This window comes from Carassius carassius, chromosome 43 (genome assembly GCF_963082965.1).
Source record: "Carassius carassius chromosome 43, fCarCar2.1, whole genome shotgun sequence".
In the NCBI taxonomy this organism is placed as follows: domain Eukaryota; kingdom Metazoa; phylum Chordata; class Actinopteri; order Cypriniformes; family Cyprinidae; genus Carassius; species Carassius carassius.
The window spans coordinates 9,823,040-9,895,128 of record NC_081797.1 but is presented as its reverse complement, the minus strand read 5'-3'; the positions used below and the strand labels follow the sequence as shown (position 1 = coordinate 9,895,128).

Genomic DNA, 72,089 nt, shown 5'->3' with positions numbered 1-72,089 from the left:
TAACTGAATTTAGGACTGTTGGCGGTTCTTTGTTGATCATTCAGTGTTTCTGTAAAAAAAGGGGAAAAAAGTAACAATAATACTGATAAGATGATAACAATAATAATAATACTATGAATTCTACTAATAAGAACAGTAATGGATTCATGAATATTAATCAGGTTGTCTGCGTTCGGTCAAACTGATTTGCTCAGTAGGTGAGCACCAGCCAATGAGATGCCGTTTGCGCATTAGTTCCACCCACCACTAAGGAACTCCGTTATTTTTACTAGTGATGGGAAGTTCGATTATTTTCCGCGAACCGGTTCTTTCGGACGGTTCGATTCAATAAACCGGTTCTTTTACGCTCGATGTAATGACGTCATCGGCGATGACGTAATGGCGTCACGTCTATCAAACATTCAAATATATAAAGTCAGTAATCATAACTTTAGTCAGTTAAAAACCTCATAATCATGAAAAGTTTACAATTAAGTTTTGCAACAACGCACCCAAATACAGTAACAGCAATAATGTGCATATGAGGATTTAAGTCTTGAAGATATAAAGTAAATAAATTAGGTGTCATCAGCACAGAAACCACTATACATAAACCATTGCGATGTATTTGTTATTAAATGAACTTACGTTTCGCCAGATTGCCCCTTCATTCAAGCCCTCGGTTTACTCTGAATCACACATGCGCAGTATCACCAGCTCCTCTATTCTCAAAACGGAAACGTCCGAAAGAAAATGTTTTGGTTCAGTGTACTGATGATCCGAAAACCGATGCAACCGGTTCTTGACTCGAGAACGAGAATCACTCTAACCAGCACGTGCTGCAGTTCAGTATAATCAGCGGCTCTACTCGTGTTCGTGTTCTGTTTACTACAAACTCAATTTGTGAATGTGTCATCATTAACTATAAATACAGTACACATATTTCATAAATCATCCCTTATTCCTATTAAACATAGACTCTTTAGAGTTCTTAATTATTGTCCAACTTCCCTGAAACCCCCTCTGGCCTATTCATAATCTACAATATACAGATTAGAAACATTCATCTTAAAAAAAAAAAAATAATAATAATAATAAAAATGTATATAGATCTTTTATCACACTTTCCGAAATACTTTACACGCATGCGCAGTAGCATCAGTTCATCGGTTCTCAAATCGGACGCGTCCGAAAGAAACGGTTTTCGTTCAGTGTACTGGTGATCCGAAAACCGATGCAACCGGTTCTTGACTCGAGAACCAGAATCAGCTCATCGGTTCTCAAATCGGACGCGTCCGACAGAAACGATTCTCAGTTCAGTGTACTGGTGATCCGAAAACCGATGCAACCGGCTCTTGACTCGAGAACGAGAACTGCTCCAGCAGTGGGCGGGTTCGTTCGTTATCTGGCTCGGCTCGGTGTTCATCCTCAGTTCGGTCTACACAGCAGTTCAGTCAGTGTACTGTTTGAGTAAATTAATTACTCCGGGATATTGGTTTATTCTGACTCAGAGGGAGTGTCAGTCACGTTAAAAAAGTTAACATCTTAAGTAATTTGTGGATTAATGCTTATTGGAGACGTGAACCGTTTCAAACGATTCAGTTCGATTTGGTGAACTGGTTCAACCGGTTCACTAAGAAGAGCCGGTTAAATTGAACGATTCGTTCACGAATCGGCCATCACTTATTTTTACAGGAAAATACAACAAAGAATTTTGTTTAGCGCATACATGTAGCGCATCGATTCTGCATGTATGTAAGACTTGCTTGGTCACACTCTCTCTCTCACTTTGCGCATGTGAGAGAAAGCGACAGTGAGTCATGTGCCTTCACACCAGAAACACAGGTGCGTCAAACACAGGTGCACTGCGCGTCTATTGAGATGAACTGAGAAATATCATAAATCATTTGATGAGAAAGAACTCTGAAGCGCTCAGTCAGGGTGTTCGCCGAGTGAAAATATATGTACGCTAAACTTATACTAAGCCTTCAACTCACCATTGGCTAATATTAGACATAATTTAGTCGCCAGCGTGAAGATTTAGTCGCATATCCGAGTGATTTACTCGCAAAGTAGAGGGTTGTCTATTGAAACCCTTTTTAAAAAATTAAGTAAATTATAAAACTTTGTCAAAAATGTGTCTGCATTTTTCATGTCACTACCAAAACAGTGTATGTTTTTGTCTAATGTCCAATAGAGACTAATTTGAACTAAACCCATACATCTATGATCAAAAAATATTCCTGTCCCCTTCTCTCATAGCTACAAGGTTATAGTATATAGAGTATATAGGTTGCATCATTTTGAGGTAAATGTGTTTAAAAGTCTGAAAACTCTGTGTAAATTTAAGGAACATCACTACCAAATACCTTTTTCCTGCTGTTATTCCATAACATTTAGTTTTTATATGTATATCACTGATCAGAACTGTCACTACCGAAACAGTCACTACCAAAACACTCGGTGGAGTTTCGGTAGTGACATGTTTTTTGGTATTATCCCATAGAATTGTCACAACCAAAACAGTCATGACCGAAACCTGTCATCATAGTGACAAAAAGGAACACGTAATTCTCATATTTGGAAGAAATACATTTTTTTTAGTATGGCTATGCTATTTTTTTTTTTTTAGAGTGTTTTAGTAGTCTTTTAGTATTCAAGTTAAAATTCTGCAATGTGATGTGGTTGATACCAAAGCATTACTGTCACTACCAAAAATGTGCTGTCACTCCCGAAACATGGGTTGTTTTGTTAAAAATAATGTATACTGAATTATCACCTAAGATATTATGATAGTTTTTAGTTCAATGTGTATTCAAATAACTGAATCCCTAACTTTTCAATCCCTAACATCAACTTTTTGCCTTTTACAAAGAAAAATTCAAAATTCTAATTACAACAAATCTCATAAATTACACTTGAAATATTGTTAAAAAAGTAATTGTTAATGATAACACATGAATCTGAAATTTTTTTAATAAAAGAGCAAAAATATATAGTTACAATCTAGATGTAAGCTAAACCTTAATACAACCCGAATTCCGGAAAAGTTGGGACGTTTTTTAAATTTTAATAAAATGAAAACTAAAGGAATTTCAAATCACATGAGCCAATATTTTATTCACAATAGAACATAGATAACGTAGCAAATGTTTAAACTGAGAAATTTTACACATTAATTCACTTAATTAGCTCATTTAAAATTTAATGCCTGCTACAGGTCTCAAAAAAGTTGGCACGGGGGCAACAAATGGCTAAAAAAGCAAGCAGTTTTGAAAAGATTCAGCTGGGAGAACATCTAGTGATTAATTAAGTTAATTGATATCAGGTCTGTAACATGATTAGCTATAAAAGCTTTGTCTTAGAGAAGCAGAGTCTCTCAGAAGTAAAGATGGGCAGAGACTCTCCAATCTGTGAAAGACTGCGTAAAAAAATTGTGGAAAACTTTAAAAACAATGTTCCTCAACGTCAAATTGCAAAGGCTTTGCAAATCTCATCATCTACACTGCATAACATCATCAAAAGATTCAGAGAAACTGGAGAAATCTCGTGTGTAAGGGACAAGGCCGGAGACCTTTATTGGATGCCCGTGGTCTTCGGGCTCTCAGACGACACTGCATCACTCATCGGCATGATTGTGTGAATGACATTACTAAATGGGCCCAGGAATACTTTCAGAAACCACTGTCGGTAAACACAATCCGCCGTGCCATCAGCAGATGCCAACTAAAGCTCTATCATGCAAAAAGGAAGCCATATGTGAACATGGTCCAGAAGCGCTGTCGTGTCCTGTGGGCCAAGGCTCATTTAAAATGGACTATTTCAAAGTGGAATAGTGTTTTATGGTCAGACGAGTCCAAATTTGACATTCTTGTTGGAAATCACGGACGCCGTGTCCTCAGGGCTAAAGAGGAGGGAGACCTTCCAGCATGTTATCAGCGTTCAGTTCAAAAGCCAGCATCTCTGATGGTATGGGGGTGCATAAGTGCATACGGTATGGGCAGCTTGCATGTTTTGGAAGGCTCTGTGAATGCTGAAAGGTATATAAAGGTTTTAGAGCAACATATGCTTCCCTCCAAACAACGTCTATTTCAGGGAAGGCCTTGTTTATTTCAGCAGGACAATGCAAAACCACATACTGCAGCTATAACAACAGCATGGCTTCGTCGTAGAAGAGTCCGGGTGCTAACCTGGCCTGCCTGCAGTCCAGATCTTTCACCTATAGAGAACATTTGGCGCATCATTAAACGAAAAATACGTCAAAGACGACCACGAACTCTTCAGCAGCTGGAAATCTATGTAAGGCAAGAATGGGAACAAATTCCAACAGCACAACTCCAGCAACTCATAGCCTCAATGCCCAGACGTCTTCAAACTGTTTTGAAAAGAAAAGGAGATGCTACACCATGGTAAACATGCCCCGTCCCAACTATTTTGAGACCTGTAGCAGAAATCAAAATTGAAATGAGCTCATTTTGTGCATAAAATTGTAAACTTTCTCAGTTTAAACATTTGCTATGTTATCTATGTTCTATTGTGAATAAAATATTGGCTCATGTGATTTGAAAGTCTTTTAGTTTGAATTTTATTAAAATTTAAAAAACGTCCCAACTTTTCCGGAATTCGGGTTGTAGGTCTATATAATCCTAATTAAATTATTATTATTATTGTGTTTCGGTAGAGACAAATTGTTAGAGAGGACAAATATTCCAAAACTTTCTGAAAATACAATATGAAAATTATCTGCACAAGACACATTGTTTTCAAAACATTTCCAACCCTGACATTGGACCAATTCTGTAGAATGACCCATATAATAGATTTTTACTTATCTTTGTTTCAAAATATGACCTGGATTTGTTTTCGAGAGATTCACCTAGTGAGACTTATCAGTCAAGTGTTGTTTGCTTTACTTTGACATGTGACAGGTTTTGATAATACTCGAGTATTTGCTCTAGATAACACTTACAAGCAGACCCTTCAAGAATCTATAGGCCTTTTGGATCCAAAATCCTTTGATGTATTGTGAAACCAAACAAGCCAACTAATTCTCTTATTGTGTTTTAACAAGCTACTGCTATTCATCATGGGATTCAAAAACTGTCAGCGACTGTGAGCCCTGCGTTTAGTGCCAAAAAGCAAACTGTAGTGTTAGAATAACCGTTCTACTAAATTTACTCCAGGATGTTTAGATTAGCAAACAGAAGCTACTGTGGAAAGTCCCTGTATGCAGACACTGCAGTTAATGATAAACAGGCTCATCCAGGGTTATCCCTTACTAAAATGCGGGAAAATTGTGACCATGAACATGTTTGGGGCAGGACTAATGAAATGAGTAATCAATAGTAAACCTGACAAGTGAAACAGACATCAAACATATATCACTTCTTTAACTACATTTGCTGTATTATGCATAGCAGCTTCTAAATACCATTTTATATAAATATTTAAAAATAAAAATTAAAAAATAAGCGGCACCACTGTTTTCAACATTGATAATAATAAGAAATGTCATCAAATCAGCATACTTAACATTGGAGTAATGACTGCTGATAATAATTAGGAATTTACTGTATTTTTGATCAAATAAATGCAGCGTTGTTGAGCATAAGAGACTTCTTTCAAAAACATTAAAAAGTCCTACAGTCCCCAAACTTTTGAACAGTTGTGTATAAACAAACAAACATATAAATAAATAGTATATTTAATATTATTTTAATAAATCAACTATGCTGACTATTGTCTTGTTTGAAACCTGAAAACATGCTTCAATTGTTATTAAATTTGTCTGGAAGCCATTCCATAGAAGTATATCCCATCCATGTTGTTTAAAAATTCCCACTATTTACAGTAAAAGCAAAAGCAACTGTAAGTGGCCTTGGGCAGAAATACTGCCGTGGGAGGAAGTGGCATCAGCATTAGGTGTCAGACCAATAAACCCAGCACGTCAACACAGCTTAATATGAGAACATCAAAGGCAGCAGTCCTCAAACAGCTTAACCGTCCCCACTCAGCATTAAACCATCCCAACGTGCTGACATATCGCGTGGGCACTGCACATCTCTTAGTTAAACATGCTATACTGGCAGAAAGGTGACCTGTAGCGCAGTTCAAATGCAGCAGCTGACACAAGGCCTCATTGTTGTGGGATCTGTGTGATGGCACAATGAGACAACTATTTATGCAACTATTTATTTTGAGACATTTATTTTAATCTTGAGACAACTATTTATGCCATGGTGCAAGCAGGTTTAGGCTCCAGCGCAAGCTCTACCTTCTCGATACAGGTTACTTTTCATACATGTTAAGTCATCCACAACAAACCCAGTTCAAATAACAAGGAGATAGAGTTGCAGCACCGTATGACTACACAAAAAAAATTGGTGTAGATTTCTCTTGAAACTATTTTCACTCATGAATTGTACAATTTTTTTTATTTTTTTTTTATTTTACAAATAATCACATATGGAAGACCAGACCCGCAAAAATGATGAGTACATAAATATATGTAATATCAAGAATACTTTACTTGCTAAAACAAATACAATTCATTTTTAATTCAGTTTAGTCCTGAATTCATTTTTGTATTTTTTATTATCTTTATTATTATTATTATTATTGTTTATTATCTTCTTTATTTATTTTATATTTATTTATGTGTTAATTTATTTTTTGTATTTATTTATTCTGACATGTTTCCAAAGATAAGTTTTATATTTATTTACTGTATTTAGTCTTACATTTCCATCTCTTGTATGATAATAGGTAGGTCGGTCATTATTTGCCATTGGTTTAACAGACAGAAGTGTGAGCTAAGCAACAAAATCGGACATAAACTGTCCCATAAATGTTGTGTCTTATGCTCAAACAGTGTTTAAAATGTTAATTTATATATAGGGCTGCAAAACGATTAGTCGCAATTAATTGATTCAAAACAAAAATTTATGTTTACATACTATATGTGTGTATACAGTGTATATTTATTATGTATATATTTAAAAATAACATTTGTATGTATTGTATGTAAACACTTGTATATAATTTATATTACTTTTATATAGTATTTATATATACATTATAAATATACACAGTACACACACATTATAGTATGTAAACATAAACTTTTTTATTGAATCGTGACTAATCGTTTTGCAGCCCTATACACACACACACACACACACACACACACACATATATATATATATATATATATATATATATATATATATATATATATATATATATATATATCACAAATGTTTTAAGTAAAGAAAGAATCAAATACTATTTTCTTGTATAAAGTACTGCAATAATTATGTAAGCAATAATTAATTAAAGAAAGATTTTTTTTCAGTGTACAGCACAGACGGAGTAGTGTGATCAACAAGTAGAAAACCGAGAGGAAGCTTCGTCGCATTAAAAAAGAAGTTTCCACATAACACTTCTACACATATTAACATCCGAATGTCCGAGAGATCAAAACAGTTCTGATTTTGCACGCATGGACCGCTGTACTCAGAATGAGTCATGGCTTGGTGAAGGCGGATGTAAGTTCGATTCGGGCTCAACCCCTGGCCGATCGTGAGCTCTACTCACCGGAGCGGATGCGTTGTGGCAGCTGGCTTGAATGCTGCACTCCTCCGCAGTAATAAGAGAAATGTCAGTCCTGAGCAGGTGCATTCGACTGTGGTACCAAGGCCTGTGAAAATGTCAGCGCACCGCTCATCACAGGAAAGCCCTGCTCATGGGGCAAAACGTCACAGCTCTGTCCTACAGGTCCCTGACATCAATACCTCCCAATGCATATTGCATGGGATCTCCATTGCTCTCTATCTTAGTCTGCAGAATGGGGTTCACACAAAGTCAGATGCCAACTTCAGGCATTCAAGAACCAGAATGGAATGGGATTTGGTTCCAGAGCTTTGTATGAAATGTAAATTGTAAGTGGATCTCAATTCCTAAACCTAGAAGATGGACACATCAAAGTGATAAAAGAATGCATGTAAATAACTCAAAGAGTGACAGCTGAAGTGAAGTTTAGATGCTCATTAAACTGTAAGAAAGTACACTGAAGATTGCAAAGAATCAAATGGCATATCATGAAATACAAACTCGGGCTATATTTACTCATTCTCATCTCATTCCAAACCTGTATGGCTTTCTTTATTATGTAGAACACGCACACAAAAATATAATCTGAGTGTATTTTTATCCATGAAGGTCACTGGGGTTCAGATTTGTTTTGGTACCCATTGACTTTCATTGTATGGACAAAAATATTCATCAAAATATGTTCTTTTGCAAAAGATGTAAGGTCATACAGGAAAAAAACAATGATTTTATTTTTGGGTGAACTATCTCTTTTAATATTAAAACAGCTAACAAAAATATATTCTAAGAACGTTTTTTTAGTGTTTTGAGAACATTACTGTTTGAATAATATTTGAATAAACATTCTATTAACACTACTGGAAGAACGTTTGTTTTTAACTTTTCTAGAACATAAGCCAAAGTTCTGAGAACGTTCCCTGTTAGCTTTGTTGATCTAAGTGAGAAAATAGCCACAATTTTCAAATTGTCATTCTAGAAATGAAACGGCTGTGGTAAAACAGGTCAGTCAGGACATGTATGTGCACCTCTATAGAAATAAGTTCACGGTAATCACACGGTAGAAGAGCCTCAGGGTGTTCACAACAACCATGCTCTCCTTCATCTGTTCTCATAAACTACTACTCATGTTCAATCTTGCCACCACTAATAATAATAATAATAATAAAAAACATCCTGAAATTAACATCTTGTTTTTAATTCACTCTGACAGGAAAAAACTCAACTGTTAAGATCTGTTATGTTAAGAAATGTTAAGAACTGTTAATCTGTAAGCAATATCCCCTGCTGTTCCTCTTTCTGAATACAAAAAAAGTGAAGATCAGAGGGATGGAGAATAAAGTCAAAGGTCATGAAGAATGTAAAGGGTTGTACATTATTTAACCTTAAATAGCTACACATTACAACATGATCCTTTAAACAAACACGATAGCATCTAAAACTTCATCAATAGGATATTAAACCCTATTTCTAAATGCTTTAATTTGGCAACCATTCTACGGTGGTGTCATCAAAGAGCAATACAATTGGTTACTGTTTTCACAAACCAGGGGAAGTGGACAAATAAAAAAGCCTTTATCCTTTTTTCTAAGCACATGATCTTCACAGACAGCTTTGTTGAACCCCATAGTCATTACCAAGTGAAATCTCCATTGCAGCACATACAGTAGTGTGGCTGCTCACTGAGCCTATGGGGTCAGGACTGAAGGAAGAGGCTTTATACACTATAATAAAAACTGGCAGTAAAACAAACATGGGCAATGAATAGTAACAGGCAGAGACAAGAACTGTAATAAGCTTCATTACAAAACAAATAGCAGAATACTCTGAGTATATGCAGTCAGATAATGGCTCATCTGAGACAGTTCATCCTACACTGTATGACCCAGTTATGTACTGTACCTAGATCCTTCAGGATTTGACAGAGTTTAAGTTTCTGGTCAGTGATTATTGCTCTTTGGTCATCATTTTATAGCATAGCGGTGTACAATTAATGCAAATAATGAATACAAGAAAATCTGGAATAGAAATGAATATATATGCACTATATTATATATTTTTGCATTAGATATTAAATTTCAGCTTGTCATCATAATATAGCTTATTGCTTATTAATATATAATGGTCTAATATATATAATATAATATATATATATATATATATATATATATATATATATATATATATATATATATATATAGTATAAAAGTATCTAAGTGCATCTGGCTTTTGCATCTAGCACTTCTTTATATATATATTCATTATTTTCATTATGTATGATGTATATATGCTAGATTAACATTTAACTTCTTTTACACATACACTAGATATAATGCAATTTCATGCCATGTTATGCATATTATGCAAAATCTCAAGACAATTCTATATAATACACAGGAACATACAAACGTGTCATTGATAGCCTAATAATAATAAAAATAACAATAATAAATATCTGAAATTGTAAATTACTTTTATTTTAATTACATCTTTTACTTGGAACTACTGTTACAACACCTTAACTTTCTTGATGTTTTGTATGGCACTACATATGGGAAACACTATTTAGTAGCCTACTGCTTAAAATAGTGAAAAAGTTATTGTGCACCAAGAAAGAAATGCTAACAGGATGTCATTTTTTTTTTAATTTAACTTACCTGTAATGTAAGTAATTCCCGATCCCGACTGATTTGAAACCCTCCTGTTGTCAGCTGTAGTCCCGCTCATCTGTTATCATTGAACTGCGCTGCTCTATATAATAAAGCAATGTGAGGTACGTTTCTCTGACCAATCACCTGTCGTGCAGTAAGAGGCGGGGCTTATCGCGAAACTAGTATTTCCATATTATGTGCAAATAAACTAAAGTAACACTCATTATAATGCGGAAAAAGTACAGTTGAACTCTTTTAAGTTAGAACAGGTAGCGAGGGAGTAATATTTCTATAAGCACATGAGCAGTAAAACAGGCTTTCTTCTTTAGTTTCACGTGTTACCGATAAACTATATAATACGCTTATAAAGTAAACATTTCAAATGTGTTGTTTTGTAGCGTCGCATTTGTCTCCAAATATGCTCGTGTTACAACTAATGACCGCATGTTCAGGTGGTGCTGGAAATCTGTATTGAGAATAGCAGCGCCATCTTCTGTGCACGCCGTTCACAAACACAAACACAGAAAGGATGCACGAGTGCGCATGCGCAAAACGACATGCACACGCTTGGAAGATCACAACAAAAATTTGAGACTGAAGTATATGATTCGTGAAAACAGTGAATTATCATTGATTATTTATTTACAAAATATGTCAGAAAAATAATTTTTACACAAACTGAGTTTTGTGTGGTACACATTATAGTTTTATTTCAAGCCGTAATCCCCCTCCTCCTCAGAAATACTGTACATTTGAAAGTCACACGTTTTGTAAAAGATATTTTCTTTTAAAAGACATGCATTATTCCTGTTATATAATGCTATTTATTTATAGAATAGGATACTGCTGTTGGATACACATCTTTCACTGTCTCGAATCATAGAAAGAGTGCAGATATTATACTTGGGGTTCTCTGACTGAACCGAGGAGGTCAAAGAGTTCTTTGTTTTTCAGGAAATAGCAGTCTGGCACAACTACAAAGTGCCTTCCATTAAATTACAAGAAGATTATAAGTGATTGGGAAGAAGAATAAAGCACAATTGGATAAAAGGACCTCTTTGTAACTACTACGTAGAACTGACCTATCCCTATATCTTCTTGGTTTCTAACTTATAGATGGTCTGGTAACCATCATCCCAAGCATACAGTTGCTTATCCTTTGGGTGGAAACGCAAAGCGGAGTGGCTAGTGTAACGCTTTGGGAAGAACAGCACAGAAATGCTCTCAGTGTAGATGGTGTCATGGATATCAAACAAGCATTGGATGCTAGACCTTCCACCATAGTGGGAGTTGTAGACCACATATAAGATTCCACAGATTATGAAAGCTGCTTCTGCATCACGACTATTGCAGTTGGTATCCCATGTGTGCTCCACTGCCAGACTACTGTAGTCCAGCTTGGTGATCACCAGGTTGCCGCCGAAGTCTGGGTCGGCATGGATCGACCAGAGCCCCATTTCATCTACGGCGAGATCCAGCAGAGTGTGAGGATTGAGGGCATATGCTGGCATCCGACCGGCTCCAGGCAGCAGCAACCGATCAGCCACCGTACGGTTGCTGAGGTGGACCTTTAGGATCTCATTGTTGGTGTCTGCGCTGTGGTAGTACACAAAGCCGTTGTAGACCACATGGCCGGTTCCATGCCAGGGAAAAGGAAGATGGATAACTTCTGTTTTTTTGGTGGAGTTTGGTTCAGTGAAGGTCTTCAGAGAGGTATATGCTAATACTGTACTGTTTCGAGTGCCACTAAAAAAGTAAATCTTAGCAGAACCCTTTGTTGGATCCTTCATCCAGGAACCATTGGTGTCACCTGCTTTCTTGACTATTTTGAGAGACTTGATACCCACAACTTCTGAACTGCAGTCTGGAAGAATCAAGGTAAAAAAATATATAATAATAATAAAAAAATATTCAAATTTATGCAGCTGTAACATATAGTAATTCTTATAATTATTTATAATGACTATACTTATATTATTAATAATTATATTAAATAATAATGTAGATTACATGCTTTATGTCTTACTTCACAATAGATTGTTACCATATCAATTATGAGGTAATATTAAAGATTATTTGAATTGATCAGTGTTGGTATTGAATTGATAATAATTATTTAAATTTTGCATCCAATGTTTTTACATTTAGATGATCTTAAGCCGTCATGTAATGCTCATTTAAAGTGATTTCTTTCAATAACACTAATTTAATAATTAATTAATTTAATTTATTCCTGTGATGGCAAAGATTTTTGTGATGGTAAACATAATTTACAATTTATTATATAATAATTTATGAATATATAATAATTTATTATAATTTTAATATACTTTATATACACCTTAATTATTAATTATTATTTAATATAGTATTTAACAATGTTAATATTTAGCTAATCTCTGAATGAAAATGCATTTTTCATACTGTGCATTATAATGTCGTGATGTCTAAATTTATTTAACTTGTAGCATTTAAAATATCCAATTTGGGGTTTTAAGTGTAATAATTTATTTAGACAAAATAGTACAAGATTTAAATATTGTTGCATACTTTCTTGTAGACGTTTAAAAAATTAAACATCTCAAATGCAATCTAATTATTTATACAGTTTTCCTCAGGAAATGAAATCTTTTATGTAATGCACATATCCAAGCGCTCACACCCACACCCACACAAAAGACCTGAAAATGAGAGTTGTAGGGCTTAATTCAAAATAATGGATCCCTAAAAATCTTATTTACCTTTGCCCTTAGGGATTACAGATGTCTTTTTTAGTTTGGCTTCTTTCACCTGGTGCTCGATCAGCGCGTCCTCAATGTCAACCTGGACGGTGTCGGGGATCTTATTATGCAGGTATTCCACATCTCTCTCCACTCGGTCCAAACGCATAGCAAATGTGTCAATGTGACATTTGACCTCTGATTTTAGTGCATTCATCTTGCTTGTTTCGCCATGTATCTCCTTGGACATGTCATACATCCTTTGACTGAAGTGTTGGAAGTCTTGCTCACATTTGATCAGTCGTCCCTTTTCAGATAAATGCACAAAAATACCATTTGACTGATTACGCATTAAAACAAAAATGAACAGAAAGGTCACTTGTAAAACATCTGCTATATTTTAAATGTTGCAATGTATATTTTGCTTGAAGACGAGAGAAACATGCTTTTTGCTAACCAGCTAAACCTTGACCTCCTAAGTTGGCCAAGTAGGACACAGATCAACATCATTGTTAGTCATGGAGGATCATTAGTGTTATCAAAATGTTACACTGTTCTGATATTATGGTTTGATTGGGGTTATGTTGTTTAAAAAAAAAACACATTGCACTTACCCAAAAGAGTAGTTTATAATTAGTTATATCTTAAAGATTAGAGTTAGCTACTTAAAATATTACATTGGTTTCTGTTAAGGCATGTAAAAGAACAAAGTATTTGGCCACAAAATCAGCTACCTTAAAAAAAAAAAGATTCTCTTACCTCAAGCTGCTGAAGTTGTCTCTGATAATATTCCATCATAAAATCAGGAGTTGTCCTTTGAGCTTGTCCCATTCCAAGCCAAAGAAATACAGTTACCAAAGACAAAAGCATAATGTATATTTCCACTTTGATTTCTTTCTATCTTGTTTAGTTAGTGTTATATAATAAAACCGAGCGAACCCCCTTCTTATCTAATGTCAGTCTGGTAAAATGGAGCCAGCTGGAGTCCAGAAGCAACTGGTTGTCTGTTATTCAAATTCAGAGGTGGAAAGAGTACAAAAATATTCTACTCAAGTAAAAGTACCATTACATTAATGAAATTTTACTTAAGTACAAGTAAAAGTACCAGTCTAAAAAATCCACTCAAGTAAAAGTAAAAAGTAGCTCATTTAAAATTTACTCAGAGTAAAAATTACTTAGTTACATTTTAACCAGTGGGAGGGAGTCAAAAATGGGACAGACCAAGGGTGTCAAACTCAGTTCCTGGAGGGCCACAGTCCTGCACAGTTTAGATATAACCATAATTAAACACACCTGATCCAGCTAATCTAATCATTTAGGTTTATTTGAAAACTACATGATATGTGTGCTGGAGCAGGGTTAGAACTAAACTATGCAGGGCTACGGCCCTCCAGGAACTGAGTTTGACCCCTGGGATAGGTCTATTAATCTCAAACTAGTTGTTTTTAATTAAAGGAATCAGTTATTTAGAATAATAAAACATTTGGGCTGTTATCTGGCAAATCAGTATCAACAAACTCATCTTTTCAATACAGAGGAAATGCAAAAGCTTCATCGGACGTGGCATTTAGATGTATTACACTGTTTAGTGCAGGACAAGAATGCATTTAACCTGCAGTTACAAATGCATGAATAATGTTTTGATATGCCAGACATAAAATGTTGAATACTCATTTGAAATTATAAAAACTTAATTATAAAAAAAAAAAAAATCAAAAGATACTTTAAATGTGAAATTAAAATGGCCAGTATGTGTCAGCAAGTCACTGTTAATAAGTGAGTCATTGCGATTGAACCAAATCATTTAAACAGTTGATTCATTCAGAAACGAAACACTGTCATGTTGCTCAGAGATGCAAAATTTTGCTTTGGTGGCTGTGTTTGGAATAAATTTTTGTTGTAGAAATAGAGCAAAAACAATGGCAATATGGTGTCTAAAACGCAAGTCTCTTAGTTTACTGTCCTGTTGTAAAAAAAATATATATATATATATATATATATATATCAGTGGCGGCTGCTGGTCTTTCAAAGAGGGGAAGCTCATTTTCGGCCTACATTATAACCCTCTGATGGTCTTCATTTGTAATGACACTCGGGGTCTTTTTGACCCCAGACAATAACATTTTATTTTGTAATAGTAAAATATTTAAATTTTTTACAAATATAATTTTACTCTGTTCATTTATGTTTTTACTAAACTTTGTACAGTTTTTGGAGAATTTAAATCTTTTACATTTCTATAAATAAATAAATATTTATTTAAATAGGCTTTTTTTTTTTTACAAAAAAAGAAAAAAGCATTTCAGGTAAAATTCACTTCATAAAAGACCCAGATTTCTAACTTTCATACATGGGGATACCATGGATAATTTTATAAGGTTTAATGTAAGATTTTTGCCAATTTTTGGGGAAATTCAGTTTAAAAATTTTAATAAATCACTTTAACCACTAGATGGCTATAGTGTGTGTGTGTGTGTGTGTGCGCGCGCGCACATTTTCAATCTGTCTTAGTTACCAATTTAATTTTGTGGTGGTTCTGCATTTTACAAATATCAAGAAATATTGCCGCAGTTTGTCTTTCGAATACACTTGAGAAATCCGCGATCATGGGACTGAGCGTGAAACAGCTTCGCCGACTTCTTATGGTGCAGACCGCTGTCAGTCAAAAGGAGATCGACAGATCCTCCAATCATCACGCGGAAGCCCAGTCTTCATTCACCTCCAGAGACGCTGAGCGTCCGTGGGCGGGACATAATCGTAGCATTTATCCAATGACCGTCTAGCTTCGGAGCACTGAAAAAAACTGTTCAAAGCAGCCCCATCGAAGTCAATGGGCGCTCGGCTTCAACAGGGAAATGCACTGTGACGCTACGGGAATGTATGAGAAGAAAATCGAGTCAGCCGACATGTAGCTGATTAACACAATACATAATACACAATAGTACATATTTGACCGTTGGGTTTTTTTTTTTTTACATTAGAGGGGAAGCTGAGCTTCCCTTGCAGTCTTAAAGAAATCCCCACTGATCTATATATATATATATATATATATATATATATATATATATATATATATATATATATATGTGTGTGTGTGTGTGTGTGTGTGTGTGATTATGATTTTTAGAGGAAAAGACAGCATTCTTTGTGTGATTTTGATTCTAAATGATTTTGATTGATTTCATTCTAAATGCATTTCAACAGACTGAATCACACAGTGAAAGAACACTCTAAATGCGCGCGTACATCATTAAAACAACAATTATGATATTATCGCAGACAATATATATCGCACACTCCGCACCAGTCTTTTTGGCTAATTTGTGCAAAACCTCTTGCTAAAATGTCAGAGCATCATTTTAACCACCAATGCAATGACGCAATTATTTAGCTCACCTCTATATGCTTACGTGGGGTTGATGTCTTGTCGAGATTTTATAAACTGCTAGTTTGGTCTCCCTAGGCAAGCACAGCATACACAGCATAATAGAGCATGTCTGCACCACTAACGCCTGTTTTGTCCGTCTGCATCTTCCTTGTGATTTTAGCGCCAGTTTGCCCTCCTGCCCATTATTTACTGCCTTTTTTTTTTTACTCAGTAATTAATGTGTTTTAAAATGTAGCGAAGTACAATACTTTAAACAAAATATACTTAAGTAAAAGTAAAATTACAGATTAAAAAAAATACTTAAAAAAGTAGAAGTACACAAAAAAGCTACTCAATTACAGTAACGCGAGTAAATGTAATTCGTTACTTTCCACCTCTGTTCAAATTCTTGAACTGTATTCGATTGAAGATGCTGAAAGGCAGGTCTTCACAAGCCATGTGTTAAGTTTTAATTTAATCCAGATGTCCTGACATGCTTTCACTCAATAAATCAACACTGCAGATCATACGATTCTAATTATGGTATATTTACAGTATAATATACACCATACTTGCTTCTCTCCCTTTCAGTCTGTCCATTAGTCTTTCAAGAGTTCAAATTGGAAATTTGAGTATGGGAAACACATCAGGACACAGTCAGTGTGGCTGTCCAAAATAACTTAAATTTTTGGCACACAAGCAGACATTTCCCTGCCAAATAAAAGATGCGGGGGAAAATGACTTTACTCTTGGAAAAACTCTCAAAGCTCAAAGGAACTTCGTGTATTGTTCAAAATACTGATTCGGTAGTAAATTCAACTATATATTTTGAACCAGAAACTGAACTGAGTTTGACTGATTCATTAAAACGCACTTATTCATTAAACCAAAAACACAATTTAGGATAAAAAAAATTCCTAGTTGCTTTTTAAACAGTTGCACCTCCCAAAAAAATTATTATGTGATGACTCTGTTTGTCCATCAGATGGCGCCGTAATACAAAACCAACAATCTGAACTCTGGGAACATGATTCACATGTCCATTGTTGACTTTGTTTGCAAAGACAATGAGAATGTGTTTACACAGATTAGAGAGATATCAATTCCCCAACATCTCTTGTTTATCAGTGATTATCTGAAATTCTGCATTTTCCCTTGGATAATTCCCAATAGATATGCTTCTGACTCCACTGGCCCAAATTCCGCTAGTCAATTATTTAGGCTATTATATAATGGCATCATTCAAAATTGTGTCTCATCTTAAATAGAAATCACAAAACAAGCCTTTTGCATTAACTACAGCATCAGATCACATCTTCTTTATATATGCCTCATTAATTTGCTGTGGGTACATGGTTTTAATTGTATTGTTATTATTATTATTTCAACTGAAATGGAAATTAAGCCTTGATTGTTGTGAGGGTACTGAGCTTGTTGTCAAAGCAAACACGGCAAAGGGAAAGCGACAAGCTCAAGTGATGTAGAGATATTTGATGTGGAAACTTTTGTGGCCTAATTAAATCACAGCTTTGAAAATTCAAGAAGTTGATTCACTGAAGTAAAGCACACTGCAAATACATAAAGTGACAATCAGTAAACAACAAATCTATATAAAGAAAGCTATATTTACCCCAGTTTTGTATTTACACACACGCATGCACACAAATCTACTTAAACACACCTTGTCCCATAGTACTTCCATTAATAATAACAATGTCTAAGTGGCTGGTGACCGAACTTTAACCCAGCAAAGCGGGACAAAAGCCCACATCAAATGTTCTATTAGTGGAACTTGGTGTCTCTTCCTATACCGAATTAGTTTAACAACATCTCATCATCATCAGAGACTTCATATCCCTTTCTCAAGCCCATAAAAGTGTATATTATTTGGACTTATAACATCTTTGCTCTGGAGAGTTGCATCTAATGCTAATGATTATGGCTGTACACAAAATACTGCATACATAATAAACTTCTGGTAGGTAACTGACTAGAAATTATTGTGTTTATCTGTATAGTTGAATTGTGAAGTGTGAAAGGGTAAAACACACTGACAGACTCAAACATCCTTTTTAACACCAAATGAGGGCATGCCTGGTCCCCATACAGTCTCCACAACTGAGCCAACCCTCTGACACACTTCCATAATTCCCTCTCATCTTTTTTTTTTGAATTTTTTTTTATTTTTATCCCTACTAGCTCGCAGCTGTTTCAATCTACATACATAACAACACATTTGTGATTTTGTAAGGAAACTTCAAAGCGCTAACTTATGATTCCTGATAGATTTGCATCCTTTGTGTCTGTCAAGCAGAAAAAAAAACATTTTCATGCAAATGTTAAGGAAACGTTACATGTAATTATTTTGCAAATATTCGGGAAAAGTTACTTTTGAATTTTCTCTGAATGTTCTGAAACAACTATAGTAACATTTAAATAGCTACATAAATGTACAAATAAAAGTTCCATGAACAATGTATAAATTACATTTGTTTTAATGTTTTTAGAACATTATTGAAGTCCAGAGAACTCAGAACGAATGTTATTTTAACATTACTGGAATGTTTGTTCAACATTGTTGAACTTTGAGATAAAATTGCCAAAACGTTTCACCTAAAAAAATCTGAGAATATTGCTTGTTAACTAGGATGTTGCATGTCACATATTGGTTACAAATAAGATGTCATAAAGGCTCTATTTTCTAAATAACATTTTAAACTGGTGTTACTGTTCACATTTACTTTTTTTTCCCCTACATTTTCAGTAAACTGAGAAAAATAGAGTAAGCAGACATCTATAACTTCAGAAGACATCAAGACTTCAGTAAACAGGACAGTATTGAAAATTTTAGGTGAAGTGTGTAAAATTTCTCTATTAAAATAACTTTCTCAGCTGTACATAATCCATGTCTAGCTTCATTTCCCTTAAGTGTTTTTCACTATCGCCGACAGGGATTGTGCTTGGAAAAGGAGCACAACACTAAATGTTCAGAAACCTGTTTGAAAACAGTCATACAGTGTTGCTAGGGTGTAGAAATAACTTAACTGACATTTAACACCAACTGCAAAATCATATTCACATGTAATTAAGCATTAGTTCTATGTGCCCGGACCCTTAAACTGCTTTTTCTTTTCTTTTTTTCTTTGGCTGATACACGTCTTGTCTGTTTAATACTGTACTATGAGGAGAAACCAATCAAGGGTTATTGCTTAGCTGGAACAACTATAACATTAGGGATCCCTCAAGGCTCTATTCTTGGACTGGTTTTATTCAGGCTTTATTGCCTTGCCACCTCCTGGGAGAAACACTCTTTGAAATTTGAAATGCTAAAAATCATATTAGAGTCATTTCGATTTCTGAACACATGGCTGTTGTCCTGTCTAAGGCTGAACATGCTATTATTAACATAACTTGATCTCTAAAACAGCATATGTTATTTGGCACTAATCTGTTATTTAGCACTAATAGATTGTGCTATTGTAATTTCTCATTTGATTATTTGCTTTGTCTGAAATAAGAGCTGTTTGCATTTACTGACCTTGTCACCAATGTCTTTTGTTTGATGTTTTCTTTGACTAGTTGTTGAAGTCTTTGTTTTAGTGATTGCACTTGCTTAGCATTTGAGTGTTTATTAAACATGCTTTGAGAACAGAGACCTGAATGTCTTTCTTCTGAGCTTGCGATGAAGAAAATTAATCACCATTGAAATATTCTGTCTTGCACCTTGGGAATTAGTGGGAAACCAAGCAGTCTATTTATTTATACACTTTAATGTATACAAGGATTTGAATATTCATGTGGTTTATGAACATGTGAGTTGTGTACACATACCGTATTTGGAAAAAAAATCATTGGGGTCCAAAAGTCTGACCCCACAAATAAAAGCTGGAAATAGACAGTTTAAGGAATCTTAAAAAAAATAAATAAATAAAGACATCATTGCAAAAAAAATAAAAAATAAATAAATAACTTTTTTGGATTAAAATTGCTGATTAATGTATATATCTCAGTGAGTTGAATCACCCTGACAATTGGGGCCAATCCCATGCTAATATATTATGCACCATTACATACTCTTAAGTGCTCCGGTGGTCTTGCTGAAAGCTGATCCGTGTTATGCTGATGGATATGAGAGATAGAGACACCCTTACAGAAATCTGAGAGTGTGAAAAAATCAGAACGCACACATGCTACTTGTGCAAATTCTGCCATATCCTTATCAATCATCCTTATTTTATTTTCATTTATTTGAACTTTTTAGGATCCAGATTTTACATTGGACGTCATGAGTCAACCCAACAATATGGTGACCCGATGTAGAAACCAGTGATGAAATTGAAATTCAGTGGTTAAAATATAACTGTTAAATCTCTAGTTATTAACAATAAAAAAAAAAGTACAATAAATTTTCATGTGCTTTTTGTGGGGGGTTCAACATATACTATGATTATAATTAATAGCAATTATAAAATCTGGGGATCAGAATAATGCAAATAGCAAAGACGAGTATCAAAAAAAAAAAAGAAAGAAAAGAAATTGTGACCTTAAAAAAGTACATAAATAAATCAAAATATATAAATATGAAAACATGTTAATGTACTTAACAAATATTTAAAAATTTTTTATTTAATTTTTAACTAATTGTATTTAATATTTTTTCACAAATGAATACATGCTAATTACAACTTTTGTTTTTACCTTTCAAATGTTATTTATTTTTGTTATGTTATTTATTCATATTTATTTATTTCAAATGTTAATATGATTGTGCTTTTGGAAGTGGCTCTTCAATATTATTGTTTTGCATTTTACGCTTATTTTGAGCACAAAGTTTGTGCTTTCTTTGTATGTAATTATGTTTAGTTGATTATTGGAAAATGTGGAACATCTGGTCACCTTACCCAACACACTCTTATGAACATGAATAAATATCATTATAATTTTTCTTCACCTTGCTTAGTTTTATTCATGTTTTACAATTCACCTCTAAACTGTAGTAAGAGAGGATATATATAGCTTGTAAGGATTATAAAGAGGAAGAGAAAGGAAACATAAAATAGCAAACATAGTTAATATCATGGTTTCTTTTTTGCATCAAAATGTGCCTGTAGTCACGTACAGTAAGAATGGATTGCTTGGCCAAATGAACCATCAGTAATAGATCCAATGGACCACTGTAACATGCACCTGATGTCACTGACGTTTAAATGGCAAAACCGATTAACTAGCCTGCTATTTGAGCAGACTTCAACATACTTATGTGTAACCTATAATCTGATTTAGAAAGCACTTCGAGTGTTCTCTTAGTATGCACATATTAGCAGAGAAAATCACACACTGCCATATCTTATTCTGCTTAATTGGATGTGACCCTTATTAGCACACCCACTCTCAAGTTTAATTTAAAGGTGAAAAAGAGAAGAATTGAGGTAATTAACCAAATCATCCATGGATATGACATGCAGCGTGCCGTCAGAACAGATGTGCAAGGGATGTAGTAGTGTGGAGTGGGGAGAATTGTCTCTGTAACTGGACTGCTTCGCTATTACTGAATACATTGTGTTATGCCTGCAGAATATCACAGAAAATGATTGAGTATCCATGCACTTATTTGTATTTCGTGTAAAGAAACAGCCAAAATGGCGTTGTTTAAAAATGGTGTTGTGTAACCTTTGACATTTAAAACAGTTTCATTGAATACCTAATCATATGTAACAAAAATTATTAGATAGATGTGACATTGTCAAATCACATTTGAAAAAAAAAACTCTTATTGATCTCATTTTACATCGTCAAAAGCCTCCAGATCCTGTAGCAGTTGTTGCTGTACAAGAAAAGTCATTAGTACACTGGCATTATATAATACTTCTCTGAATGCAACCAATGGCAGATGAAAGCAAATATAGAATGACTCCCCAAATTGTGTTTGAACAGGTGTATAGGTGGAGAATAATCAGAAAACATGAATCTTACTCTCCCACTCAATATTGTTCGGTATAGTTCATTGGTTTATTATAGATGGTAATTTAACCGATTTGCCACTTAGCAACAGAGACTAAGAACAGTGTGAATCACCTCGGTGAAAAGTTTTCAGTTTGTGATTAATGCTTGCATAGATTATAAGCGATTGCCTCACTAATGGTTTTGCTCTGCTGATGAATTAATTGTTTTCTCTGGTTATTTACTAGGTAACATTTTTTTTAAGTACCATGGTACCATTCTTTGAAGTGCCTTGATAAAATATCTGGCCTCATACCAGATAAAATACATTTGAAAGGTCTTTTTTTACATTTTGTTTTAGAAATTAATGCTTTTATTCAGCAAGGATGGATTAGAATGATCAAAAGTGACAGTACATGCCTTAATATTACAAAAGATTTTTGTTTTAAATAAATGCAATTCTTTTGACCTCTAGTATTATTCAAAATATAGTAAGCAATGTTTTCAGCATTGATATCATGATATCAACATTCCTTATTGTTATCGATAAAAATAAAAAGATGTTGAGCCACAAATTAGCATATTAGAATGGTTTCTAAAGGATCATGTGACATTGAAGCGGGTGAAGCGGGTGAAGCATGTGACATCCTCTTCGGGTACCATCAGTGCACCATGGTAAAACCTATAGTATAACCTTAAAGCAATGTATGTGCACTTCAATTCTTCAGATCCACCTTACTAAGTCCCTAAAGGGCTCTCCATTAACACTCCATCAACCGGATATCATTGATTAAGGCAGTCTGATTAGAGCCCCATTACCGGAACCAGTAAATGAGCATAATTAGATTTTAAGACTTAAGAGCAAATTAAGAGAAAAGGTGCAGAGAAATAGGAGACGGTGCTGGTCAGGATCGTAATTCCCATGATGCCTGCGTTACTAAAGCTCCCTGCTGTCATGCCAGGCGGGAAGGAAGTCGACCGGAAGTTGAAGTCGGCCGCGTGCCGCCATCTTGTAACTTCACTTGCGTTAGCATCCCATTGACCTCCCATTCATTTTGGCGTCACTTTGACAGCGAATAACTTTACATCTGAGGCGTTTAAAGACTCCATTTGTCCATTATTTATTTATAAAGGTACACGACAATGTATAAAGGGCTCCATTACCTTCTATGTTACATTATGGCCCCGTAGAACCCCCCCCCCCCCCCGTAGTTTTTGTAAAAATAGGCTAACAATTGCGTCATGACCACTCGACTCTCTGTCGCACAGTAGAGAAATTATCATACAGACAGGAGGAGAAGCTCGCAGGCAATCGAGGAGACGTCAAGAGAGAAGCCCATAGATAAAAGCCCTGGCGTTACATTTTAAAATACTATACAAAATAATTAATCAGAATACTTACTCCTGCTCAATCACGTCAAAGAACTCCCCGCTCAAGCTCGCCGTATCTGCAAGATTAACGATGGCAGTTTGCATGCACAGCTACTAGAAGATTTACATCTGTCAGACAGGTTGCTGACGTCATCAAGCTTAGTTTGAGTCTGCGCGTCAGAAACGGAAGTGCTAAAAATGGGCTTCACTCGTCTCAATTGAGTTCCAATGGGGTCGCTGTGTCCATTTCTTTTACTGTCTATGCTGTCATGTGACAGATCGGTCGCATGGAATGATCTGAGAGCACAGAGTTTGCCTCAGTTTTGCACATCATAGATGTTAAATAATTCTGTTAAATGCTGTTAAATAATTCATAACGGTGGCAGTAATTAGGAAGCGGTGGGGCCCACAGAACACAGCGGTTACTGGAAACACTTCCCTCTTCACCCTTGACAGTTCCTCTACCGCTGAGTGCCAGCTCCTTGATTAGCAACTCGAGCCATTAGCGCTTATTGTCATTGTACAATTTTAGGTTGCATTAGGCAAACATTGATGGGTCTAATGGCGAAGGAGGTCTAGCTGCGGTCAATTTACAAAACGAATGCTCCCAATAACACCTTAAACACCCTGTTACTGATCAGAGCGAGTAATGCGACAATACTAGAATGCTGTCATTACAATCAATGAAGCCTGCTATAAACTGCATTTGTTTCATAATCTAGACAGTTTTGTGGTCATGACGTGAGTTTTACAGATTTGTACATTTTTGCTACTTTTAGCCTAAAGATGTTATTAGTTGTGCTTGCTTAGATAATATGTCATCATTACTCTTACTTGTACTTAATGATTTGAACAAACCCCTAACCATAACTTCGGCATTTAATTCAACACGCATTTACCCTAACCTCAAAACATTTTACAGTAGAATGGCAACATATTAATTAAACATCATTAATGAGAAAAACAGAAAACAGTTTAGAACTCTTTATATATACAGATATAAAGAGAGAGAGATGTGTGTGTGTGTGTGAAAATTAAGCAATTTTTAACAATACTCTAAATATGAATGTAAATATTTAAAAGTTGAGCTATACTTGCTTAACTGAGAAGGCTATATAACTTAATTTGATAATATAAATATTAACAAATATAAAAAACTGAAGCTATGTTTGTTCAACTGAAAAATACTTGAAGGCCAAGTGTGTCTTTGGCAATCAGCTCTCACTACAAGCTGTCAGTAATTGTGATCTCCACCTGCCAACTGGCAGGAGCATCTTTTCTATCATCAGTCCTCGCCCGCTGACTCCGGTAAAAAGCACAGTATGACAAGCATCATTTTAAAAGTTTAGACCCCTGGCACCGATGTGAACCCAGGCCCCTCCACACGTCAGGAAGCCTTAGTGCAGCAGGACATTGATTAAAGAGCCATCAATCATCTTTTCTTGCAGATTGCAATTTCTTTCGCTTTTGTCAGGGACCTCAGTATAGGATCTTTTACCCTCGACTGATTTCAGAATAGACAAGCATCAGTCATGTGTGGTCAGGGCCTGATGACACCATCTTAAAGAGTGAGGATGAGAGCAAAAATGACTTATCTCTGACCGCTGTCATTGCTCTGCTCATTCAAGAAAGCACAACATTAGTTCTGGTGTTTTTGCCTTTGCAGAAACAAACTCCAATTAAAAACAACTTTTTGTTTCAATATTAATAATTATAATAAATGTTTCTTGAGCACAAAGTCAGCATATTAGAATGATTTCTGTATGAATCCTGAAAATTCAGCTTTGCCATCACTAGGGGTGGGCGATATGACCAAGATCTTACACCACGATATGAGAAATTTTTATTTCACATTGGCAATATATATCACAAAATAGTTTTTTTTTTTTTAAATAAGAAATGCTACATAAACTGTATACAGTAAACAAATGAATAAAAACACTGCATATTCTTCACTGTGTAAACTAAATACATATTTATTCTTATTAAAGTTACAAAAGTGATTTAGTCAGGAATATTAGACTGCTGTCAGTTTAAAAGCTACCCAGATCCAATATGCTGTTATTCATGTTTTCTTTCTTAGCTAAGACTTAAATTTACTTATCCTTTACTAAAGGATACTTGGAAAGATGGGGATTTTGACACATACAAGTGTGTGCATTTAACTGTTCAAGCTCTATAAATTCAAAAATAACTCGATACGTCACGGGTGCCTCTCTTAAATTAGTTTTCTTTTGTTACTGATTTCTTTTCAACAGTTTAAAAATCACTTGTTTTTGAATCGCTATGCTTAAAAACGCATGTAAGCGATACGTTTTTGTGACCACATGATGTGTGTGATGATAGTCAAAAATCTCTCAATTTCTATCGGTTAATCGTGTCTACTGGCATATTGCCCACCCCATCATCACAGGAGTACATTACATATTAAAATACATTTAAAAAATGTATTTGTAACAATATGTCCCAATATTACTGTTTTTCAGTTTTTTTTTTCATCAAATAAATGCAGCCTTGATGAGCACAAGAGAATTTCTTCATCAACGTTAAACATCTTAACCTCAAACTTATAAATAATAAAAACTTTTATTATTATTAATTTAAATGATCAAAGTTTTGTTTTTTTTCTCCAGTATTTCGATTTGGCATTAATCATGATTCGAGTCTTATTATGCATTTCTTATATATTTTTATACAGTAAGACTTTACAATACCACAAAATAGACCCCATGCACTACACTTCAAACAATATTAGTGTATTACAATGTGTTATACAGATACATAAAACATGACAATGTCAAAAATACTTACCTCTCAGCTAAAGTTTTCAACAAAAGCAGAACGTTCAAGGCTCGTTTTAAAACCAAATACTGCTCACACACGGTCACTTCGCATGCAGTGGACCTGACACTCTTCTTCTATCCAGGAAACCTTATGGCTAAAGAGTCCTGGGTGTTTACTGCATTGAGTGTGTGCACACATTTAAAGTGACCTTTAACAGAACCGAGAGATTTTTCTCTCGCTCGCTCCTTCCTTTTCATTAAAGTTGTGAATTGGACCATGCTGGGTGTCTCCACGGCTGAAATTTGACGGCATCCATTAAGGGGAAGGAGGTGTCCTCAGGGAATTATAGGAGCCTTGGCTCCCGCCGGCCGTGGTCTGACCAACCCACTGCCAGAGAGAAAAATCAGGGTTAGCTGAGGAGAACTCAAATGCTGAAAATCATATTTAAAGCGCACACCTAACACACATCGTGGGAGGAAACCAAATTGAATTCCGTGGCACTGAAGGGCCCAAGTGCTGCAATGTCATTATGAGTGTGCTGTCACAATGGTCCTCTAAGCACCCGAATGGCTCGTTTTTGGCTTCGAATCAATTGTGGCTGTGCCACGGCTGCAAAAATCATCTGAAATCTTCATGAAACCCTTTCACCGATCTCAGATTTCCATTTTTTGCTGGACGTAATGCTGACCTCTTCTGTATTCGTATTTGTTTATGCGAGCTGTGCCGAGGCTATAGAGGCTTTGGCGTCCCTGCTGTTTAATGCTATGGCGGCTCCGCGAGCATTACATGGTTGAGGGGGACAGGGATTGTGAATTATTGAAGATGTGTAGTCTGTGCTCCTGAGGGGTCAAAGATGTGCACACAAGATTTCAGAGCAGTAATGTGTGAAAAGCCTTAAAAAAATGGGAAGAAGATGATGAAAATGAGTGTTAACCTAAAAGAGACTTTATTGGGATTCCTCAAAGGGATTGAGGGTAAACAAAAACAAGCCATTACACTTGACTTTTCTGACAAAACATTATCACCTGAAATAACTTTTTCCTTCCTTAGCAAACTTTCATAGGTTTGGGTGACTCTAATAACTTCTGCAATGCTGTTTTGCATGATGTAATAAAGGCAGCATATAAAAAGTAAAATCAAATCTTATGTAAACATACTGAAATTTTCAGAACTAAACACTTTCTTTTCAATCCTAAAAATAAAACAAAAACATCTGAACTTCAGCTGCAAGATGTCTTATTCCGAAATCTCTAATGTCATTTAGCCAAATGCAGTAGAGCACAGTGTTATTGTAGTACATAATTGTAAACGTAATTGTAAAAATTAACATATGAATACATTTCAACAGCACCTATTAGTTGTTCAGGGTCACGGTGAGACAATAAGGAGTAAGTAGGATACTATTGTTCATAAACGCAGAATAAAAAAAAGACCAAAATTTGGTAAAGTACAGTATGTCTTTTATGAGAAATATAAAATGAATGTACATTGAAAATAATGTAAAAGACGAAAATAATCTAAATAAATAAATACATTAAAAAAAACTATTTTTAAAAAAAAGTAAAGAAAAAAATATATATGTTTTAATGAAAAATTATTAATATCAAAACAAAATTAAATAAAATCAGAGTTAAACAGTAAAAAGTAATATCAAAGTATGTGAAGCCTGTGTGTATTTTCCACAACTTTGAAAACAATGTATATTAAAAATAGAGTATAATATAAATAAGTAATAAACTAAATACAAAAATAATAAAATATACAAAACTATAAATATATTATAAAATATTATAATTAAAAATGTAAATGTATAAATTAATTGGTAATAATAGATAAATAATAAAAAGCAAATAAAAATATAAAATTATAAACATAAATACGAAAATAAATTAAAGCAATATCATTTCAAGTCGGTGTGTATTTTCAACAAGTTTGAAAAATATGTACATTGCACATAGTGTAGAATACAAATAAGTAACACACAATAATAATAATAATAATAATAATACAAATAATAAAATATACAAAATAATGAATACATAATAAAAAATATTATTATTAAAATAAACATGAAATATATAAATGGATAAATAAGAGTAAATAAAATATAAACAAATTAAATTATAGCTAAAAAAAAAAAAAAAAAAAATACAAATAAAAGGGAGTCAAAGCAGATGTAATATCAAGAACAGGCGTTTACAGCACAGAAGGGATTGAAATGAAACTATATAATTTCTCTATTTGCTATGCATGAGGACATTTCATCATATTGTGGGCTTCTTCAACTTTTTCCTAAAAGATGGCATTGTGCCTTTTATCTTGTAAAATGAATATGTCTATTAACATTTTATTATTTATATTATCTGGAAGAATACCCAGATTAAACAGCCCTGGATTCAAGAGTAAATTTAAAGATTGATTCAGAAGATCTCAAAACATCAGCAAACGTAATTAACAGGCTGTTAGTGAATCTAGGTCTCCAAACACTTCTCAGAAAACAAATCATTCTGTTGAAATTGAAATAAAGCGCTAATGGTAAGCTCAACATTACCTCTACAAGCGGATGCCAGCGGGCGATGGGTTTGCGTGGGTACGTGAGCATCTCATTCCAGTGATCGCGTCCCAAACTCTGAGCCCGGTTTCCCACATGACACACGCCAATAACCTCATTGTGACCTACTCTGTGAATGAGAAGAGCATATACAAGCTTAATATGTGACAGCTGAACCACGACACCCCTCTTTCTTTAAAGTGAAAAATATGATGATTTTTGCAAGATATTTTTATATACCTAGTTCTCTCTTTTATTCATCCGTTCTCTATTCATTTGTTTGTGCAGCAGCGCTGAGACACCGAAACACTGGGGTTCGTACTTCTCAAACAAGACAGTGATCTAAATCTGATATGAATCTCTGGCTGCATTGGGAATATACAGCTCGGGCTGTTCCTCAGATCACCCACCAGCACTAAGAATAAACTTCTATAGTCTCTAAGCACTGTGCTTGGCAAAATTTAAAAGCATGTTAAATTTAAATGAGACTCTTTTTTTTTAATTCAAATATGACAGTGAACGCTCACTAGCTCCCTCCACGCTGCTAGCTGTACGTTTGGATTAGCTCTGCTAAAACTGAATGGCTAACAATAGTGTTGGGGAAGCGACTTTGAGAAGACAGGCTTATCTAACAAGACCAAGTTGGTTTGGATGCTTGCTGCTTGCATATGTTGGTATTTTCAACAAGCAAGTACAAGATAGCAAAGGTAGCTAGCTATTTTAAAGCTTGATTCAAATCATTTGAATAATTTGAACAAATCAGTTCACTAAAATGAATCAGACTCCCCAGTGCGACATATTCAAATGTGTTTAATCTTTTCTTCAGTTCGCTCAGATGTAAATGTGACAATGATATAATACGATGATGTGAGTAATGTCGCTAGTTTTAAGTTAAAAGTTACTAAGACATATTAGTTTCTTACCGGTCATAGTCCATGACTGCTATTAAAAGACTTATTTGGTCGATGTTCTCAGGTGGAACATCAAAAACAATGGCTTCATTGTAGACAGGATTGAGAGTGTTCCTTTTGGTTGAAGTTTTCCTTTTCTTCAGTCTCCGGCCGTCACACATTATAGAAACCTTCACATAAGGATCTTAAAGACAGAAAAAGCACAAAAATAGCTATTTAGAATTGAATTAAAAATGGCTTTTACATTTTTTTCAGCTGAAGATGAAATCACTCAAAATTAAATAATTAAATGTTAAAACATAAATTGTTAAATTCAGAATTAAATACATAAATGGTTGTTTGTTCATTCATTTAATTAATTATTTCCTCCACATTTCATTTTCAGGGGTACAGTTGTCGACTCGGCACATAATTAAATAAAAAGTATGGATTTCATTTCTTAGTACATCAGTGTGAATGAAGGAATGAATGAATGAATAATTAAATAAATCACATGTATGGATTCCACTGTTAGTGCATGAAAGGAAAGAATAAATTAATAAACAAAGAAACAAACAAACAAATAAATGAATGGATACATGAATGAATGAATAAATAAATAAATGAATGAATACTTATTTATGCATTTATTTAATTATGTATTTAACAATTATGTAATTATGTATTTATATATTTCAACATTTATTTAATGATTGAATTTTGAGTAATTTGGCTCTCCATATAAAATGGGGTTCAAACAGGATGCAGAATTACAGAATTTAGAAAAAATGAATTAAAATGGACTGAAATAGATACCACATATTTAAAATATCTGCACAAGTGTTTGGCCACCCTAGCTAAATAAATATTTATTTCAATTAATTATTATAAATTATTTTTATTAAATATTTGGTATAACAGTTACTATAATACATATTTAGAAAATATTAAATACAAATATTTATATATTGTTTTAAAAGGTACAATAAATAGCAATGAGATTTTGTTTTATTTCTAAATTATTTCTAAAATTGATTTGTAAAACATAATTATTATACAATTTTATATTTAATTGATAAAATGTATATTTATATTATTTCACACACATAATTATACAGTACAGACCAAAAGTTTGGACACACTTTCTCATTCAAAGAGTTTTCTTTATTTTCATGACTATGAAAATTGTAGCGTCACACTGAAGACATCAAGGGCTATTTGACCAAGAAGGAGAGTGATGGGGTGCTGCGCCAGATGACCTGGCCTCCAGTCACCGGACCTGAACCCAATCGAGATGGTTTAGGGGTAAGCTGGACCGCAGACTGAAGGCAAAAGGGCCAACAAGTGCTAAGCATCTCTCGGGGAACTCCTTCAAGACTGTTGGAAGACCATTTCAGGTGACTACCTCTTGAAGCTCATCAAGAGAATGCCAAGAGTGTGCAAAGCAGTAATCAAAGCAAAAGGTGGCTACTTTGAAGAACCTAGAATATGACATATTTTCAGTTGTATCACACTTTTTTGTTATGTATATAATTCCATATATAATTCCACATGTGTTAATTCATAGTTTTGATGCCTTTAGTGTGAATCTACAATTTTCCTAGTCATGAAAATAAAGAAAACTCTTTGAATGAGAAGGTGTGTCCAAACTTTTGGTCTGTACTGTATATATATATATATATATATATATATATATATATATATATATATATATATATATACACACACACACACACACACACACACACACACACACACACACACACACACACACATACATATATAGTTATTTTATTTATAAATCTTATTTAAATCTTTTATTTTGATGCATTTCATATATACACACACACACACACACACTGATATATATATATATATATATATATATGTACTTATATATGTATATATATGTACTTAACTTTTGTTTTATTTATTATTTTTATTTAAATATAAAAAAATATATATTTTATTTATTTTGATGCACCAGGGTAGAAAATCACTTGTGTGAATGTTCTTAATTGCTCTTCTTTTCAATCTGATTGTACCCCAGTGCAAGTGTGTTACTTGTGTTTAGATGAACTACAAAAGCATTCTGGATTTTGCCCAACCGCACTTCGCAACTACCTGTGTTTGTAAAATCTCCTGCCACATTCTCAAGCGTTTGGTCTATTAAATCAATGATCTTTTAGAGAGCCCAGGGTGCCCTATGTTTTAACTTGCCATGATGACATCAAAACATCATTACCGCTGAGACAATAAGTCATTTAGAGGCGAGGACGATGGGGAGCCTACCAGACGCTCCTGTGATGTCCATGGCTTTAAGATTTCTGGCTTTAATTATCGTTATTGTCAATCGGCCGGCAGTTGGCAAGTAACAAAGAGAAAACATCAGATCTCCCAGATCCACATTATCCTAGAAGAGACACAGAAACAGGATACATTAACTTAAAGAATCATATCATAAAAGCTGATTTAGTGCAAATTAAACAACATTTACCAAGCCTTCCCCGAGCTTCTACTCATTAGAACGATCCATTTATTCTTTCAATCCATAGCAGTGTGCAGTATCATATAACCAAACACCTTCCTGGATGCAACTTGTACAGAAATGGCTTTTTAAATGGTCAAAACCATGCAACTGTTTATTAACTTGATGTCTTAAGTGCAAAACTCACTGCCATAATGCTTAAGTGTTGTTGGTGGTTGCTCAGAATCTTCATGGAAAGTTTTATATTTATATTTTGGCACACAAGGCACACATTGTTTTATGAATATGAATGAAAGACGCTGCGATTGAAGAAAATAGTGCAGTGCCAATCATATCTGACCCCACAGCAAACACTGCAGCCTGTTCATATTTAAAGGTCAGAAAGAAGGAAGAAACCAGTCACGTAAAGTTAAATTACAACTGTTTTTGGTGCAAGAAATATTATAAATGGATATCAAAGGGGAAACAGCATACAATACAGCTAGTTAAAGAAATAAAACGCATTATTATGGTTGTCTGACATATCATAAGCACTCAATACAGATTTATGGGAACAGAGAAGTGTTTCACCTCAAGGGAATCCTGTTTATCCACTCCTAAAGGCGAGCAGAAACCTGCTGTCTAATTATCACTTCTGAAAATAGACGCGATTTGCACTTTTTTCTTTTTTTTTATTAGAGACGTTCGTATAACAAACTAAAAATGCAATCCATAATTAACATCTCATCATAATGAGCCTCAGTGTATTGGGAGCCAACAAAGCATAAACTATCGCTTTAATGGTGATCTTGTCACTCACACACACACACACACACACACACACACACACACACACACACACACACACACACACACACACACACACACACACATACACACACAAGCCACTCAAATTTTATGATAATGACTGTTTATTTGAATATGACAGAATTATAACAGAGCTAACTAGCTTATGGCACAAGAAGAATGCACACATTTCAAGTCTTTCACAAGCTGATGTACTGTTGGATATGATTGTGATTTTTTTTTAACTGTTTTTGAAACAAGTCTCTAGTGCTTACCAAGGCTGCATTTATTTGCTGAAAAAAATACAGTAATATTCTGAAATATTATTACTATCTAAAATAATAGTTTTCTATTTTATTATACTTCATAATTTAATTGGTAATATTTACGATTCGTGATCGGGGCGGCTCCGACGTTCTTCCAATCAGGTTCGGACACTCTTTAACACACCTCAAACCAAAGGAAAATCTGATAAAATAATCTGTAGAACCAGCAAGATAATCGGGACATAGTTAGGCAACAAGCCCAAAATCAGCTTGTTTATCTTTTGGTGTGTACCCAGCATAAGCTGGATTTTCAGCATATTTACTGCAGTCTTTAGTGTCACATGATCCTTCAGAAATCATTCGGAATGTCTTGGTTACGTACGTAACCCTCGGAATGGAGACGTTATGTCGAACGACATATGGGGTCTCACTTGGGAGGCCAATCATCTCAGAGTTTAAGAAAAAACGCCAATGAAAATTGGCTAGTGGATTTAACATACCTGAGCCACTCCCCGTGCCAACGGGTATAAATAGGGCGACAGGTGCATCCACTCATTAGGTTTTACGCTGAGGAGCTGAGAACATGGAATGGAAGGGGTTTCAACCTTCAGTGAAAGATTGCTTCAAATCTTCCCTATTTGTTCTTTCAGCTTGGCAAGACAATGGGGAAGCGAGCCTTAGGAAAAGGTCGCTACGGAGACCACATCCTACCCGTAGGGAGGTGACATGTGGAGATACTGATATGGACTGACCCAGGGGGCAGTACTACATCTGAAAGGGGTCTCTGAGGCAGGTCCTGCCTTAGAGTAGGGATGGAACGGCTGCCAGAAGAGACTGACAGAACTGGTCTGTCAAGGGAAGACATGGGTTTGCCAAGAGGGAAACCTTACCGGGTGAAAAATACACATATGGGGTTACCTGTAGGGACTTACCTTTACCTTTCAGGTCGATCGCTGCAAACCAGTCCTGGGGCTGAACGCATTTGATAATGCGTTTCTGCGTCAACATCTTGAACAGGAGCTTGTGCAGGGCCCGATTCAGGACTCGCAGATCCAGGATAGGCCGAAGGCCACCGCTTTTCTTGGGTACGATGAAGTTAGGGCTGTAAAACCCTGTCCTCATCTCGGCTGGAGGGACCGGCTCGATTGCATCCTTCGCCAGCAGGACAGCAATCTCCTTGCGCAAGACAGAGGCGTCCCGGACTGCCACCGAAGTCTCGAGCACGCCATTGAACTTGGGAGGTCGCCGGGCGAACTGAATCGCGTAACCGAGTCGGACAGTCCGAATGAGCCAGCGTGACGGGTTGGGCAGCGCAAGCCACGCTCCCAAACTCTGTACAAGTGGCACCAAAGGGACAGTCGACATACCCGCAGTGGTGCAGCGATGGGGAGTTGTGTCGAATGGCCCAGAAGGCATCGCGTTTCGAGTCATCACAGCCACACTCCTCGTGTTCCTGGAGGAACTGGCCAGAGACACGTGGAGATGCGTTGCGTCTCCGAACCGCGACCTCTTGACCACTGGCGAAGGGGGCGTCGTGGGTGAGAATGAGGAGGCAGTGCGTCGCTCATCATCAACCCGCTAGACTTGCAACTAGGAGGAAAGGGAAATTGCTCTTTTATGAAAAAGTGGGTGCCGCCGGCTATTGGACCAGCGTCGGAACAGAAAAAAACAAAAACTGAGGATTCTCCACCCGGCCCTCCTCCGGGGGAAGGAGTGGCTCTGTCTCCGCCAGCTCCTGAAGAGCAGTCTCCATCATCTCCGAGTTGCTGTGTCAGGGCCGCTTAGTTGTCTTCCTAGAGGACTTCGCAGCCGGAAGTGACACGGGGGGCGCCACTCTCCTGCACGGGGCTCAACGCACCGGCCTCGAAGAACTCTCAGCAAGGGGCGGAGCTGGTGTGGAGGACGTAGGGGGGCGCCCATGGCGACGAGCAGGCTGAGGCACTGTCCGCGACGGAATGGTGGCAACCGGAGGATCACGTCGTGGCGAGATGTGCTGTATGGCCTCAGTCTGCTTTTGTTCTGTCAGGAACTGCTGGGCACAGCCCCTGACAGCGTTGCCACACAGGACAGCCTGGGAGATGGGAGCGTCGAGAAAGTGCACTTTGTCAACGTCTCTCATACAGACCAGGCTGGACCAGAACGGCACTACTGGACCACCAGAGTGGACATCGCCTTCCCGAGGGACTGCGTCGTGACTTCCGTGTAGGGTTGGGTATCGAGAATCGAGTGGAACCGGGACTAGCTTTGCGATTTTCCCGGTATCGTTCAAAAGTTTTAATTTTGATTCCTAGTTTCGATTCCTAAAACTTAAAAGAAAGAGAAAAAAAAGTTTCGATTCACAGTCCGCCCGGCGCCGTCCGGAAGAAGAAACCGCTGAACACCAACGAAGAAGCGTCCACCGGAAGTTTTGGTATAACGAGCGATCGAACATGGACAGCGTGCGTCGGCGGTCCAAAGTGTGGCTTCACTTTTCGAAAAAAAAACGAAATCTCGGCAAAATGCAACATTTGCAGCAAGATTGCTTCGTGCATAGGAGGGTGCATGTCAAACATAATAAAGCACCTCCGATGTCATGGAGTGCAAGTAAATGTGTGCCCTGTATTTGACGCGCTGCACAGACCGTCCTCCACTGCCTCTTCCTCTGGCTCCGACCTCCAGCCTGGCACCGCAGTGACTACACTGCAGTCCGAATCCGGTAAGTAAAACAATACATACCAAAAATAATATGTCTTGCGCCAACATTGAGGCAGCTAACAAATTAGCCCAAATTAGCCCAAATGGTGGTGGAACCAACAAAAGACTTACCTTTGCTGTCAAATCTTGCTTTCTCTTATTTATGTGTTCAAGCGTCATCTACTCCAAGCGAACTTGTTTTCTCCACAGCAGGAGATACAATTTGTCCAGAACGCTCACGCATCCTGCCTGAGAAAGCAGATATGATAATTTTCTTGAACAAGAACTGTTTCTGATTTTATACTGTACCTGCTGCTAATCTGGACTGAGTTTTAAAAGTTGTCTCTAATAGTTTATTTTCTATTCTGCACCAGGTTAGCCCATCAGTGGGAGCAAGGTAATGTTTAAGTACCTGCAGTATCATACACTGTCATGTGTAAATGTTTGTGAGGTTTTCAAAAATAAAGCTCTCTTGAGGAAAGTGTACCCCTGTGAAAATTTATTCATAATTAATAATATTTATATAATATTCAAGTTCATAGATTTGATATTTATATCGTAGTTGAAAACAGCCCTGTGAGAAATTCATAGTAAAGTTAATAAAAAGTAAAAAGTTCATAGAATTCAAATTGATGGAGAAGGTCAGACTATTTTCTTCAGAAAGACAGTTGGTTAGCTAAGCTCATTTAAAATATCTTAAACTTTTTTTGACCCTGCCTCTTAAAAGAATCGGAATCGAGAATCGTTGGGAACCGGAATCGAAACAAGGAATCGGAATCGGACTCGGAATCGTTCAAATTTAAACGATACCCATCCCTACTTCCGTCACCCGGATAGGGTGAGGTCAGTCGCCGTGCGCAGCTCCTGCATCAACCTCGGGTTGGTTCTACCCTCGTGCATTTGTTAAAGCCTTGGCTTTGGTGTGTTTGGAGGATAGCCATGGCATGCAGAGCAGAGGCAGCTTGGCCCGCAGCACTGTCCCCATGCACATCCGGGAAGAAAGGAACCAGAGCAAAATGCGGTTGTGAGCTGCGGTTGTGAGCCGCGCTCTACACCGAGAACCAATCAAACAGCAATGAGTATTCAGGGCTGGGTGGTGCATTCACCTCCATCCTGATGCTCACAGCTGCCCGGGCAAGCATGGCTGTCAACTCTGGGTCCAATTCGGCAGTGGCGACAACACCAGCCCCGCCGAATCTTCATCCACAGAGGTCAACAGCCCATCCCCAATGCTGCAATCGACATCTGATCCCCGGCGGCAAACTGAATGACCCGTTGGGACTGCCATAAGACAGCCCAGCAAAATCACCCAGCAGCCGCACAGGACAAACATTGCAGAAGGGGTAAGAGGTCCGTGGGGCGTGGCCCGGCGGAAAACTCTCACTGTCACCTTCAAATCTCCCAGAGAGTCTCTCCTCTTAGTTGAAGCGCCCAGGGGAATCGCTGAAAGGGACACCACTGTTGGCGCCGTACCGCCAACCGGAACAGCTTCCCGACACAGCAGATGAATGGCTTTGTGGAGTATAACAGCTTTCATACAACCACTCGGCTCCGAAGCAAGGAGCTGCGCACGGCGACTGACCTCACCCTATCCGGGTGACGGAAGTAGGGATGGGTATCGTTTAAATTTGAACGATTCCGAGTCCGATTCCGATTCCTTGTTTCGATTCCGGTTCCCAACGATTCTCGATTCCGATTCTTTTAAGAGGCAGGGTCAAAAAAAGTTTAAGATATTTTAATCGCCCTGTCGCCCTATTTATAACCGTTGGATCGGGGAGTGGCTCAGGTATGTTAAATCCACTAGCCAATTTTCATTGGCGTTTTCTCTTAAACTCAGAGATGATTGGCCTCCCAAGTGAGACCCCATATGTCGTTCGACATAACTCGTAGTGACCGACAGATAGGGAACATGCTGATTTGCTGCTCAATTATTATAAATGGTTCTGATTATTATCATTGTTTTTTTTATCATGGAACATATTTTAGAATTCTTTATTTGAAGTATTTATTTAGAATTATTAGACGTATTTATTTGAAGTAGGAATGTTTTGTATTATAATTGTTTTTACTGTCACTTTTTACTGTTACTTTAATGCACACTTGCTGAATAAATGTATTTTTTAATTTTTTTATTTGTACTCGATTTCATCGCTGTTTTCACAAACATATTAAGCAGCAAAAACTGTTTTCAACATAATATAACAATCAGGTAAAAAAGGCAGCTTTGCCACCACAGGAATAAATAAATTGTAAAATATATTCCAATATATTTTGCAATATTATTTCTATACTGTATTTTTTATCAAATAATTATAGCCTTGATGAGCATGCAAGACTTCTTTCGAAAAATATTTGTAAAAAATATTTTGAACTTTTTGCCACCATTATGCACGTACACACACACATATATTCACACACACACACACACACATATACATACATATATATATATATATATATATATATATATATATATATATATATATATATATATATACACAACCCGAATTCCGGAAAAGTTGGGACGTTTTTTAAATTTTAATAAAATGAAAAACTAAAGGAATTTCAAATCACATGAGCCAATATTTTATTCACAATAGAACATAGATAACGTAGCAAATGTTTAAACTGAGAAATTTTACACTTTTATTCACTTAATTAGCTCATTTAAAATTTAATGCCTGCTACAGGTCTCAAAAAAGTTGGCACGGGGGCAACAAATGGCTAAAAAAGCAAGCAGTTTTGAAAAGATTCAGCTGGGAGAACATCTAGTGATTAATTAAGATAATTGATATCAGGTCTGTAACATGATTAGCTATAAAAGCTTTGTCTTAGAGAAGGAGAGTCTCTCAGAAGTAAAGATGGGCAGAGGCTCTCCAATCTGTGAAAGACTGCGTAAAAAAATTGTGGAAAACTTTAAAAACAATGTTCCTCAACGTCAAATTGCAAAGGCTTTGCAAATCTCATCATCTACAGTGCATAACATCATCAAAAGATTCAGAGAAACTGGAGAAATCTCTGTGCGTAAGGGACAAGGCCGGAGACCTTTATTGGATGCCCGTGGTCTTCGGGCTCTCAGACGACACTGCATCACTCATCGGCATGATTGTGTCAATGACATTACTAAATGGGCCCAGGAATACTTTCAGAAACCACTATCGGTAAACACAATCCGCCGTGCCATCAGCAGATGCCAACTAAAGCTCTATCATGCAAAAAGGAAGCCATATGTGAACATGGTCCAGAAGCGCCGTCGTGTCCTGTGGGCCAAGGCTCATTTAAAATGGACTATTTCAAAGTGGAATAGTGTTTTATGGTCAGACGAGTCCAAATTTGACATTCTTGTTGGAAATCACGGACGCCGTGTCCTCCGGGCTAAAGAGGAGGGAGACCTTCCAGCATGTTATCAGCGTTCAGTTCAAAAGCCAGCATCTCTGATGGTATGGGGGTGCATAAGTGCATACGGTATGGGCAGCTTTCATGTTTTGGAAGGCTCTGTGAATGCTGAAAGGTATATAAAGGTTTTAGAGCAACATATGCTTCCCTCCAAACAACGTCTATTTCAGGGAAGGCCTTGTTTATTTCAGCAGGACAATGCAAAACCACATACTGCAGCTATAACAACAGCATGGCTTCGTCGTAGAAGAGTCCGGGTGCTAACCTGGCCTGCCTGCAGTCCAGATCTTTCACCTATAAAGAACATTTGGCGCATCATTAAACGAAAAATACGTCAAAGACGACCACGAACTCTTCAGCAGCTGGAAATCTATATAAGGCAAGAATGGGACCAAATTCCAACAGCAAAACTCCAGCAACTCATAGCCTCAATGCCCAGACGTCTTCAAACTGTTTTGAAAAGAAAAGGAGATGCTACACCATGGTAAACATGCCCCGTCCCAACTATTTTGAGACCTGTAGCAGAAATCAAAATTGAAATGAGCTCATTTTGTGCATAAAATTGTAAACTTTCTCAGTTTAAACATTTGCTATGTTATCTATGTTCTATTGTGAATAAAATATTGGCTCATGTGATTTGAAAGTCTTTTAGTTTTCATTTTATTAAATTTTAAAAAACGTCCCAACTTTTCCGGAATTCGGGTTGTATATATATATATATATATATCTCAAACCTATGTGATCTAGGTAACTATGTAGTTCATGTGTCACCAGCGGTCAACAGTTATGCATACATGCAGCTCTGTGGTTCATCTCTGCGCATTAATGCAATGACACAACAGAATGGAAGAGAAGATGACAGCCATACATTAGTAATGAATCAAAGTGTGTGCTGAACTCAAATGGGTCTTTAATGCATGCCAGCCAAGCACTGGCCAATCCCACAGCTACCAGAACTTTCACATGCTGTCAATTATAAACTGATCTATGTTAATGGACATGCTCTGCGCTGGGATCAGATGGGTGTGTAGTGTTGCTGAGAGCATGTTAGAACTTTTAGCATTACTTAGCCTCCCATATCTTTCTCTCCCCCACGGATATAAGATCTCAAAGCTGCATGAAGCCCATCAGCTGGCATTACAGGAAAAACTTTGATTTGAACTGCATAGTATTACACACATTATTGTTCAAAGATTTGGAGCGAGTAGTTTTTTTTTTGTTTGTTTTTTTAAGTATACTTTTATCAGGCAAGGATGCATTAAATTGATCAAAAATTTCCATTTATCAGTTTTCCACTAAAAATTACAATTAGAAATGTTTTTTTCAGATTAAAATTTTTTCTGAAAAATCATTTGAGACTGAAAATTCAGCTTTGCATTGCAAAACAAATACATTTTAAAATATTTTCAAATAGAAAACAGTTATTTGAAATGTTAACCATATTCTCAATTACTGTTATTAATGCATCAAATAAATGCAGCTCTGGTGAGTATAACTTTTTCAAAATGTTTTTTTTCTTTTCTGCAAATTTCTTTTTAAAAAAAGTAAAAAATATTTTGAAAGTTAGTGTTTATAAATGTTGATTGTAATTTTTTTTTTGATTTTAAGAATTGTGTTCAGACAATATACCTTTGACACTAGCACATTTATTTCCTTATTTTCAAAGTAATTAAAAATAGCAAATCATTTTTTTAAACCATTTTACGTTTACGCTAAATATATATATATTTATCATAAACTAGCTCTGTAGTATTTTAAATATAAAATAAACATAAAAGTCAGTGTGTTAAGAAAAAAATATCTGAAAACAAGTTTGATCACAGATGGTAACTAAAATGACCCTAGTTAAAAAAAATAAACAAAACAACCTATGTCATAACTTATTTAAAATAAACGTATTTAATACTAAGTATACTTCAAGTCCATTAACATATTCATTGACATATCACTTCCGACTTACTGATATAATCGTACAATGAAACTTTATTTGGAGTATTTATTTGGAGCACAATGCACATTTCTTCATATTTTGCCAAAAATGTTTTAATGTCACTATTGATGAGGACTAACCCGTGCATAATATCAGTCTTTAAATGAAAGAAATTTCATGTGTACCTGAAGTATACTTGCAATAGTTCCACTTTAGCACAATAATATATGCAGTACTTTATACCTCAGTATTTCAGCACTATACTTCCACACAGTTTAAATACACCAGTCTAGTATATTAAAAAGTACAATTACAAGATATGTTTATTAAGTACATAAATGTGTAAATGTAGTATTCTAAACTTGGCCTCTACCTAAACTCCCAAGACTTGACTCTACTTAGACTACCTCAAAGGCTTGAAACTTAGACTTCATCTTGGATTCTTTCTGAAATGCTGGAGACTTGTATTAAGGATGCCACAACAAGAAAATGGCTGATTGAGTGAATAATGTGTGTGCATACCAGTCATGGACTTCCTGTCTTTCTCGAAGTGACTTCGGGCACTATAAAGGAAACTGCATGAGTGGTCAGCACACCTCATTGGGCTTCTAAGGCTTCCTGACACATCTAATCATCTGTGATTGTGTGTATTTGAGGAGCTCAGAGGGCCTGTTAAGATAGATCAGTCCCATCCTGAGCAGTTCAGAGCCCTCGGGTTTCTCGCACAGCGGGAGGCTCCATCTATTACGGTGAAGCAGAAAGGTCAAAGCAGCAAGCAGCAGAGATAGGCTCATTATCTGGCCAGGTCGCAGCGCTGCGTCCGCTCCCGACGACTGTGCTGAGAGCCGTGTTCATTAATGCAACTAGGTCTCCATCCCCTTTAATTGTCTTCTCAATGCCGGAACCAGGATTCAAACACCCAGTTCAAACACTGATGAAGGAACAGTTTACCATTCAGCAAAAGGTTCAAATAAAGTTTCAAAAACAATCTTTCCTAACACCACTGGCACATTTAAAGGGATGGATTACCTAATGTTATTTACAGTGGAAAAGAGTACTTTAGATTATTAAAATGTTCTTCACACTGAGAAAAAATGGTTGTTTTAAGAACTGTTCACTGAAAGGTTCTTTGGGGAACCAAAACTGGTTCTTATATGGCATTTCGGTGAAAAACCCCTTTTGTAACCTTTATTTTTAAGAGTGCATGTATGACTTTCTATCCTCTGTACAATACAAAAATATTTGTAAAAAATTAATGGGGTCCAAAAAACATTTTTTATAAAATTTAATTATTATGTGTTCCTCAAAAGAAATATACACTACTCAAAAGGTTTGGGTCAGCAATAAAAAAAATAAAAATAATATATATACAGTATATATATATATATATATATACACACTCACCTAAAGGATTATTAGGAACACCATACTAATACTGTGTTTGACCCCCTTTCGCCTTCAGAACGGCCTTAATTCTACGTGGCATTGATTCAACAAGGTGCTGAAAGCATTCTTTAGAAATGTTGGCCCATATTGATAGGATCGCATCTTGCAGTTGATGGAGATTTGTGGGATGCACATCCAGGGCACGAATCTCCCATTCAATCACATCCCAAAGATGCTCTATTGGGTTGAGATCTGGTGACTGTGGGGGCCATTTTAGTACAGTGAACTCATTGTCATGTTCAAGAAACCAATTTGAAATGATTCGAGCTTTGTGACATGGTGCATTATCCTGCTGGAAGTAGCCATCAGAGGATGGGTACATGGTGGTCATAAAGGGATGGACATGGTCAGAAACAATGCTCAGGTAGGCCGTGGCATTTAAACGATGCCCAATTGGCACTAAGGGGCCTAAAGTGAGCCAAGAAAACATCGCACCCCAAAACCCCACACCATTACACCACCACCACCAGCCTGAACAGTGGTAACAAGGCATGATGGATCCATGTTCTCATTCTGTTTACACCAAATTCTGACAACCATCTGAATGTCTCAACAGAAATCGAGACTCATCAGACCAGGCAACATTCAGACCAATTTTGGTGAGCTTGTGCAAATTGTAGCCTCTTTTTCCTATTTGTAGTGGAGATGAGTGGTACCCGGTGGGGTCTTCTGCTGTTGTAGCCCATCCGCCTCAAGGTTGTGCATGTTGTGGCTTCACAAATGCTTTGCTGCATACCTCGGTTGTAACGAGTGGTTATTTCAGTCAAAGTTGCTCTTCTATCAGCTTGAATCAGTCGGCACATTCTCCTCTGACCTCTAGCATCAGCAAGGCATTTGTGATTTGTGATGTGATTGGTTGATTAGATAATTGCATTAATGAAAAATTGAACAGGTGTGCCTAATAATCCTTTAGGTGAGTGTACATATATATATATATATATATATATATATATATATATATACATATATATATATATATATATATATATATATATATATATATACACACATACACATGCATACATACAGTATATATACTTCTCAACCATGAAAAGGGAAACTTTCCACAATACGATTTGCTGCTTTTAGCTATAGCCTATGTTAAAGCTGCAGTAGGTAACTTTTGTAAAAAAAATATTTTTTTACATATTTGTTAAACCTGTCATTATGTCCTGACAGTAGAATATGAGACAGATAATCTGTGAAAAAAATCAAGCTCCTCTGGCTCCTCCCAGTGTTCCTATTGCCATTTGCAGAGATACACCACTCCCGGTAAGAAACAACCAATCAGAGCTGCGGTCTGTAACTTTTTTTTGTGTTCAAAATTATATATTATATATAATATATAATTTATAAAATGTATACAATAAGCAATTACACCATGAATCCATTTTCCAAACCGTGTTTTTAGCCTGTCCTGAATCACTAGGGTACACCTATAATAAGTGTTTATATTCTGACTATTTTAGATTGCTTCGGGTAGGTACTGCGGCGGAGTAACCCAGTACCTTTGTGATTCTTTATAGACATAAACAGAGAGAAGTAGCTCCGGCTACAATGTTCTTCCGCAAGACGCAAGCAGTTCTGCTTATTAACCGCTAGAGCGTCAAAAGTTACCAACTGAAGCTTTAAGCTATCACTTAACAGTTAATTCATTTGCAGGTCAAGACAAACATCCGCAATAGGCTGCAAGGAGACAATCTTGCAGCATGTATGCGGATCTCAATAAATGGACCAGAAATTTCTGACTTTCCAAATCAAGAGGCTCTCGAAATGTTCTTCCAGAAGCCAAGATGGATACACTGCAGTGACAAAAGCTGCACACTTTGTGATTAAATTACATGTTTAGTTTAATGTACAGTTCAAATAATTGTTCAGTTACATTGCTGCCATTTGAAGAAACAAATGAACACCATGACTCTTTAACTGTTTGTGTCTGTCAATTTTCCCCAACCAACCAAACTCACAAACATATATATATATATATATATATATATATATAAATATATAAATATAAATATATAAATATATAAATATATAAATATATATATATATATATATATATATATATATATATATATATATATCTATCTATATATATATATATATACCCTTCTATTTTAATTTAGTTCCATACAGCAGGAATTCAAATTGGTAAAAAAAAAAAAAAAAAAAAAATAGAATGAAAAATTAACGATATTGCATTGTAGCAATACTGTTCTCTGCTTTTAAAAATGGCAAAATATATTTTTTCTAGGCAAATTTATTTCATATTGGATGACATCCTAGTAACATCAAAGTATGCAGAAAGATCAATAAATGTAATGGCCTATAGGCTTGATGTAATGTAGGCAGTTTGTTGTTGTTTGCACATAATAATTAGCATCTAGGAAAGTGAGTGTGGGTAAGGGAGCAAGGTAATGTTTCCTCGTTGCCTGTGTCTCATCCATACGAAGCACAACCTTTATTAACAGAGAGGTACTGTAAGGGAGGTTGACTCTTGTTGCAAATTAAATCCTAAATTGGATTCTTCTCATCAAGCCAAATCCTGGTTGCTTCATTATGATGACGAATGCTTTGTGTTTTAAAGCAAGCAGCTCAAAAAATGAAGGAATACAAAGCTAGAGGCTTTTGTAAAAGGATTAGTTCCCTAAAAAGCCATCATTTACTCACCCTCATGTTGTTCCAAACCTCTGTCTTTGTTGAAGACATAAATCACAAACAACTTGCAATGTTCTTCATTGCCGCTTCTCCGGTAAATCTTTGTTTCAAGGATTTTTTGATATTTTAAATGAACAATACTCTATAAAATTTAAACAATAGACTCGAGTTAAAGTAATGAAAAAACATTAATTCATGATAACATTTGCGAAGCAAGACAAAAATATTTTTTGTGTTGCACGAAATCGAGGACAACAAAAATCTTCTAAAAAAAAAAGGTGAGTAAATAACTTTTTCATTTTTATGCAGAGTCCATATCATTAAATACAAATTAACTGATCTGTTGTAGCCAAACAATAAAAATATTTAGTAAAAATAGCAAAATATGACTGTAAATCCAATTTTCTCTTCTTTCCCTGATCTCTTTTATTAAGGGCTAGTGAAGTGGGCGGGATTTGGTGGGAAGAAACCGCTATTAATGCACCGACCACACCCTCTTTTTGTGTGTGAGAGACATTAAGGGTTGGACCTTGAGAAACCCATTCCTCTCAGGCGAAGTAATTGAATTATGCCCTTCCATCTGTAGACTATAGGATAACAGACGCCTCTGCTCTCATAAGCACTTAAATCAAGTCAGCGGTAGAATTATGGTCACTTGCGCACTTTAAATGAAATTAATGTGCAGTTAAGAAGCGGTTCAATATGGTTCGGAGAGAGTCTATATAGTGTCATTCTCCATCTCCAGTCCCACCCACCCACCCTCATTCCTTCAAGGGCCTATTAGCAAGCAGAAGGGCTGGTCGCCACATTAGAAAGAGCATCATGAAAACATTGATGAAAGTCAGGTCAATGAAAAGAGGCATGTTAGCATTTGCTTAATCGCGGACTTTCCATTTTGTGACCAGACCACAGATAGTCTTGTACACCTAACACTGGCACAAAACATTAATTTCATATATAAATGTGTGGAGTACTTTTTATCATGGATGGACGCACTATATTGGAGTTTAAAAGTTAAAATTTCAACACCCAGTATATTAGAATGATTTCTGAATAAACCACATTTAAAAAAAGGTCACAATATTTTTTACTGTGTTTCTATCAATTAAATGCAGCCTGGATGAGCAAAAAAATACACTTGGACATGCATGTACACATTGTGAAATGTCACAATCATTCCCGGTCTCCCTTAAGTGAGTGAACGCCAAGAATAGTTGGATTAAAGCCAACATAGTTTACAAAAAGTGTCATTCTATTGGATTTAAATCCTGCCATGATTCAAAACTGAAAATAAAGGTCTGAAAGGTTGAAACTAAGTGTTCGAAAACTCAAAATCTTACAAAAAAAGTTTTGCAAGATTGAAAAATAAGATTTGCAAGCTTGCAAAATGTAAAAAAAATAAAAATATCTCTGCAAACATTGTTGTTTTTGAGATTTCCTTCTTCAGAACTGCAACATTTTTTTTACGCAAAGAACTGTAAACATTTTTTTTTACGCCAAAAATTTGAATTTGACATTTGTCAGTGTTCTCCCACTGTATTAGATTGTTTTCCTGGTTTGAAACCTTGTAAATGGTGATCTGAAAACTGGTGTGCGAATGTGTGAAAAAAAGTTTTGAAACTCTGAAAACAGAGCTTTGCAGGCTTGCAAAGTGGTAACATTTTTTTTATCTCTGCAAACATAATTTTGTTTTTGAGTTTTCCTTCTTCAGAAGTGCAACACTCTTTTTTTATGGTGTTGTGCAATCATTTTTACAGAGTTTCGAATTTGTCACTGTTCTCCCAGTGTATAGTTTTTTTTCAAGATTTTTGAAACCTTGTAAATAGTGATCTGAAAACTGGTGTGCCAATAGGTGAAAAAAAGTTTTGAAACACTGAAAACAGAACGGACCGGACCGTTTTAGAACCGGACCGCACGCCATCCTAGACGGGACCACCTTGTGGCCAGAAATCTGTGCATCCTCTGTATGCTGTGCGCTTTTGTCATTGGCGGAGCAGTCGGTCAATCCCACCTTTCCAGTAAATACGACTTGTGATTGGACTGTACGTCAGCAGACAGCAAAGCATTGGCCAAGAGGAGAAGGCCCACCCTCCAGGCTTTTTTTTAGTTGCAAGGTTGTGAAGCTTCATTTTCGCTCAGTCTGAGTTTCAGAGTTTCAGAGCAGAGCTGCGTGACAACGCTGCCACAAATCACGTGAGTCGCAAGCTCGCAACTGTGTGGGCGTATCTCCGCAAAGTGGGTGTTGTAAACTCAGCTCTGAAAAAATTGTCTGCAATAGGAGTGCAAATGTAATGCAATGTAATGAATTTCGCCCTTTCGAACCTCAGTTTTCAGAGTGACAAATTCGAAACTCTGTAAAAATGATTGCAAAACCTCATTAAAAAGAGTGTTGCACTTCCGAAGAAGGAAAACTCAAAAACAAAATTATGTTTGCAGAGATAAAATTTTTTTGACCACTTTGCAAGCCTGCAAAGCTCTGTTTTCAGAGTTTCAAAACTTTTTTTCACACATTCGCACACCAGTTTTCAGATCACCATTTACAAGGTTTCAAACCTGGAAAACAATCTAATACAGTGGGAGAACACTAACAAATTTGAAACTCTGAAAAACAACAATGTTTGCAGAGATTTTTTTTTTTTTTTTTTTTACATTTTGCAAGCTTGCAAATCTTATTTTTCGATCTTGCAAAACCTTTTTTGTAAGATTTTGAGTTTTCGAACACTTAGTTTCAACCTTTCAGACCTTTATTTTCAGTTTTGAATCATGGCAGGATTTAAATCCCATATCATTCCAGTCATCATACAAGGTAAATGTCCTGACAGGAGTGTAAATGTGAATCCTGACAGGAGACTCAATAGCACTAAATCCTGCTGATTGACCTTTTACTCTTCCGGATTAGAGATACCTCAATCTTTCACTCTCCAGCTGGGTGGAATGGATTGGCCTTTTTTGTACATTAACTACCTTGTGTTTTATTTATAGGCATGCAGAGCCAAATTACACCTTGAACAGATCTGAGAAAACATAATCATTCATTCAGATTGGAATGCAAATTACTTGCGCTCCAAAAAAAAAAAAAAAAACAACTACAAAAAACCCCAGAGAGGTTAAGGTTGCTTTTTTTTCCTTCTTTTTTTCGGAAGTGATATGTGGAAAGTTGTATTCGCATGTCATGATCTTGTTTGGTGGATTGTATTTCATTTCATTCTAAGACTGCTGGAACTCTCATGCATTTTTAACAAGTTACTCAGATTCCCTGAAGTAATACAGAGAGTCAGCATGAAGGCAGAGAGCACTCTGACATCTGTGCTGTTCAGTGCTGATCAATGCCAGATATAGAGAAATTATCCTGATACAATCAAATTGAGATGGCAGAAAGATACAGATAAAAATGGTACAAATGATATATTTCTGTTCTTAATAATCACACATCGGCTTTATTCAATGAGGCTTAAGTAAACATGATTTATAATTAGCATAAACCTGCTCTTTTTAAGTCAACATCAATTCAAAACATTGACCCAATCCAAACAACTCCAGTCCACCAATTAATGTCTTGTGAAGTGAAAAGCTGTGTGTTTGTAAGAAACAAATTGAGGTGTTCTATCTTTAAACTGTCACTTCAGGCCAAAAAAATCCATAATCCATAAAAGAAATTTAAAAAAATTGTTATGGATAAAGGAAGCATGTTTTGCTAGTAAAAATGGTTTGAAGTTAAAAATGTCTTATGTTGGAGTTATTCCGAACACAGGGTGTTTTTCACTTCACAATATGTGAATTAATAGACTAGAGTTGTGTTGTGGATTACGGTGATGTTTCAGCTGTTTGGACTCTCATTCTGATGGCACCCATTTACTTTAGAGAATCCATTGGCGAGCAAGTGAGGACATGTTACATTTCTCCAAATCTGTTCTGATGAAGAAACAAACTCATCTACATATTGGATGGCCTGCGGACAGAGGTGGGTAGTAACGAGTTACATTTACTTCGTTACATTTACTTGAGTAATATTTTGGGGTAACTAATACTTTTTGGAGTATATTTTAAGATGGGTACTTTATACTAATAAAATCTGTACTTTTACTTCGTTACTGCGGGCGATGCTCCTCTTGTTACTTTATCTTAATGCAATAAATGCTTCAGTTTATTCCAAACGCGCCATCTACTTTTCTCTGGGCAATGAGCGATGCCCATTCGCGAATGATTCATTCTTTTGAGTCAATTCTGTTCAAAGGCTTGATCAAACCAATTGGCAAACGAGTGAATTGGTTCATGAATCAGTTTGAATGAGTCGTTCAGTTCCCTGCCGCACGCGCTGATCGTCTGAAGTGGTTCACTCGGAGTTGTAACATTTAAGAACAGAAAGAGTGTTGAAAACGTGGCTGGAACCGCACTGAATTGAAAGCAAATCTGCAAAGGATATTATTTGCTAGCGATGGAGATCCTTATTAGATGAACACCGCGTGTGCTGTCTACTGTTCTACAGGTAATAACTTGGGCTACATTCGATTACAGCACACGATACCACTGTGACATTATCTTGTTGTACGTGTGTGGCTTATAACAGAGGGGAGTCAAGTTGAACGCAGCTTCCAAAAGACAAAAAATAGCCGATTAAGATTTTATTAATTTTAATACAATCACACCGGTGCGAGTACGTTCAGCAAGTCATATCATCAGCTGCTAAATTCAGATCTGTGATTGCTTGCTGGCGCTGAGCCAGAGACAGACGCGTTTTTACAGCGGTGCGCATTATAACCAATCACACATGATTCTTTTGAGCTTATTAAAGCATTGGCCAATCAGAGGTGTTCAGATGAGTCATGAGCTAAAATGCCGGTGCTTCCTTCCCTCGCTCGCTGACTGAATACCTCTTTCTGGCGAATTCTCTCGTCAGAAACAACAAAGTGCAGATGTGTGTACGAATCTTTAATTAAGATATTGATTTCACAGTGTTAGCGGTTTCAGTGATTTTAATGGGAGTTTCTGAGAGTGATTGAAATCTAGACTGTCAGTGAAAATGATCTTTAATAATGTAAATGTTATTTGCTCTCTTTCTGAACAATAAAAGATTAGTAGCAATATTTATATCACATTAACTTTCAATGTTAAATTCACATTTAATATAAAGTCAGTCGTATTAAAAATATGTTATGGCATGACACCTATATCTGTTACTTAAGTAAACAGACAAGCTTTTATAATAAATTACATAAATTGGAGTAAAGGCTGATGAAATATATACATTTATACACGCACACATACATTACATACATTTTATCTATATATCTAAATAAAAATAGGCTCAGTATATATGACCCAAAGTAACTAGTAACTAACTACTTGAGTAGATTTTTTATCCGATACTCTTTTACTCTTACTCAAGTAACTATTCAAGACTAGTACTTTTACTTTTACTTGAGTAAATATTTCTAGAAGTACTTTTACTTGAGTACAGTTTTTGGGTACTCTACCCACCTCTGCCTGCGGATGAGTAGATTTTTCAAAAAAATGTTAAAGTCTCACAGTATAGTATCACATTAGTTATGTTAGATATACAATCAAGCCTCCAAAAATGATTAATGCATGGATGGCACGCTTGGATTCCAAGCTGGCATTCCCTAGAGGTACGGCCCACTTATATGCACTGGAACAGCCTGTGACGCTTGCCATTACTTCAAGCGAACCTCTAGATCCAGTGAAATTAGCTTTTTCCAAGAAATGGATTAAAAAAAAAAAATTAAGTTAAAACAAGTTTATCATGTATTTTAGCGACTTAAACCCAAACTGTTGAGAATATTTAGGTTACTGCATATATATCAGTTTACAATATAAAATTACAGATTCGGTTTCAAAACAAATTGTGAAAGAAAAATTTGATTTAGTCATAAGCCAAACAGGAGTCATGGCTTTCAAAATATCATGAGAGTGAGCAAATTACATTTTAAATTTTTGAATTAACAATTTCTTTAAATACTGTATGTCATGAAATAAGGCCTACAGACAAAAACCTCTGTTTCATTCTTTGCTGAAGGCATTTACTCCAGACAGCTGGCACAGCTCCACTTGTGAGACGGATCAATTTACCCCATCAGACATCTATCCTGCACTCTTCCGTTTAAAACAATAAACCTAAAACCGCCGTATATTCATGTCAGAGCAAGCTCTCCAGCTATTTCAAATATAGGTCATCACTACATGGGCCATCATGTTGATTATGAAATATTCACACTTCTCAAAGTATATTTTTCTGTTGCTACCTCTGAAGCATGAAAGTGATCAGAGGAGAGCGAAAACCATGCTCATATTTTCACTTGTTCTTTCAGTATGACTATTAAATGCTTTTACTTTCGAGTGGTCACATGGGTCTAATAATCATTCATAGTGTTTAAAAAGAACGGTTAACACCACCATAATCTTGCCAATGTATACAAAGTAGTGTTCGAACTGGAGAATCTGTCAGGATGGAGGTCAGGGATCTTAACACATTCCAACACATGTGTGAGAAACTCAATCTGATCACTGAGAAATAATGCTGAAAAAATATATACCGTACAATTAATAAAAATATAAGACCTATCAATTAAATATTACTTAAAACTACTTTAAATGATAAAAGACCTTAAAGGGATAGTTCACCCAAAAATTGTCATTAATCACTCCTTCGTTCATCTTTGGAAAACAAATTAGGATTTTTTTTTTTTTCATGAAATCCGAGAGCTTTCTGACCCTGCATAGACAGGAATGCAACTACCAAGTTCAAGGCCCAGAAAGGCAGTAAGGACACTGGTTCAACAGTAATGTTATGAAGCTATTAATGGAGTGAACTATCCCTTTAATAAATGGTAAGATTTGTCACAACAGTCAAAAGCCTTTGTCTGATGAATATATCAATAATATGGAAATTCAATTAAAACTAGACAATATACAATTTAGAATAACTAACCCATTTTTTGTCAATTCAAAGATTTGCTTCATTTACTTTGTACTTACCATGGCTGGATTAAATTTGATCATAAATACAGTAATATTTTTAGCAATATTACAATTTAAACAACCGTTTCTATTTTAATATATTTTAATGTTATTGATTCCTATGATTATAAAACAGCCATTACGTCAGTTTTCAGTGTCACATGACCCTTCAGAAATCATTCTAATATTTGCAGCTCATAAAACATGCCTTATTATTGTCATTGCTGAATTATTGAATTATTGTTGTGCTGCTTAATATTTTAAAAATGCATCTTTGATTTATAAAATAATAATAAAATAAATTATAGACCCCCCCCCCCCCCCCCCCGATTTCGCTAATTTTAAGCATAAAAAAAAAGAAAAAAAATACAAACAGAAAATGCTCAAAAATTCATCTCAAAATTATTATAATTACTGAAATCAAAGGGGAAACACACACAGTTCTCGTGTTTGCCTTAATTTAAACTGACACTTTCATCAGTGTACAAATTCCCCACATAGATTTCCAATAGCAACCTCCTGTTCCTGGATAAATCCATCTTGAGCCATGCACTCAAAGCCCCCACAGTGTTGCAACACTTCATACAGCAGCTAACACAACCTACACCTAAATCAAACCTGATCCTTATGCTGACAAATCTGCCTTGCTTTCCTTTCATGAATTAAGCTAACTAAAGATTCTGCCATTGTCAACATTATTTATATATGTATATATTTATATATAACTGAAAAACTAAGTTCAGAATATATATACACACTGGAGCAGACTTACCGCACTAACATAAATGATATCCCTGCAGAGCTTGGTTTCCTGCGGAAAGTCAGGTAGATCCAAGAAGTTGTCCACCACCACTTGACCAATGACGTCATGGCGCGAGAAGCGGTCGAAGTCGTAGACGCTAAAATGGAGCTTGCGCGTTGGAAGCTCAGCGTATGCCACAGGAAACAGGAAAACCTCGTCAAAGATGGGGTTCAGAGTCTTGCGGTGCACCTTGGTTTGATGCTTGGTTTTGCGTTCTGGCAACAGGTAGATCTTCACGTATGGGTCGGATGTTCCCGTAAAGTCCTTGGCAGGTAGGTCTTGGGCTTTGTGGATCTTCACGATGAGCTGCTCCAAGTCGCAGTCGTATTTGAGGATGAAGTGCAAGCGGCCACAGCTGTCCGCTCGTCTGACATCGTCCGCGTCCACAGACCGCTGTTTGTATAGCTCAGGCTTGATGCGCCCCAAACCTGGACCTGTTATGGACTCCTGTCTCTGGAACTGGGCCAAGTTGAAATCGGGGTTGGAGACATTCATCTGTCTCCGGATGGAGTTGTGCCTGAAACAAGAAGAAAGGGGGCGGGCGTCTGTTGGCTTCATATCCTAGACATCTTTAGAATAATGAGACTGAAAAGAACTTTAATTAAAGCTGAAGGTCACAGAGGCCCACACTGTCTGACAAATGGGAATTGCTAAATGAATATCAATGGTGGGTGAGTGATTACGCCTGATGAAGTCAGGAAAACATGACTCACCTGACCGATGAGGTCGGCTCGGTGACTTGTCGCTGTACACGAGCTATGTGGATGTGGTTGAGCTCTTTGGCCTTAGTCTGGGCCTCCAGGTGGATGTCCGGTGACGTGTGGCTGATCTTCATTGCTGACTCTGGGAGCACCGTCGGCGCATTGGGATCCTTTTTGAAGTCTTCGCTGTATTCCCGCTCCAGGCCCTCCACCTCGGTCAGGACTGGCTGCTGCTCGCCCTGCCGGTCCTTTAGGCCAGGCAAGAAGCGATCTCGCCATGGCACCCAAAACAACTTCCATGACACGAACAGGGAGACGGCAAACAGCGCCAGGCCACATGTGGTCACCAAGAGGGACAGCAGGCTCACAGACACATCTGGAGCAATAACCAAGAAAGAAAGTCGGTCACTGGATGGTGCTCAAAACTGTGAAGATATTTATAGAATAGAAGTGCTGTAAGCAGCTTTATTTATTTATTTATTTGAAAATCACATAAAATATCCAGCTGAAAAAAAACAAAATGTTAAAAAAAGTTAGCAAAACAGATCAACAAACTGATATCAGAAAACTAATCAGAAAGGCTTTCTGTCTTTGAATCATTCCAATTCTATGAGAATAAAGACAACAGTTAGATACAATGCAGTTGGGATCAATTTCAGAATGATTCTCTCTAGCTTCTTAATTTGGTATGTAGCAGTTAATTTCTGAAATGAGACCGCCTTGATGACGTAATACGGTCAACAAATGGGACCTCTGAAGGGTGCAGCCTCTCGAAATGAACAACAGCAACTGACAACCAATCAGAATCCACCTGTATTATGGAAGTCAATGGGGACCATCAACTTTTCATTTACCAGAATTCTTCAAAACATATTTTTTCCTGTTCAACACAAGAAAAAATTTCATACAGGTTTGGAATGACATGAGGGTGAGTAAATGATAATTTTCATTTTTAAGGTGAACTATTCTTTAATATATATTCTAATTCTAACTATTCTAATTTATTTAAATATAGTTATTCCTTGTGTGAATGGGCCTATAATTTTACTCTAACAACTTTAATCAAAAGAATCATTAAGAGAAATAAAATGACTGGATTAGTCTGCAAAGTTAGCCAATATACTTCAACTACTGTATATACTGTATATTCTATACAGCTTATAAATTTTCATTTAATCATGCATTACAAATGGCAATCCCTGGGATTCTAGGGAGACTCAACTCAACAAGTAAGCTTTAATGCTTTAAAGACATCTGTTACAGGCCATTTAATTATTTATATTCCTTCAAAAATGAAATCAGAAAACTTTAAAACACTTTTTGCAATCCAGATTTTGAGATATTTTGCAGAAGGACATCTCTAATATCTGGGTTGGAGTTGAAGCTTAACTCTAGCTGCTGAATGCACAGTAATAGATGCTACATTTAAGATCCACTCTGACTCTCCATGTATCCCTCTTTCTTTCTTTCTCTCTCTCTTTCAACCCCCTGAGATGGTTTCTCTGAATTAGGCCACCCAGGATGAGATGCTTTTAGTGTGGACTGAATGAATCCCTGTTAGAGTACCCTGCCTTCTGCTTGCTTTTCTGTCCACTCCGATCTTTTGTTCCTATACCGGGGAAAGAAAATGCTTACGTCTGACTGCAAGTTATCACACCTGAGACAGACTTAGAGTGTCCTTAAAGTGATTGTTCAGGTAAAATTCTATGCAATTTTCTCATTATTTACACACACCTATGTTATTCTAAACCTGTATGACTTTTTTCCTGTCTATAGGAGGATCCGAAGGAGATGTTAGGTGGGATAGTAATACAGCTTTTGCATTTAATAAAACAATCAAACATAAAAAAAGGCACAAAAAAAATCTTGTGGTCACCATTCACTTTCGTAAGTGCTATGTAAATATTCTACTAATTCTACTAATTTGTGTTTTTAAATAATGATTAAATAATGAACTGGGGGCAATATTCTATCAAAATATCAGTAGCCCACTTTGAATACAACAATATTTCTTCTGTGTTAAACATGTTATGAAATTTGATGGCGATTTTGATGAGAAAACATTGTGACAAATCCATATATATATATATATATATATATATATATATATATACACGCACACACTTTTTTTTTTTTTTAAATGTTTAGAAGGGGGAAAAAAATGTATGAAGGTTTACCCCAACCCCAGATCATACAAAAATGATAAAATAATAAAATAAAATATATGCACCAACAAATAACATTTTCTACAGTCACTGTGTCCTTAAGGTTAAGGTACGGACATACAATATGAATAAATGATGCAACAGAGAACATGCTCTGCCTAGCAGCCTCACTGAAACACAAATTTTATCCAATAATATTTCATGCATATTGTTTCAGTGTGGCTCTAAAGGCAAGCTAAATAGGACACAAAGCTTAACTCTGAACAAAAAAAATTATGATCATGCAATGTAGATTTCCAAGTATCATAAATGTTAGGGTATGAGTTACCGGCTAAGATGATGAAATGGTAAAGGGCATCTTACATGGTGGCAAAAGTGCTGATGAAATTTACTTGAATCTACAAGATAAGGAAACTTTTGTGAAACGTAAAAATGGCTACAAGATGTGACTAGCAGGTGAGTTTCTAATAGCTCATGTCAAATGAATCAAGTGTGGGAGATCTGGTGTGAGAGCTTTTCTGAAGATGTTGAATGTTAGACAAATGGAAGTCCCGTAAACTTAAAAAGGTCCAACTGCCATTTTTATAGACGCATCGCTTGTTTGTTTACTACTGAGTGTACATTAGCCTGACTAGCTTGAGAAATAGTTTGTGTAATGTGAGCTAAAGAGAACACAATTTATGACAGCATAGTTGATTTCATTCCTGATTTTAAATATCTGTCAAAATATAAACATTGTCTCCTTTCAGATATCTAAGAGCTGTACTTGTACTACTGGAAATCACATTTCCAAAATGGCTGCTGAGTGAACTAGCCACAAAAGGGAGGTTGATTTAAAAGGAGTCAAATACAATTAAGCTTCTTCACTCAATGTGGATACTTCTTTGTTTTAAGGCATTAACATGGAAGCTGGAAACATCTTCATGTTGCATCTGTGAAGGTTACAAATATGGAAACAAAGATTGTGTCTCATGGTTTTAATACGATTCTACAATCCCACAAGACACTAAACTAATTTCTAAGCTCTGACATTACATTATTTACTTATCCAACACAAGATTAATGATACCAGCTTTAAGCGAATTTGTTTACCATCCCTCTCCAAAAAAGAAAAACAGATTGCATTCTCTGTACTCCTAGTCTTTTTTGTCCTTTGAGCAAAGATGAACTCACTTTTACATATGAAACAGAGAAACATGAGCCCTCCAGCTGAGGGAAGCACACCTGAATGTCTCCAAGAAAGGTCGGGACACATTGGATTTGAGGTGTCAAGTGGATTAGAGCCAGATCTTCCCGACAAATTGCCTCTCCCCACTTTGCAGGTTCCTTTTATACTACATTCCCAGACATCCTATTGTTCTGCATCTTTTTAAGCAGGTGTCTATTTGGGCATCCGCATATATGACATAGATCCAGACACATGCGAGTATGTATTCACATGTGAACACAAAAACACTATTTAATCGTGCACCATACGAATTACAAGCATGAAGATAGTTCGAAAGACCATATTCACCCAGCTCAACCTCTCACAATGTCTATTTTTATTTCTGCTTCTGTAATTCCAGGTGTAAGACTGCAGATGCTAGCAGCTGTTAGCCAATCAGAATGAAGCCGGGAGGCTGTTTGCCAATTTGACGGTAAGACACAAAAAAATTTCCACCGCAGGGAAGAAAAGTGTTTAAAAAGTTGGCCAATCAAAGTCTTTTATGACAGTCCAGATGTCAATGGTAGTAGAAACTATAGCTATGAATAAATATGACTCACATAGTACACAACCTTCACAGTCAATGGCCCTTCACTGGCACATATTATCAGCACGTGTCTTAAACCTGCCCATGCGAGAACAAAACACCGTCTTTCCTGTGTCTGAACGGTCAGTTGCACAAATACCTGTCAATATGTGTCCACACCATGTCGTCTGAACTGTCGATCCATTACAGTGATGTGTTATTAACCTCTCAAAGTGCTGGGTTCCCTTGGGTTCCATTACTAAAGACTTTCCTCCATACAAGCACTTTGCAGCGATGCATGTGTATTCCCAACAGGCTAAGAGTATATTTACTGGGTTCCTCTGAACTCAGCTGTTCCCTTTCTTTAAATTCTTGTACAATACATCTTGAGGGACCGAATTACTAGTATGTATCGTTCTCCCATGGGGTCTGAAGGCCTCGTGTTAACAGATGTCAATGCTGGGTAATCGTGAAGGAGAAAGTGTACAGAGTAGCAGGGTGGGGTGGAATCCTAATGGCTTTCTGTCGACCGCTCTGTGTCTCAGAGGATGAAGACGACAGCGTCTGAGGAGAGGCTATGATCTATGAATGAAGGTTCAGTAAAGCTAATGTTTAGTTAAGCTCGCACTGAATCAAGCAATGCTCTATGTTCTGTCATTGATGAAATGTTGGTTTGGGGATTCACAAGTTTCCTGTGAAGCCTTCTAGGAACGTGGAATGCCTGTATAATCATTTTATTCTTAATTTAACTTCTGAATGCATAAATCAACTAAAAAGGTTTGTATATTAGTGTTAAAATTACACTGCATCCGATATGCTGCAGAATCAAATCTGAATGAATTTAGGCTGCATTTTCAAATGCTAAAATACAGGACAGCTCTAAATAGGTAATTAATACTGGACTGTGGGGAATGATGATTGGGGTTTTTGTGTTAGTGTGTGTGTGTGTGTGTGTAAACTATACTAATAGGTATTGATATATCTATTTTATATCTATCTATATTTTATTCCAGAATTCACTGCAAACCATCACATTTAGTCCATTTTAAAATAACTTTATTTACATTGAGTGTACATTAAATTTAAGAAAAAAAATAAACTGACTTAAAAAAATAAGATAAAATAAAACGAAATTAAATAGTTGTTGGTGTGTGTGTGTGGGGGGGGGGGTCTAGTAACCTGAATTGTGTAAATAAGACAACAATTGTGCATTAATCTTAATAAATACTGTTTGTTTTAGATTATTTATTGGGTGTGGTTACTTTAACTTTCAATGCTTGCTGCTTATTAGTCGAACGAGTGAAATTTAAGAATGAATGAAATTTACATATTGAAAATGTATGAAATTTGCTTCTAATAACTTTCTAGCAAGTAAAAAAATTCTTGAAAGTGCCATGACAACACGTTTAAGGGTCGTATGCAGTTTGAGAGCAACTGAACGCGATTTGATTACGATTCACAAAACATTAATAAAACTTGTTTTGAAGACAGGAATAAAACAATTTCCTTACCAGAGTCCGAATATCTCGGTCTCCCGAGGTCGCGGAAATAGTAGGTGAAATCCAGGCAGTTTTTATCTTGCACCTCTCCTCTCGAGCACAGATCGGACAGAAGCTCCAGCGCCTTTCCACAAATCTCATCCTCTCTGTCTGCAGGCATTTCCCACCAGCATCCTCCTGAATGAAGACTCCTATAGCGCCTATCGAGACACTGCTGACCGCCACTTCCAGCTTCTGACGGCGCTCTTCATACTCGCCCAGCGCAATCCCATAAGGAAAGTTGAATTGAACAGTGTCCAGCGGTGTTCAGATCAAACCCACAAGTTTGCACACATGTGAACGGATTCAGTTGAGCGCATAGCCCTCCTTGACACTGGTTGAATTCACTCAGTTGGGCTACACCCAACAACAACACAAAGTGGCGGTGCTGAATTGCTTCTTCATGAATGAAAAGCTGTTGGCTGGCTCGCATCACCCTCAGTACAAGCCTTCTGGGATGCGTCGTCTTCTGCCAATCTGAAACTGCTCCTCCCTCCCCAGCTTTGCTCTTCTCCACACCAGACTTCTATTACAGGATCATTTGACTATACCAAATCCTACTTGTGCTCCTCAAATCCATAATAAATCAAGTTGGAGAGAATATGAAAAAATAAAAAAAAACAGAAAAAAAATCTGCCAAAATGGTTTCAGAGTGTAAATTTTATTAATGCCAGCAGCTGCAAATAGTCTATACGAGAAATACAAATAAAAAGGATTTGAATCAATTTGGTTGTCCTTGTGGTTAAATTTACGATTAAAAACAGATACCCAATTGTCATAGAACTTGAAAATGAAGGGATGTAAGGTTATAGCCTATTTAAATTTGAGGAAAATTTAGCATTTTACCTTACGTTTTGAGTTAAAATTAGTTAAAATAATTTTACGTAGGCTATTTTTAAGTTACTTTGCAATTTAGAAAGAGATTAGATAGACAGACAGATAGATTGAGCTATATATCATTTAAAATGTGTGTACATACATATATACAGTACAGACCAAAAGTTTGGACACACCTTCTCATTCAAAGAATTTTCTTTATTTTCATGACTATGAAAATTGTAGAGTCACACTGAAGGCATCAAGGGCTATTTGACCAAGAAGGAGAGTGATGGGGTGCTGCGCCAGATGACCTGGCCTCCACAGTCACCGGACCTGAACCCAATCGAGATGGTTTAGGGGTAAGCTGGACCGCAGACAGAAGGCAAAAGGGCCAACAAGTGCTAAGCATCTCTCGGGGAACTCCTTCAAGAATGTTGGAAGACCATTTCAGGTGACTACCTCTTGAAGCTCATCAAGAGAATGCCAAGAGTGTGCAAAGCAGTAATCAAAGCAAAAGGTGGCTACTTTGAAGAACCTAGAATATGACATATTTTCACACTTTTTCACAGTTTTTTCACACTTTTTTGTTATGTATATAATTCCATATATAAATCCACATGTGTTAATTCATAGTTTTGATACCTTCAGTGTGACTCTACAATTTTCATAGTCATGAAAATAAAGAAAACACTTTGAATGAGAAGGTGTGTCCAAACTTTTGGTCTGTACTGTATATATATATATATATATATATATAGAGAGAGAGAGAGAGAGAGAGAGAGAGAGAGAGAGAGGTCTTTGCTATATGTGACTGACTCTTTTGACTGAAAAGAATCAAAAGGTTCGAAAGAGTCATTTGTTCGCAAATCAGGCATCACATTGTGCGCCCAACCAATATTAATAGCCAAAATACATATATCAATAAAATTAAATATAGGTTAAAAAAATTATAATAAAAGTAATCTATTAAGGTCAACCCTCCTTTGAAGAACTGTAACCAAACAAAACAACTGGTTACACGTAAATGAGTAGAATAAAATGCTAGGCTAATTGAATTGGTTTTGAGAAGGATGAATGAACTGAGCCTCAAAGCATGATCTAAAAATATATTCTGTTATGTAAACCACCATTATTCCACTTAAACCCATTCAATGCACTTTGTGTTGTCTGCACATGAACTACAAGAGATGTCTGACAAAGATAATCCCAGTTTCTTGATGGATTATATAAAGCCGTCGTCAGCAGCACAGATCTGATATCATTTCCAATACCAATAGTCCTGTAATGGAATAATAAGAGGCTTTTCTCGCTCCAAGGACAGAGACTCGGGCATCTAGAGCTCTATCATGCTCCAAGACAACATCAGAAGACTTAAGTGGATTCTCTCCTCTCCTCACCCTTCCCTTTTGGACCTATCCTTAGCAGCCAATAAACTCAGACTCCACACAGACTCTCCTTGTGTTCCGACATAAACAATTAACCAATGTGACGAGACATACAAAGACTGAAGTCAAAGCTAAGACAAGTGCAGACTGTCCCACATCTAAAGATGAAGGGCTAATGAGATGTGTAGATTCCTCACCCCGGCTTTCCCTTTACCCCTCTCTCTCTTTTTGCTCCTATCTATGGTGGTGTTGTGCCACATCTTGTGTTTTAATGAGCTCTCACACTTTGTAAGTGCCAGCCATTCACCACAGAGTCAACAGACAGAGCTGTTCTCTGTGATAATGTAGGTTCTGTGTTTCCTGTTGGATTATTCATATGGGACTAATCTAGAGACCGGTCGTGTCTCTCTACAGATGTTCAGTCGTTTTGAAAGAAAGCAGTCATTTTAGAGGCACGGCTAAGTACGGCTGGCCTTCTTTTAACTTTATGGCTTGTTTATGTGCTCTGTTGTCTGTTTGTCTTTATAGAACAAAAAGGCATTGCTTGCTTGGTAGAGTTGATGTTTAAAGACTCTGACTAACTTTAAAATGTCTTTAGGGATGGATTTTATGAGATACGAATCTCAATGAAAGTGCACCATACTAAAAAATGAGCCATCCTGGAGTCAAATTACATTTTTTGTTCAATAAAAATGATTGTTTAGAAGCACTTTCGTTCACTGAGTGCAGTTTATTTACCTTTTAACAACTGTCACTGCTGTGCACTGTGCTGAAGGGATGTTTAGGTATATACACTATGACAACTGAAGCTATAAAAACTAGGATGCTGTTCTTCTGTGTTTATTTAGCCGAAATTTACTCCCACTTTAATCTGTCACTTCTGATTTTGATTGTATTGTGCCATATCAGTTTCACTCTGTTATGTAAAATGTATTGTCAACTACCTTACAGTCTTACTCCATAAGTTTCCCTTCGATTCAACATTACAATGAAAAAAATCATCAAGTTTTAAATATTTTATTGTTTTTAGAATACAATTTGTATTTATATATTTTTTGTTATTTTAACCAAGCAAACTTATTTGAATCTCAGAAACACTGTCTGATTCATTGTCAGTCGGACATGAGCGAAAAATGACTTGCAGTCAGTAGTCAGTAGTCAGAAGTCAGTAGTTACAGTATTCTAATGGTTTTGAGCAATTCAGTGACCGAATGAGTAATTCAAAAAAACTAATTCAAAACACTAACTCACAAGCTAATTTATGACTGTGAATCTTTTTGACTGACTCGTAAGGAAAAAATAGTTCGAAACAGTAATTTCTTTACGAATCAGGCATCAGAGATGAGATGTAACTCTGAATTTTGAGGATAAAGTCAAAATTGTGATATAAAAAGGTCCTATTACCTTTTTTATAGTTTAATTCAGACACAAAAAAGTCAGAATTGTGAGATGCAATTTGGAATTCTGAGAAAAAAAGTCAAAATCGCAAGATGTAAACTCAGAATTCCATGAAAAAAATCTAAATTGAGACAAAAATTTGCTATTACTTTTTATTCCATCACAAAAAAGTCAAAATTGCGATATGTAAATCGGCAATTCTGAGATAAATCTGAATTGCGAAATTCTGAAATTCAGAATTCGAAAAAGTTATAATTAGCCCCTTTCACACTGCCATTCCCGCAAATACACGGGTAAAGTGTTCCGGCAATTGTTCCCGGGTCGCTAGATTTTGCACTTTCACACTGCCAGTGATAACCCGGGATATGTGCTTGCTTTCACACACAGCACGTAAAGATCCCGTAACGACACCTGACATCAGGGTGTGACGTGTAATGTACGAGTCGAAAACGTTAGGCACGTTATACTTCCACTGAAGCAAGTGAACGATCTCGGCATCAACGCGGAAAGTGAGGAACTAACTGATCTCTACTTCATTACAGTTTGCACATATTTTTTCGTCGCGAACGTTGACCTTCCTTCAAAATAGCCGGTAAAAGAGTTGCGCGATAACGCGCGTCATCACTTCGACACGGCATTAGATGTGGCTTTTGTTCACACAGCGCTCGTCCCGGGTTGAACCCGGCAATGTTACTAGGTCCCCGAACCGGGTTCAATGCCGGAATCAATCCCGGGACGTGTTTGCTTTCACACAGAAGGCGACCCTGCAATGTTCCGGCAATATGCAGGGTCCGACGTGCAGTGTGAAAGGGGCTATTGTAAGATGTAACTCAGAATACTGAGGAAAAAGTCAGAATTGCAAGATGTAACTCAGAATTCCAAGGTCAGAATTGCGAGATATAATGTGATTTAACAATTGCAGGTTTTTAACACAATTTTGAGGAAAATGTCAGAATTGAGAATTGTCAGAATTGAGAACAATTGTGTGAAAAAAGTCTGATTTGAGAAGTCACAATTACTATTTTTATATTTGTATTCCGTGGATAAAATAAGCTTCCATGTAAACTGGATATTCACGCACAAACACACACAATTTTCCCTACACTCTAGATTTTAAATTAACGATGCAAACATTTTATTGTGTTGCATATGTGACCATTTTAATTACAGTTTTTGCCCGAATTATAATAATAATAATAATACATTTATTTGTATACAGCGCCTTTAAAAGTCAATTCTCAAAACGCTTTACACTTAAGAGGATACAAAGATTAAAAAAAACAAAGTAGAGAGGTAACAATAAAAACACATAAAAAACAATGTACAGAAAACAATACCCCACCCCCCAGCATCTTGCAAATCACAGATAAGCAAGTCTAAAAAAGTCTCTCCCTTCACTGTCGTCACTCCAGTTTTATATCCTTCCATCTCCTCCGTGGGACTCGAGACCGGTGGGTCGAGCAGGTGTCGCTCATCTCCAATCACTCCACCGGCCTCGCTCTGTTCCCACGTCTCTCGGCCCTACCCCACTCGTCACACTGGATAATCACCCGGTTTCGAGTGAATGTACACCTGGGTGTCATCTGCGTAGAAATGATAATTAAGACCAAGAGATCTAAGGAGATAGCCAAGAGGAAAAATATACATACAGAAGAAAAATGGACTCAGAAGTGATCCCTGAAGTACCCCGAATTTGACTGGGCCAGTTTTATACTTGTATCCACCCATGGAGACAAATTGCCTGCCGCCTGAGAGGCAAGACTTGAACCACATTAATACAGTTCCTGTAATACCAAACACAGATTCCATTCATAGAGTAAAATAGAATGATCAACCATGTCAAAGGCCGCACTGAGATCAAGAAGAATCAAAAGCCAGCCAGAGTCTGCAGCAAGTAACAGGTCATTAGTAACCTTCACTAATGCTGTTTCTGTGGTATGATACTTACATAATCCAGATTGAAAAGGCTCAAACAAATTATTAAAGTCCATTTCTCACTGCACGTTGGTCCCAGAAAATTGCCGGGTTGCCTTCTGTGAACACAAACACATCACGGGATTGATTCCAGGATCGATCGCAGGTTGGGGACCTAGTAACATTGCTGGGTTCAGTCCTGGAACGAGCTCTGTGTGAACAAAAGCCAGAACTAATGCTGTAAAGGGTGTTTTTAAGTGATGACGCATGTTATCGTGCGACTCTTTTACCAGGTGTCAGAAGGCAGATCAACGTTTGCGATAAAATAATATGCGCAAACTGTAATGAAGCAGAGATCAGTTAGCTCCACACTATCCGCGCTGAAGCTGAGATTCTTCGCCAGTTTAAGTGAAAGTTAATGTACAAGCATTTTTGACTTGTACATTACACGTCACATCCTGATGTCATGTGTCTTTACGGGACCTTTACGGGTTGTGTGTGAACGCACGCACATATTCTGGGAAATCACTGGCAGTATGAAAGGAAACAACCTGGAAACAGACACATTCCCCATGTATTTTCCAGAATTGCATGGTGAAAGTGGCATAAGTGTAAGGTTACCTGCCACAATTCACTCCAGAATTTTGGCTAAAAACTTAAGATTTGAGATGGGGCGGTAATTATTGAAATTATCCAGGTCAATGTTAAGTTTTATTTTGGTACAGAGGTAACTGAAGTGATTTTGAAAGATGTTGGCACAACACCAGAGCCCAGGGAGTCATTAATAATACTCAAGACAACAGAGTCCACAAAGGCAAAACATGTCGGTACCGGATCAACTATGGAGGTGGCAGCCTTCATTTGTGAAACTTCTTTTCTCAGAGAACTTAAATCAAGTGTGGAAAGATTAGAAAGAGGGGGGACCAGAGAATTGAATGGTATTAAAAGCAAAATCCGCCGAAAAATAAGTAGAACTGATGGTGTTCTTCCAGACATTAATATTAAAAACAAGCACATACTGCCTGAATTTGTTAATAAGCAGGTTTGGAAGCACTGTCTGAAGTTATGCTTAAAAAGCTCTTAAAGATCAAGTTGATTTCTTAAGCATGAGTCAGAACTACACTACTCAACACATTTTGATCTTAAAGTGACAAAAACTATTTTGAGCTGTGATATGTGAACTTCAGCAGGAGCAGGCTATTCCTCCACTATTCCCCCTTTAATCATCAATAGCATGAAGGAATACCCAACGTGGGGTCCTGGGAGGTTCAAATAAGTCTCTAATGTTGGACATGTTGATGCCAAAGGCCATAACATTATTCAAGTATGTTAAATGCTGGCTGAAGCAAAAAGAAGCCTCATAGCCATTGAGTATCTATCAGTAGCCACAAGACGTTATACTGGGGCTTGATCAGATTCACATTTATTAAAGAAGGTTCAGAAAGAGCTCTGACGGAGCAAACTTATGTAACATGGAACGCTCTACTTGTTTGAAGACTATGTGGAATGTTCTGACAGCAATGCAGAGCATCACCTTGACCATTATATTATTAAATCTTGTGTAGCACAATGAAATGCTGTCACATCTTCTTTCATGTGCTCTATGATTTCATGCTTGATTCTAAATGGAGTGTCTTGAATGTCACAATGGTGGTAGATTTTGTTAGCAATTTGTTTTTAAAGCATACTATACTTTTAAAATTTATGTCTGAGTTATGATTATGTGTAATTCACAGTATGGAACAAAACAGCAACGTCTTTAAGAAATTCTAATAGTATAAATGTTTCTAAAAATCTTTGAGCTTTATGTGGTTTTGTTTTAAACACTGCTATTTAGGTTTAATTCATTTTTATTTATTTTGAGTTAAATCACTTTAAACTTATTTCTTCAACTGTTTAGTTTAATAATAAATAATAAATTAAAATTATATACTTATTTTTTTTTAATTAATATTATAATATTTGCATCAAATTCTAAGAGCTGGGAAGGTTAAGTTAAGTTAATGAACAGTGATGTCTGGTTCACAAACAAATTACTCCTTGGAATTGGTTCTTTCTATCTATCTATCTATCTATCTATCTATCTATCTATCTATCTATCTATCTATCTATCTATCTATCTATCTATCTATCTATCTATCTATATCTATCTATCTATCTATCTATCTATCTATCCATCCATCCATCCATCCATATTTGTAAGTCGCTTTGGATAAAAGCGTCTGCTAAATGAATAAATTTAAATGTAAACAGTGAGATAAATCTTGTTCTACATAACCTATAGTTCTGTCATGACAACTATCTGACAGTTTAGCATGGTAATGTACCTGGCAATGTTATTTGTTTGGTCTTGGTGGAGACTTGCTACTACTGCCAATACATCAACAGACATGCTGCTGTGAGCATGTAAGAAATACTGCTGCTGCTGCACATATAACATATATGAAAAAAAAAACGTTATAACATTCAAGAAATCACTCCGTTCCAGTGCTGCGTCTCCAAAAAGCTTTTTAAGCCTAAGAAGTTAGTAAAAACGATCGTACGACTGATCTTAATATTAGGGTATGTTTCCCAAAAGTATTTTAACTTAAGTAGCACTTGAAAATCATCCTAGATCTATGAGTGCTCTGGAGTAATCATAAAGCTCTAAGTGCATCATAAGGAGACATATTTATGCGGTCACTTGCAGGACAATCAAGTCAAATCAAGTCTGCTTTATTGTCAATTCTTCCACATGTACAGTACATACATACAGAGAATTTAAATTGTGTTACTCTCAGACCCTTGGTGCATACAGATAACACTAACAGTAGAACATTAAATACAGATAAAAAATATGAAGTACAACCATACAAATATATAAAAAGGTCATTTAAAAAGAAAAAATTAAAGCAGCACAAGGCACATGGCAGATAGAGTGCAAACCAGTGAAGTAAACAAACAGTGCAGATGTAATGACTGTAGTTCAAAGAGTTTATTCAGTCTCAAAAAAAGTGTCAAAAATCTCAGAGAGCAGTTCTTTATTTAAACTGACAGAAGAGGTAGTTGAATGAGATCAGTTAACTGCTGAATGAGGTAGTGGACAGACCAATGCTGTACAAAGTGTCTGGTGCAGGTCCCAGTGTGTTAGTGGGAGCTGGAGAGTGGGGTGTTGAGGTTCAGAGTCCAGTGGTGCATGGGGAAAAAGAGGGGAGTGGGGGGCAAAGTCGGGATGGAGTTGAATGAAGCTGTCCTTCACTCTGCTGGTCCTGGCCTGGAGACTCCGTAGTCTACTCCCTTGATGGCAGCAGACTGAAGAAGCAATGTGATGGGTGGGTGGGATCACCTGCTATGCAGAGGACTTTAGGGGTTAGATAGGTTCCATAAATGTCCTGGAGGGAGGGGAGGGAGACACCAACGATCTTCTCAGCTGCTCTCACTATGTGTTGAAGGGTCTTCCGGCAGGACGCGTTGCAGGCGCCATACCACACAGTGACACAGCTCGACAGGATGCTCTTGATGGTGCCTCTGTAGAAGGTGCACAATCGGCAGATAACAACTTTAACTTTATTCAAGTGCAATGTGATTATAATATAACGTTTTGAATGTGCTTTATTGTACACTAATATAATATAATATAATATAATATTGTATTATAATTTGTATTATAGTTATAACCGAGTTGTCTGGAACAAAGCATTAGGTTAACATTTTAATAAACCAGTAGTACTACAATTACAAGCCATTCCATAAGGTGACATTTCAGCACTTGACAAACGGATAGTGACTCCTTAGTAGCACTTAAAACACTGCTACATGTGATAACGTTCAGTGCATTTTTGGCAAACACTTGAAACAATAACGAACGATCGTAAAATGGCTCGTAGAAAATGTTCTTAAACTCCAAGGCTACGTTCACACTGCAGGCTGAAACGACCCAATTCCGATTTTTTTGCCCCTATGCGACCTCTATCTGATCTTTTCATGAAAGTCTGAACGACACAGATCCGATCTTTTCAAATGCGACCCAGGCCACTTGGGTATGTGGTCCTAAATCCGATACTTATCCGATCTTTTGAAATGCGACCTCCGTCTGAACGGCCAGGTCACATTTATCCGACCCGTACGTCAATGATACGCTACAAACGTCATAATTCTGCGTTGAAGTAGGCGGGAATGAGAAGATTAACAACAACCATGGCGGACGATGCTGCTTAAATAACTTTAATATTGCTAAACGAGCTCCGCTGTTGACTTCACTGTTGTTATGACATCCATCTTTAGCTACTTCCGCAAACAACGAGTGACGTCGTTGGCCGTTGAGTACCCTTCTCCGCATGCAGATCACTTCTGGGTCATTTCGCGTTCACACAGGAGATCACAAAAGGTCGCATTTAATTGGAAATGTGAACGGCCTTGCAAAAAAATCTAATTTTTTTCAAAAAATTGGAATTGAGTATTAAGCCCTGCAGTGTGAACGTAGCCTATGATAAATCGTTATCGAGAAACACAGCCCAGATCTAAACAGGTGGAGCTGGGGAAGGTGGAGGGTTTCTGAAGCACGCTGCAAATGCTACAGCAACACTTGCTGAGTATCTGAATGTTGAGCAGCAAGCTCATTGGCTGCTGATGCAAAAAGAAAACAATCAGCAGCTGTGCCATGTGAATGATGATGTAATTATATCAGATCAAGTTAGAATTATATCAGATCGAGTCTGAATCTATTGGCCTGTGCCATCTAAAGTTTCATGACAGAACTTTAGTGTTGAGCTGTTTTTACAATATTTGTGGTTGCTGTTGTTTATCAGAGAAAAAAAATACTTTACTGGCCATATATGTTTATTTATTTTGTATTCAACCCAAAACATTAATATTTTCTTTCCTTTTTGTTTTAATTTTTTTTTCTATTGTTTTACAAAGTTCTACAATAACTCTTGATTTGTATTTTCAGCTAGGAAAGCTTTGACATATATGACTCTGATTGAGTCAAAGCACTGAGTAGTGCTGCTTTGATCTCTATGCACTTGATCATCTTTCATAGCCCAGTATGTCCAAATGGAATTTATGATGTAATTCAGATTTCTTTGAGACTGCATTTGCACGTCTCTCAGCATCTCCACAGGCACAACTGCAGCAGGCTTAAGAAACAATGTTTGAATTTACGACACAGTATCCTATCAATCCACTGCAGTAAATAATATGCTTAGTCTGCCGTATCAGAGCTCAGGTTAGCCACTGCACAACAGTTACAGGAGTATCAATTCAGCTTTGTGATGTAAATCGATTTAACACTTTTTTCTTTTTTAAGGGGACAGTTCACTCAAATTGTGAACAAATTTAAATTCTATCCAAACCTGACTGACCGTCTTTTGTGAAACACCAAAGCAGAAGTTAAGCAGAATGCCTGACCTACTTTCTTCCATAGAGTGATCAAGAGGTTTCAATCAAGTTTTCTTTTCATATTATAATGATTATCTTTCAGTTTTTAATTTAAGTTTTAAAAAAGTATGCTTTTGTCATTTTTATTGGTATTAGGTATTTATTTTTTTCTATTTATCTTTAATTTATTTTTATTTCAGGTTTAGTTTTTTGTAATTTTAGTAATTTATTTTATTTCCGAGTTGAGTTACCAACTCTGATCAGTGTTACCAGGGGTGTTGCACAAGATCCTGGGCCCTATGTATAGGCTGTCCTGATGGGCCCCCCCATGAAAAAATCCAGGTAAAATAAAATATATTCAAGACTTTTCTAGGGCCCTCTCTTCCTTTGGGGCCCTGCTAATCAGTACTGGTTTTAACCCTGGTCCGACACCCCGGAGTGTTGCCAACAAAAAACTAGCAACAATTTCTTCCAAATCACCTAGCAACAAATTTAAATTTAGCTTGATAAGTGACTCAAGCAATAAAAAGGCACATATTTTCCATCTAAATTACACAAAAGGAAACCAAAGATGCCTAGCTGTGCACACATCACATTAATTAAGTTAAGCTGCTATTTGCAAATTTGTTAAATTTAATAAAAATAATCAAACAACTGAATAATTGTTCACTATACACCTTGTTAGTAGTTTGTATATGTGACTGTTGATCAGTTAGTACACTTCGAGAAAAATATCTAGAAAAATCTCTTCATTGATCAAATAGATAGTATGAGAAATACAATAACAAATGTAGAATCGACAGCGTCTTGTAATTCAGTTTCATTCTTTGCACCCAAAGAAAAACTGCAGTGCTTTACAACTAAAGGACAGAAAGATCTAAATGAACGTATCACTGCATCTAAACCAGCAACATGTTTATTAGATCCTGTACCCACTAAATTACTGAAAGAGTTGTTACCTGTAGCAAGAGAACTGCTTCCCTATATCATTAACCCAAAACCAGTTGGTTATTAAGCCTCTTAATAAGAATCCACAATTAGACCTGGACCTAGAGTGAACTGTCAATTACAGACCCATTTCAAATCTTCCATTTATGTCTAAAATTGTTGAAAAAGTTGTGTATGCTAAAAAAAATAAAATAAAAAAGAGCAGATATCTATAAAGAATTTCAGTCGGGTTCAGACCCCACCATAGCACAGATATTGCACTTGTTAAAATTACAAATTACTTGCTTCTTGCGTCAGATCAAGGCTGCATCTCATTGCTAGTTTTACTTGATCTTATTGCTATGTTCGACACCATAGATCATGACATACTCATAGATCGATTTCAAAACTATACGGGTATTCAAGGGCAGGCTTTTAGATGGTTTGGATCCTACTTGTCCGATCGCTATCACTTTGTCTATTTAAATGAGGAATCATCTTATTTAAATCCAGTAAAGTATGGAGTTCCACAAGGATCTGTCCTAGGTCCTCTGCTATTTTCAGTATACATGTTGCCCTTTGGTAATATTATTAGAAAATACGGGATTAGTGTCCATTGTTATGCTGATGATACTCAACTATATATTTCAATAAGGCCAGATGAAACTTATAAATTATCTAAGCCAGGGGTAGGCAAGTTCGGTCCTAGAGAGCCGCAGTCCTGCAGAGTTCAGCTTCAACCCTAATCAAACACACCTGAACAAGCTCATCAATGTCTTCAGGATTAATAAGTCTATGGGTAGGTGAGGGTTTTTTTAGGGTTGGAGCTGAACTCTGCAGGACTGCGGCTCTCCAGGACCGAACTTG

General features: G+C 36.5%; 3 protein-coding genes across 12 annotated transcripts in view; all 3 read right to left on the bottom strand.

Moving 5' to 3' along the window:
• Nucleotides 1-10,397, bottom strand: part of ppfibp2b (PPFIA binding protein 2b) — a 62,798-nt gene extending 52,401 nt beyond the window's left edge. For all 10 annotated transcript variants that reach the window (XM_059536647.1, XM_059536648.1, XM_059536651.1 and 7 more), the window contains exon 1: nucleotides 10,245-10,397. The gene's annotated coding sequence lies outside the window, so the exon portion shown is untranslated. The remainder of the gene's footprint in view (nucleotides 1-10,244) is intronic.
• A 524-nt stretch (nucleotides 10,398-10,921) lies between these two features.
• On the bottom strand, nucleotides 10,922-13,971 carry olfml1 (olfactomedin-like 1). Its single transcript, XM_059535990.1, has 3 exons — nucleotides 13,718-13,971; nucleotides 12,980-13,265; nucleotides 10,922-12,102 (listed from the first exon to the last, which is right to left on the bottom strand). Exons 1-3 carry the CDS (start codon nucleotides 13,826-13,828, stop codon nucleotides 11,327-11,329), a joined length of 1,173 nt encoding a protein of 390 aa, XP_059391973.1. The 5' UTR covers nucleotides 13,829-13,971; the 3' UTR covers nucleotides 10,922-11,326.
• Nucleotides 13,972-26,330: 12,359 nt separating this feature from the next.
• Nucleotides 26,331-59,545, bottom strand: syt9b (synaptotagmin IXb). Its single transcript, XM_059536407.1, has 7 exons — nucleotides 59,395-59,545; nucleotides 53,998-54,361; nucleotides 53,255-53,801; nucleotides 32,154-32,274; nucleotides 29,895-30,066; nucleotides 28,972-29,101; nucleotides 26,331-26,807 (listed from the first exon to the last, which is right to left on the bottom strand). The coding sequence occupies exons 1-7, from the start codon at nucleotides 59,540-59,542 to the stop codon at nucleotides 26,736-26,738; spliced, it is 1,554 nt and encodes a 517-aa protein (XP_059392390.1). The 5' UTR covers nucleotides 59,543-59,545; the 3' UTR covers nucleotides 26,331-26,735.
• Nucleotides 59,546-72,089: the final 12,544 nt, after the last annotated feature.

Excerpts from the sequence above, each read along its gene's own strand:
- olfml1 (XM_059535990.1), bottom strand. The coding sequence starts at position 13,828 with ATGCTTTTGTCTTTGGTAACTGTATTTCTTTGGCTTGGAATGGGACAA. Across the intron at positions 13,266-13,717 it reads GACAACTTCAGCAGCTTGAG|GGACGACTGATCAAATGTGA; the intron begins GTAAGAGAATCT and ends TTATCTGAAAAG. Across the intron at positions 12,103-12,979 it reads TGTAATCCCTAAGGGCAAAG|ACTGCAGTTCAGAAGTTGTG; the intron begins GTAAATAAGATT and ends TGATTCTTCCAG.
- syt9b (XM_059536407.1), bottom strand. The coding sequence starts at position 59,542 with ATGCCTGCAGACAGAGAGGATGAGATTTGTGGAAAGGCGCTGGAGCTT. Across the intron at positions 54,362-59,394 it reads ACCGAGATATTCGGACTCTG|ATGTGTCTGTGAGCCTGCTG; the intron begins GTAAGGAAATTG and ends TTATTGCTCCAG. Across the intron at positions 30,067-32,153 it reads GGACATCACAGGAGCGTCTG|ATCCTTATGTGAAGGTTTCT; the intron begins GTAGGCTCCCCA and ends TCTGTCTTTAAG.